Raw genomic sequence first — 72,089 nt, 5'->3', positions numbered from 1 at the left:
TTTTTAGTATCTTATTGTTAATTTATTTGGATATGTTTTGAAATTTCTCTTCTCTAATTTGGATGTTGACACATCTGCTTTTGCTATTATTTATTTTTGTTTTATGAAAGGCTATTTACCTAGGTACAGCTTAACTATGACCCTTTCATTTTTATATATTGCTTGGAATTAACTCCTTAGTCCATAGATATGTAACTATGCCATTAAAAGTTATTACTCTTCTACTAGAAAACTTTTACAGAGAGTTTTTAATTTTTAAGATATTGACAACTTTAAACTTCAAATTTTTACTTGGGAGAAATGTTCACCATGTTTCTGTCTATTCATGCAGTTTCTAACTTTACAGAAAATAATGTGACATGAATTATAATAATTTGTTGAGAATTTGGAAAAAATAAACAATTCATTTTTTGTGAATATTTCTTAGATGTTAGAAAATATACAACTCTCATTATTTTACAAAATGCTTATGATTTATTATTAATTTTGTGTATCACTTAAAAGGTATCTTAATTAAAAAGGAAGAAATAGAACTATCATTATTTGCATATGACATGATTTTATATATAGAAAACCTTAAAGACTCCATCAAATACTATTAGAAATAATAAATACAGTAAAGTTGCAGAGTACAAAATGAATAAAAATCTGTTGCATTTATATATACTGATGATGGTATAGCAAAAAGGGAAAGTAAAATCCCATTTACAATCACAACAAAAAGTATAAAATACCTAGGAATAAATTTAGCCAAGGAGGTGAAAAACTTGGTCACTGAAAACTATGACATTGCTGAAAGAGATTTAAGAAGACACAAATAAATGGAAAGATATTCTATGCTCATGGATTGGGAGAAGTAATATTGTTAAAATGCCCATAGTATCTACAGATTCAATGCAATTCTTATCAAAATTCCAAGAATATTTTTCAGAAAAACAGAAGCAAAAATTATAAAATTTATATGGATTCACAAAACACCCTGAATATACAAAGTAATCACACTCCCTGATTTTAAGCATATTACAAAGCTATAGGAATCAAAATAACATGATATTGGCCAAAAAAAGATATACAAATTAATAAAACAGAATTGAGAGCTCAGAAATAAACCCACACATATATGGACAATTAGTTTATGATGAAGGAGCCAAGAACATAACGATGAAGACAGGATAGTCTCTTTAATAAATGATGTTAGGAAAACTGGACAGCCACATACTAAAAAATAAAACTAGACAACTATCTCACACCATATACAAAAATCAACTCAAAATGGATTAAAGCCTTGAATATAAAACCTAAATTTTAATTTTTAACCAAATATAAATTGAAAATATATGTATCTGTTCTGTCTTGTTTCCTTCTACTTAACATTTTGCTTGTGAAGTTTTCCCCAAAGTTTTTATTTTAATTATAATTTATTTTTTACCTTTATAAAGTTTTATAGCATTAATATACATAAATTATTCAACTTTCAAATGTATTGGACTTTGGAGTGTTTTCTGTTCTTAACTGTTGTGAACAACTTCACTATCAATACTTGTATACATATATCTTGGTACAAATAGACATGAATTTTAAAAAATTATGCCTGTGAGTAGAATTGCTAGGGAGAAGGTACACACATCTTAAAATTTATGATGTGTATTAAATTTCTAAGGTTACCATAAAAAATCAACACACACTTTGATGAATTAAAACAGAAATTTATTCTCTCACAGTTCTATAGGCCAGACATTCTATTTCAAGTTTTTGACAGGGCCAGGCTACATGTAAAGGTCCTAGTTGGCTATCCTTCTTAGACTCTTTCAGCTTCTGATTGTTCCTCATGTTCCTTGGCTTGTGCAGCATAACTCCAATCCGTCCTTTTCTTCACATGGTCTTCATTCTTCTGTACATTTTAATGTGTTCTTTTCTCTTATAAAAACATTACTCATTTGATTTAGAACCCACTCTAAATCCAAGATGATTTCCTCTTAAGATCCCAAAGTAAGTACATATGCTAAGCCCTACTTCCAAAGGTCCCATTCTCATGTTCTGAGGGAACATGAATTTTGGGGGGAAATATTTCAACCCACTATACTAGGTAATATCAAACTAGTTTTCTAAATTGTTTTACTAGTTCAACACATTCTAGCATGAGTTCCTTTTATTTCACAACCTTAAAACATGCATGATTTTTAAAATAATATATTTCTGCCGATATAGTGAGTGTATTTGTATGATATTGTTGCTATTTATTTTGCCTATTTTTGATTACTAGTGAAGTTGTGAAATTCCTCACATGTTTACTGTATGTTTTTATTTCATTGTTTCAGAGTTGCATTTTAAACAGTTTGCCTCTTTTTATGTTTTTTATTCTTTTTTAAGTTTTTAATTAATTTTTATTGGAGTATACTTACTTTACAAAGTTGTGTTAGTTTCTTGCTGTTCAGCAAAGAGAATCAGTCATACATGTACATATATCCACACTTTTTTAGATTTCCTTCCCATTTAGGTCACCACAGAGCACTAAGTAGAGTTCCCTGTGCTATACAGTAGATTCCCATTAGTTAAATATTTTATACATAGTAGTGTATATATGTCAGTCCCAATCTCCCAGTTCATCCCACCCCCTTCCCCCCTTGGTAACCATAAATTTGTTCTCTACATCTGTGACTTTATTTCTGCTTTGCAAATAAGTTCATCTCTATCATTTTTCTAGATTTCATATATAAGTGATATTATATATTTGTTTTCTCTTTCTGACTTACTTCACTCTGTATGACAATGTCTAGGTCCATCCAAGTCTCTGCAAATGGCACTATTTCATTCATTTTTATGGCTGAGTAATATTCCATTGTATATATGTACCACATCTTCTTTATCCATTCCTCTGTCAGCTGCTTCCATGACCTGGCTATTGTAAATAGTGCTGCAATAAATATCAGGGTGCATACATTCTTTCAAATTATGGTTTTCCCAGGATATATACCTAGGAATGGGATTGCTGGGTCATATGGTAATTCTATTTTTAGTTTTTTTAAAGGAATCTCCCTACTGTTCTCCATAGTACCAATTTACATTCCCACCAACAGTGTTGGAAGGTTCCCTTTTCTCCACACACTCTCCAGCAATTATCATTTGTACATTTTCTGATGATGACCATTCTGACTTGTGTGAGGTGATACCTCATTGTAGTTTTGATTTACATTTCTCTAATACTTAGTGATGTTGACAATTTTTTCATGTGTTTGTTGGCCACCTGTATGTCTTCTTTGGAGAAATGTCTATTTAGGTCTTCTGCCCATTTTTGGATTGGGTTGTTTGTGTTTCTTTTGATACTGAGCTGCATGGGTTGTTTGTTTATGTTGGAGATTAATCCCTTGTCAGTCACTTCATTTACAAATATTTTCTCCCATTCTGAGGGTTGTCTTTTTATATTGTTTATGGTTTCCTTTGCTGTGCAAAACCTTTTGTTTCATTAGGTCACATTTGTTTATTTTTTTTAATTTTCATTACTGTAGGCAGTGGGTCGAAAAAGATCTTGCTGTGATTTATGTTAAAGATTGCTCTGCCTATATTTTCCTCTAAGAGTTTTATAGTATCCAGCCTTACACAAAGATCTTTAATCCATTTTGAGTTTATTTTTGTGTATGGTGTTAGGGAGTGTTCTAATTTCATTCTTTTACATGTAGCTGTCCAGTTTTCCCAGCACCACTTATTGAAGAGTCTGTATTTCTGTAGTGTATATTCTTGTCTCCTTTGTTGTAGATTAGGTGGCCATAGGTGTGTGGGTTTATCTCTGGATTTTCTATCCTGTTCCATTGATCTATATCCCTGTTTTTGTGCCAGTACCATAATGTTTTGATGACTGTAGCTTTGTAGTATAGTCTGAAGTCTGGGAGCCTGAGCTAATCTCCTTTAAAATGTATGTGTCTATCTATGTGTGACAAATACTGATAGAACTGCAAGGAGAAATAGGTGAATCCACTATCATAGTTGGAGGTTTTCCATGCCTGTCTCAGAAAGGGAAAGGTCCAGCAGGCAGCAAATCAGTAAGGACTTAGTTGAACCCAACAACAGCATCAGTCAACTGGATATAATGGATATCTACTGATTACTTCATACAACAACAGCAGAATACACATTTTTTACAAGCTCATATGGAACATGAAGCAAGACAGACCACATTCTGCAGTGTAAAACACACATAAGCTAGGGCTTCCCTGGTGGCGCAGTGGTTGAGAATCTGCCTGCTAATGCAGGGGACACGGGTTCGAGCCCTGGTCTGGGAAGATCCCACATGCCGTGGAGCAACTAGGCCCGTGAGCCACAACTACTGAGCCTGCGCGTCTGGAGCCTGTGTTCCGCAACAAGAGAGGCCGTGATAGTCAGAGGCCCGTGCACCGTGATGAAGAGTGGCTCCCGCTTGCCACAACTATAGAAAGCCCTCGCACAGAAACGAAGACCCAACACAGCCAAAACTAAATAAATAAATAATTTTAAAAATATATTTAAAAAAACACACATAAGCTAAAGAAAGAAGTGCATATTAAATCCAAAGTAAGCAGAAGAAAATAAATAATTAGAATCAGAGCAGATGTCAATAAAATTGAAAATAGAAAATCAGTAGGAAAGGTCAATATAACCAAAAGCTGGTTCTTTGGGAAAAAAATCAATAAAACTGATAAGTCTCTACTTAGGCTAACTAAGAAAAAATAGTGATACAGACATTATTAATATCAGAAATGAAAGAGCGTAGGGCATTGCTGTAGAGTCTATGTACTTTAAAAGAAGAATAAAAGAATACTATGGACAACTCTATGACCACAAATTTAATAACTTAGATGAAATGGGCCAATTCACTAAAAGTCACAATTTGTCAAAACTCATAAAAAAAAGAAATCGACAGTCTGAATAGACTTATCTTTGTTACAGAAATTGAATCAATAATAAATAACCTTTCGAACTACAAAGCATCAGACCTAGACAGGTCTGCTGTTGAAGTCTCCCAAACATTTAAGGAATAAAGTAGACACGTTCTCTACAATCTCCTTTAGAAGGTAGAAGCAGAGATGATACTTCCGGGGACTTCCCTGGTGATGCAGTGATTAGAAATCCTCCTGCCAATGCAGGGGACATGGGTTCCATCCCTGGTCCGGGAAAATCTCACATGCCATGGAGCAACTAAGCCCATGTGCCACAACTATTGAGCCTGTGCTCTAGAACCCTTGAGCTACAACTACTGAGCTCATGTGCCACAGCTACTGAAGCCCACATGCCTAGGGCCCGAGCTCCACAACAAAAGAAGCCACTGCACTGAGAAGCACACGCACTGCAATGAAGAGTAGCCCCTGTTCACCACAACTAGAGAAAGTCCACACGCAGAAATGAAGACCCAATGCAGCCATAAATAAATTAAATAAATAAATAAATAAATAAATAAAAAATGATGATACTTCCTACCTCATTCTATGAAGCCAGCATTACCCTAATACCAAAACCAAAGATGCTACAAGAAAAGAAAACTTCATATCTCATGAATATAGATTCAAAAATCCTCAAGAAAGTATTAGCAAATTAAACCCAACAATGTATAAAAAGAATTATACATCATATCCAAGTGAGCTTTTCCCAATTTATGTAAGGCAAGTTCAACTTTTAAAACATAGTTGATGTAATCCATCATACCAACAGGCTAAAAAAGAAAATCACATGATCATATCAATAGATGTGGGGAAAGTATTTGACAAAATCTAACACCCATTCATGATAAAAACTCTCAGTAACTAGGAATACCTTGACTTGCAGAATACCCACAAAAACCTACAGCTAAAATCATACTTTATGGTGAGAAACTTGAAGCTTTCCCAGTAAGATCAGGTATTAGAAAAATGACATCCCCTTTCACAACTTCTTTTCAACATTATACTGGAATTTCTGCTTAATGCAATAAGACAAGATAAGGAAATAAAAAATATCAAGGAAGGAATAAATAAAAATACATTTGCTACAGATGACATGATTGTCTATGTATAAAATCTGAAAGGACTGACAAAGAAAACCTTTTGGGATGAAGAAAGGTTTTTAGCATGGTTACAGGATAGAAGATTGATATAAAATGTCGATTGCTTTTTATATACCAGCAGTCAGCAAGGAAAAATTAAAAACACAGAACCATTTACATAAGTACCCAAAATGATATACATGGGTATAAATCTAACAAAATATGAACAGGAAGCCTACAAAACTCTAATGATTAAATCAATGAAGAACTAAATAAATGGAGTTATTCCATGATTGTGGGTAGGAATACTCAATATTGTCTTGATATTAGTTTCTTTCAACTTATTTTCTAGATTCACTTAAATTTCGATCAAGATCCCACCAAGTAATTTTGTAGATATCAACAAACTAATTCTAAAGTGTATGAGGAGTGACAATAACTTTATGGCAGTGTAACACATTCATCCTTTTTGTTCCCCCTATTAAACAAGTAATTCTACATCTATCTGCAAAGGAATGTGCTCCTGTGGGTATTATGAAATCCAGCACCATATGCCAAGGAACCCAGGAGGAGTCTTGCCCACCTGTGCATCCAATAATAGGCAGACAGAACTCAGTACAGGCTGCAGAACCAGTGGAGTCAGAAAACACCTCAACCACTCTCATTCACAGTTGGGAAAAATTTGGAGAATGCTGACTTGGGAAGATACCTATGGATGAGGCTTTGTGGAAGTCCAACTTTACTGAAGGGATATTCCAGCACAATATGGAGCAAAACATGTATAAGTATATTACACATTTGTATATGTATATATACATATACATAAATATATATATATTTGAATACTGTATATATATATATATATATATATTTGAATGCAATGGAGAGAGTAAAAATGAGCTTTGCCAGTAAAAGGGAGCACTTACTATAAGCCAGGCAATCTTCTATGCTTTTTACATTTATTTACTCATCAACTCTAAAAAGAATGATTTGAAGTTGGCACTCTTATTATCCCTCACTTACAGAAAAGGACACTGAGGCAGATGTATGTTAAGTAAGTCATCGTATTCTAGGAGTAGAACTAATTTTGAAACCAGGAAATGGGGCTTAGAGTCTTTATCCTTCACTGCCGATACTGCCTCTAATTCCAATGACAGGAAAGATAAATCACAACCCAACTACTGATTCTTCTCAAGACACAAGTTCTTAAGCTCCTGCTAAAACCTTAAAGGCCCCAAATGGACTCCATGAATAACCATTTCATAGTATTTATATGCAGAATACTTATCTACTCTTTATCTCAAAGATACACTTCACTCATTTGATCATTATTCTTGAGGTAATTTTAAAGTATCTGAGTAGATAAGTAATGTATGAGGCGATAAAGTATTACTAAAGCAATATGCACATAAAGTTAATCTCTCCCCCCACCCTCTCTCTCCCTCTGTCTCTGTCTCTCTGTCTCTGTCTGTCTGTCTGCCTGTGTGTGTCTCTCTCTCAGATAGGTCTGGTAAAAAAGACATTTTATTTCTCTTCCAAAATACTATATACTGCTTGAGGGGAAAAATTCACAAAATTTTATAACAGATGATACAACTTGAATGCAATAATTCACATACATGTTCAGAAACCTCTATTAAATTGTAATTCTAAGAACATATCACATTCAAAGAAAATTATGTTTGAGGACACAAACCACAAGTCTTACAGGGAGATACAGAGGAGTAGATTGAAAACATCTTGGGCTACAGTCCCAATCTCCCCTGTCACAATCCCTTAGCCAACAAGATACAATCACAAGATCTTAGAAAGCTCACTTACCTTTACATAGTTTTCTTATCTAAAATGATAATAGTCAAACTACTTTTCAGGTATGTTTTAATATTTTACTAATATGAAAGAAAGTTGGTAAATATAAAAGTTTATAGGTATGTTACATAAAACTTATATGACATACAAATGGAATGGGAAAATAAGCCCATTCTAGTCTAGGAAAATTCTGAAGGAAAAAGAAAAAAGTCTAATGAGGAGAAATTATCCTTAACATATATCCAAACATACACTAAAAATATAATAACTAAAACATGACCATTGACAAGGCATTTGGGGTTGGGGAGTGTGGATACCTAAATTACTCCATTCACCAAAACTAATTACAAATCAAATACTTAAAAACGTTAAAAACTACAGCCACTATAAGAAAGTATGATCATTGTTCAATACATCTCTCTCTCTCTTTCTCTCTCTCTCTTTTTTTTCCTCATCATCTTGGATTTAGGTAGATCTCACTAGGCAAGTTGCAATTTTTGAAAGCTATGATGCAAAATGTAAATAAATTTGATTCCATATTGTTTTTCAAATCTATACTATAGAAAGACGACTAACAAAGTCTAAAGAATAATGTCAGTACTAGAGAAATTCAACATGAAAATTGAAAGGCTACCTTGTTTAATATGTTTTTCAAAAATGGCAAGAAAAGATGTAACAAAATAAAAGAAGGTAATGCTTGAAGAGCAGTTCACAGAAAAACAATTATTTACAACGTGACTTAAAAACATCAGAATTGTTCTCACTGATGATTGAGTATATAAAATTAAAATGTAAATATAAAGATATTTGCTTTTTTAGATATGTAAATATTTAAAGGTATGATATATACAGAGATGGGAAAAGTGTGGGGAAATGAGCCCATTAATTCTTGATAGGAATTTAAATTGGTATAGTATCTTCGACAGGATCTTAGAAAAGATAATTAATTGCGAATAACATATATTTTGACATTCTTCATGTTATTTTAACAAAAGAAATATCTATCCTCCATAAAATTACATGTTTAAGTTACATGTTTAAATTACATGTTTTTTTTGACCCATTAATTCTGCATGTTGAACTATTTCCTGCATTTATTATTGCACAACATGTAATATAAATCCTCCATAATCTTCATTATAGCATTGATTGAAATGGATAATACTCAGAAACAATGTATATGTCCAAAGTTATTGAAATGATTTTATAAACGATTTAATAAATATGCCTTATGAACTGGAAACAAACAATGACTAAATGAAAATAGTATATGTTATGTGGCTTCACTTGGAAATATTTCCCAAAATCTTATTAATTTCAAACAAGGAGAAGGCAAAATATAATATATAGTGAGATTTTATAATAAAATCTCATGTTTGATAAAAACATGATAACCCATGTTTTTGGTCACAGAATCTCTCTATGTATGAATATTTACATTAAAATAGAAACAATATCTAGAAGTATATAGACTGAACTGTCAAAAAGACTCACTTCTAGAGCATGAGATGGAGTTTAAGGGAGACTTTAATGTTTACCTATCCTTCGTTTATAAAGTAGTAATCAATAATCATGAGTCATTAAGAAATTAGAAAAAAAAAGAAATTAGAAAAGAATACATATACATGTATGCATATAAGATGATATGATATTTAGGAAATTTCCCTATGAATGATTTTCTGTCTTTTAAAAAAATCTCTTAATATATCTTTTTAATTTTGTTATTCCCTCTTTACAGAAATCATTGCCTCATTGCCCTTAAGTGTTTTTTTTGTTGTTGTTTTGGGTTGTTTTTGTTTTTTTTTTTTTGGTAATTATCAAACTGAAAGGGAGAAAAGTAGGAAGAAAGACAGGAAGTTAGGAAAGAAAAAAGACTGAAAGGAATTTTCCATCTCCATAGTAACACCAGTGTTTTAAAACAAACTGCTGCACAATTTCACAGTCTTAAAACTGTAAATCCCATGCAACACGAGAAAATTGAGAATGAGGAGCTGAAAATGAGCCAAATGCAGTGAAAGGGCATGAGTTTGGTTTTCAAAAGAACTGGAGTTCCAATCTCCGGAATCGTTTTCACAACTTTGATGTGGAGGTGAGAATGGCTTCTTCACGGGAAGGTTTGAGACAATTGAAAGAAAACGTTCTTGCTAATAACTCACAGCTTGTCAGGTTTTAACCAAGGTGTTGCCCCTTTTCTCCTCTTGGAACAAGACTGGAGCACTTGTCTTAGCCACTGGGGATCTGGGATGGATGTTTCTAGTACACACCTCTGTCCATGGAAGAAACCTGTCTCTCAGATGGGATACAGAGTACCTTCACTTTCTAAATGGCCCTGGGAAGGGACAAATAGTTTCTCCCCTTAAATTAAAACTTTGGAAGGAATATAATCAGTTTTCTTTTCTCTGTTTGAGGTCCTGCTCAGCATACTGTTCTAGTATTAACAGTCTCCCCACCCTTTCCACTTCTCCACCTGCAGTTTACACTTCATAAGTACCTTCTATAGTCCCTGTGAATATCTTCATATTTAATTTAATTGTGTACTTGTTCTTGCACACAATGAGTTTTACTGTATGTCATGTGGATCTGTCATCACTCTCTTGGTGAGGGGAGAGATCGGGCAATAACCATTCATTCATCTTATGTACATGGGCATAGCTTGGAAGCTCAAAGAATGAACTATTAGGGACTTCCCTGGTGGTCCAGTGGTAAAGAATCCGCCTTACAATGTAGGGGACGTGTGTTCGATACCTGGTCGGGGAATTGGGATCCCACATGCCACAGGGCAGCTAGGTCTGCACACCACAACTACTGAGCTCGTGCACCGCAACTAGAGTCCACATGCCGTAAACTACAGAGCCCATGCGCTCTGGAGCCTGTGCGGCACAACTGCAGAGCCCACACGCCCTGGAGACTGCGTGCCACAACTAGAGAAGCCTGCACACTGCAATTAAAGAGAAACCCATGCACCACAATAAAAAGCCCGTACGCCCCAACGAAAGATCCTGCATGCCTCAACGAAGATCCCGCATGCCGCAACTAAGACACAACACAGCCAAAAATAAATTAATTAAATAAATAATAAATAAATCTTTTTTAAAAAAGAGTGAACAATTAATTGCTTAATGTGGTAGTACAAGTCTTCTCAGCCTTGGGGAAACACTTTCTCTTCATTGCTCAAAGTTAGAAAAACTGAAAGGCGGTAACAAGTGCTAAACTGGAGAGATCTGAGCTCTCCCCCCACACATGGGCAATGACTCATGGAAAGGTCAGGAAATGAATCCAATGACTGACAACTCACAGCTTTTCAGATATGATTTTGCATGAGTTGGAGACAGCAGAGCAGATCACCTGCATTAAGACTATTGATTTGTAAAACATTTAATTTGTGTATTTAGGAAAGTGTGTGCTAACAGTGTACCAAAAGGTAAACTTTATTTTCCCTGTAGATGCTGGTCAGAGTGTGAGCACTGTTGTCCCCAAATGCACCATTCCACCTCAGAAATGCCCACACTCAAACAACAAATCAAAGAAATTATTTTGCATTGGTAAATTTATTGCTTTCTTGTGATTAAAAATATGAGTTTTATGTATGTATTTGTCTATAAATTTGTGTCTTGGTATATCAGTCATAATCCACAAACTTTCCAAGAGCAAGGAGGATGTTTCCCATTTTCTATTTCTTTGATGCATTTCCTATGTTTTTTAAACTTAACAAAACAACAAAGAAGTGCAGACTTATGAGTAGAGCTCCTTTTATGGAGGTTCTGAGACCCAGTTTCCAACATGGTGGATGGGGAGGGTCCCCACACCAACAAACCTTGGACAGCAGCAGTGTGTCTAAGAGTACGACTCAATTCTGACACTAACTACCCAGGCAAAGTATCAGATTCCACAGGTTAAGTGTTCAGTCCTATAAGATTTCCTCAACCCCCAAACCACTTCAGAAGCCAGTTGCAAACCCAAGCTGTTACCTGTGCTTCTGACCAATTGGCTACAGACTGGAGGTTCCATTAATCCCCTCCTTGGACTTCAGATTCCAGCCACAAGTCCAGGTTGTTACCTGTGCTTGTGAGCAACTGGCTATAAATCAGAAGTTCCCATGACCCCCTCCTCAGGTTAGATTAATTTGTTAGAGTGACTCATAGAACACGGAAAAACATTTTACTTACTAGACCACCAGTATATTTTAAAAGGATATAACTCAGGAACAGCCAGGTGAAAGAGGTGCATAGGGCAAGCATGTTGGAAGGGCATTCTCCTTGTATCTCTATGTGTTCACTGACCCAGAAGCTCTCCCAACCCTGTCCTTTTGGGGTTTTATGGAGGCTTCATTCATAGATATGATTGATTGATTACATCATTGTCTACTGGCTATTGATTCAACCTCTATCCCCTCTCCCCTCCCCAGAGGTCTAGAGGTGAGACTGAAAATTCCAGCCCTCTAATCACATGGTTGTCCACTGGCAACAGTCCCCATCCTTAGGTGCTTTCCAAACTCACCTTGTTAATATAACAAAAGACATCTTTATCACTCTCAACACTTAGGAAATTCCAAGGGTTTGGGAGCTGTGAGCCAGGAACTGTGGATGAAGACCAACATATGTGAGAAATATATGTTTGGTCATCTGAATGACCAAACATATATTTCTTACAAGTCACAATATCACAGCTCCTAAATCCAGAAATCTACTCACCGTTTTTACTTGTATGCCACCAGGTATCATTAAAAATCAGAAGCCAAAATGTGTGGATCTAATGGGAGGATTTCCGCAGGATTGTGTGATCTCTTCTTCCCTCCTGTGTGCACACAGGTGGTCCAGCTAGGTGCAATTCCAGATGTGGGAGGAAATGAAGGCATTTCTCCTGGTCTTGACCCATTCCTCTATAAATGAAAGGGGCCATGATATTTGTGCAGAGGAGCATATGGCAATGACAGTAAAACGCAGCTCTCCTGAGGAAAGACTGAGATGGACCTTGATGGTGGTTTGGGTTTCTCAACAGCCCCAAGCTCTGGTGAAGCTTCTAAACCCACAGGGGTCATTAGTACATACACTGACGTGTGCTGTAGGTATACATCACAACAAACTCTATAATCTCCCCTAGGGTCCAGACAGAAAATGAGCCCCATGAAAATTTGTCCCTTGATATGGAAAGAATTTATTACTTCATGTAAGTAAAATCAGGGACTCAATCCATTTTTGTTCTATAAACATAAATACTGATGGATCATTTGCTTCCTTCCTCTTTTCCCAAGAATTATTATGTAACTAAAAAACAACTGAGGTATAATCAGTCCCATCCCACCTGGAAAGAATCACTTTTTTTTCCCCTTAGACCTACTGAAAATGGGGCAGAAGTATTCAGACATTGTTTTATTAAGACTTTTATGTATTAAAAAGAAAGAACCCATTGTCCTAGATAGTTGAAAAATTGTTTAGGTGCATCGATCAATTGAAAGTTTATTACTAATTTAAGAAAATGACAGGGAGAACAATTTTGCTTTATTTAGTTAGTTAGTTAGGATTTATACTTTAGTTTCAAAACCTAACTAGAGGGAAATTGAGCAAGTATCATGAACTCCTAATTTATTAGACTGTGTATATATGACTGTGTTTTTAATGCTCTTACAGAGGCATGCCAAGGCTGAAACAGAAAACGAACAATAATAGATAAATGAATACAAATTGAGTCCCTGCAATCAGCCATGCAATATCAGAGAAAAACAGGCTAGCTTGAATCAATTGGCTAAGAGATTTATCAAAATAATTATTGGGTTCTTTGGAATACACACAGTTACAGAGTCAAGGAGTAAAAATTTACCATATAGGTAAATGTTTAGAACTTGTAGCTTTGTGGAATATGTTTTTTATACAGACATATATACGTATATGTGTTTACATGCCAACCGCCTCCATCCTTCCCTGTTATAATAAAAGAGTAAATCCACAGAAGACCCCAGAAGCACACAGAAAACATGCATGGAGGGGTCGGTTCTCGGAGAGCAGACAGATTTAATAAATCCCAGTGTTCCCAATTTCTCTGCCCTTTTGGGGCAATAAGTGTCAAATCACCACTGTAAATTAGCTCAGTTCCTTCTGCCTGCTGATGAAGCTATTTTACTTCCTGTTCCCAGCCAGCCCCACATATCACCCTCCTCCTAGTCCCCTTCCTTCAGGGCCTTTCCATCATGCTAGGATAGCTAGTTTAGTTAGTTAATTCACTTGACAAATCAGTCACATGATTGGGTGGTGGGGAAAATGATCAAATTAGTCATTTGAATAAATCAGCCAGTCTTTTGGTAAACTATAAACATAGCTCTGGAGAGTTACAGCTTCGGAAAAACTAATGTTTGAGAACAACTTTTTAATCATTCTTTATGATTTTAGTCATTCTTTATAATGATTTGTGCTAGAAAAAAGTCCAGCTGTAACAGAGGGATGCCTGGAAGAAAGGGAGCGATGCTGGGGACAGCAGACCAAAGACATCCTGTAGGGAGAAGAGGTAGCTCTACCTTGCAGTTAAGAGGAAGAGGGGTTCATAAAGCATGAAAGAGTCAATTTCTATAAAATTTTTATTCCATATAATTTTATATAACTTTCCCCACATTCTTAGTGAGTATGAGAATTTGCATATGGAGTGCATACAAGGCAACGCATGAGTCAAAGGTGTCGTATGGCCATAGGGAATCAAAGCTACAGGAGGCTCAGTGGAACCATTCCTGGGCACAGCAGTTCATCAAGTCATGAGAATCATTACCTCTATTCAAATTTCCTCTATTCAAATTTAGCCTTCTATTCAAATTTCCTCTACAGTTAAGCATTGATTTTATTCATTTAGAACTTGACATTAAGCTTTATGTCAGTGGTAGTCTAGTTATAAATTAATAATAATACCACTATATTACATTTCACAAAATATTTTCAGACCCAGAATTTATTCTGTCCACAAAAAGTTAATCATTTATTTATTCAACAAGTATGCATTGAGTGATAACCACATACAAACCAGTACTTGAGGTGTTTGAGATATGTCAGATATATCATTATCAATAGACAATGATCCCTCCCCTCAGGATGCTTACATTCTATCCAGAAAAGGCAAAAGCAAAAATAAATAAATAAATAAAAATAAAGCCAATAAATAGGATAACAATAAAATATATTAGAAGCTGATAAGTACTATATTGAAGAAAAGAGCCTCCATTGGGCCCAGTGAAGGGGAGTGGGAGGGTAAGCTCTGGGTGGTTCTGGGGTAGGTCAGGTTGTATAGTTTTGAGAAGCTGGATTTGAGCAGGCTTAAAGAAAGAAAGGGAATGAATTAAAGAAGCATCTGGGAAAAGGAAATTGCAGGTAGAAGGCACAGCTGGGAGAAAGGCCCAATAGTAGGAAGAGCCTGGTGGTGTAAACCCAGCCAGGAGGCCAGAATAGATGGAGAATAATAAAAGGGGAAGTAAGGGGAGGGAGTCAGAATCAGAGTAGGAACTTGTGCTCAGATCTTCTAGGGTCTGAGAGTTTGTTGTAAAGATTTTGGCTATAACTATAAGTTGGATGGAAGGTAGCTGCAATGGTACTACAATCTTGGGTGCTAAAAGGATCAGTCTGGCTGCCGCATTGAGAAAGGACACAGAAGTGGCCGAGGTAAAGCCAGGATTATTGTTAGGAAACTAATGTAATAACCCAGAGGGAGAGGATGGATGTTAAGACAATGGTTTTAGCAGCAGAGTGGTTAGGTTAGCTCTGGCTGAACTCTAGATATATGCTGAAGGTAGAGCCAACAGGGCTTACTGATGGACTAGATATGAGAAAGTAAAATCAGGAAAGGAGTTAGCCAGATTGTGGAGTCTTTATCCACTGGAAAAGATTCTGTGTATTGTGTATGAGTGAGTGTGTGTGTGTGTGTGTGTGTGTGTGTGTGTGTGTGTATGGAATTGGGAAGGGAAGGAGTAGGGACTATAATAGGAGATGCACAAAGCTTTGTGAAACTTGGAATGCAAGGGATGAAGAAAGATTTAAGTTGGTTTAGTAACTAACATACCTCATGATAAGATGCACATTGGGATAATAGGATTAAAGGGTGACAGTGGAGACTAAGATGTTAGCTTTCTTGGTAGGGAGGAGGCATTCGTGGGATTCCCTTTTCGCCCCTTGAAGAGGGTAGCAGGCCTGAGGCCATGAGGCTTCCTTGTCCTGGTGAATGGGTGGAGCCCCCAGGGGTGACATGATCTGAGACCAGTGACCCTGTCCCTCTTGATCCCTATGGGGAAGGGGCTCTACTGCTCTGAGTGTATGTTCTCTGTCATGACTCCTCTCATAATTGCTGGCCCTATAGTGACATGGACACTCAAGTGTTACAACAAGTTGCCATGCCTCATTTAAGCCCTGATCATGGGGAAGCATGAACTGAGACCCACTGCATGAGCCAGTTTCTACTTAGTTCATGAACAGAAAAGGCCTAGAGAATTCATGGTATATAAAATATCAACAAGAGGGATGTAAGGGTACATTATTATTACCTCTGTTTCCAAAAGAGACAAAGAGGGGAATTGTTTGTTCATGATCAAACATACATGTATCAAATATGAATATACAGAAATCTTTGTTTAATACAAGTCCCCTTCAATAAAATATGTAGAGCCATCTGGAAATACAGTTTGATAAAATTTTGCTATTTCTAAAATTATTATACTCCATAATGTTCCTCCAAATGTAAAAAGTCTGAAAAGAAATATATTAATAAATATAGAAAGAAAACTATATTAGTAATGTTATTGCAAAGTATGTGAAAGATTTTAGTCAAAGAAATCTCTCTAGATGAGAAAAGCTCCTTAAAAGTCAAGGTAGGGGAAGAGATATGGGAACATATGTATATGTATAACTGATTCACTTTGTTATAAAGCAGAAACTAACACACCATTGTAAAGCAATTATACCCCAATAAAGATGTTAAAAAAAAAAAAAGTCAAGGTAGAGTTAAAGTAGAGGATTAAAGTCTTGGCGGATTATTATCAGGATTAGGTTATCTAAATTTTCTATTAATTAATAATTATTTAGCATTTAAGCATTTTAGCATTTGGTTAGCAATTATTTATTAGACATAGATACAGAGAAAGATGGTAGTAGAGTTAGCTTTCAATAATTTTTAAGAATTTTGTTGGACATGTACAGAATATACTTTTAAAATAAGTCAAATATTATTATCATTTCATCATTCTGGTCATTTTTACATTGTATTTGAGTAGTAAAGTTGAATTTAAACCAATCATATAAATCACAACCTTACTTATTTCCCAAAACATTGGGAGGTCAATATCATTGTTCCATGTACAGGAATCATACTAAGTAGCTGAGACTGAGAGAGAGAGGTTGCTTGTTTGAAGTCTTACAACTAGGTAATGACTAGGTCAAAGAACTAGTTGAATCAGAATTCTGAGAAATTTCTACTCTAAAAAATGTATCGATGCTGTACACCTGAAACTAACACAATACTAACACAAACTAACACAAAATCAACTATGCTTCAATTAAAAAAAATGTATCCAAAGATAAAGGAAAAAGTTGTAAGGGATAAGGCATGAGGCTCAGTGATATTAGAATCAGAGGAATGAATTTCATCATTCTCAAAAATTGACCCCTGAGTGAAGAGGATTTAAAGGGTAATTGAATAGTCATAGGAATCATGAATATATAAAGGAATGGTTCTGAATATATTAATCTAGAAGGAAATGGAAGGTTAAACAATAAGGGGTATAAAGCAAGAAAAGAAGAAAGAAGCAATAAAGAGCAAAAGTGAGAGAGACAGAGACAGAAAGATGCAGAGGCAGAGAGACAGAGAAAGAGGAGAGAATAAGAGAAGGAAAATAAGGAGGAGGAAAAAGAATTACGGAGCTGATGCTAGAACAATATTGGACTGTTCTGAACCAATTTAAGAATTGCCATTTCTAATTCTTAATATATGGAAGATTGGAATGAAGAGATATTAAAAGGAATGAGACATTAAAATAAATGTATAGATATCTTTGTTTAATATGAGGGCCATTCATTTGAAGAAAACACATCAAGAAAGTATGTGGAGCCATTTGGGAAAGGAGCGGTAAGACTGCTCCATTTCTAAAATTACTATTCTATACAATCCTTGTCCAAACACAAATATTTTATATTTTCTCTTTTGCCCCTATGGGAAAATGTCCATAGTGACAAGGAATGAAGTGCTGACCTAAATGGGGACATCTGTTGAGCCTTCACATATGTATACCCTCCATTCTACTCCAGGAAACTTTGCTAGGCTTGGGGTGTATCTTAGCAACAGAATTTTAGGAAGGATCATCTCTAATGTTAGAAGCAGGGTGAAAATGACCCCTGGATGCCCAATTTTCTAACTCCACTTCTGTCATAGGTGGTAAGATAAGAGGAGTCGTGTCACAAATGAAAAAATAAGGTCGAAGAAAACCAGAGAAAAGGTGATTGAACGTGTAAATATAAGACCCATGTGTGATGTTGTAAAAGGAGATTTCACCTGCTTCATAGTCCAAGAAAATCCCAATGCAGCGAGGCCGTTCCAGGTGGAGGAGAGGAACTGATGGAGAGGCAAGGACCATGTACTCACTCCCTTTCAGTAGCCACATGGCCCAGACCCCGTTCTCAGGAGATGGTGTGGTTTCCCCCTTTCTTGACACTGTGTCTTGACAGACACCTAACCCCCATTCTGCTCTTTCTCCCACCATGACTTCCCAGTAATGCCTCCCTGATGAGAAGTTCTGCAAACCCAGGATACAAGGCCATGTGTCAAATCGCTCAGGGTTGTTGGGGACATCCCTCCATAGTTCTCCATCCTGCACACTGCGCAGGTCAGCAGTCAAGAGGAGGCTAGGATGTGCTGTGGCGGGATCCAGTTTTATGTCAACTGCAGAAAGAATTTTGTGGAACATGTAAAAGAACAGAAAAGACTGGTGAAAACTTAGGAAGCCATGATATTGAGAACTGTCACGCCATTCCTCACTCTCCCTCTAATAACTCCTGGAGATAACAAAATATGTATTTCACCTTGCAGGTCGATGAGTATATGCTTCATTGCTTTTGAGTGTATTCCACTGCTATGTCTGCATAATCCAGGACTTGTTACTGCCCCAGTTCAAACATAACCATTGATGATAAGACAAACCATGTGCATGACCATTTAGATTCCTTTTATGTCTATCCAGAGCACTTTGGAAGATCTTTGGTGCTCTTTGGAAGATCTGCATTTAAAATAAAATTTACAGCTCCCTTGGGATTTTTTTTTCTCCTCAAAGCCTATAGGAAAAATTCATTGGTATAAAATCCACCACTTTCAAAGCTATGTTACTATGGTGGGAAGAATTCTAAGATGAGCCTCATGACCTTCAGACCCTGGTGGTACTCTCATGATTCTGTTATATTATGTGACAAGAGGGAGATTATCTGAGTGGGTCTAATAAAACCACCTTTTAAAATCAGAGAGGTTTCTTTGGCTATCAGGCTGCCACCAGAAGTGAAAATCAGAGAGATTTGGATTTGATGTGTCATTGCTGCCTTTGAAGATGGAGTGGGCCACAGCTGAGGAGAAGCGTGAGTGACCCCCAACTGATAACCAGCAAGGAGATAGAAATCTCAGTCCCACAACTGCAAGGAACTGCTTTACATCAACAAACTGAATAAGCTTGCAAGTGGACTCTTCCCTGGATCCTTTAGAGAAGGCCAGCCTGGTCAACACCTTGATTTCTGATCTTATGAAATCTTAAGCAGAGATGCCAGCTGATCCCATGTGGTTATCTGATCTGAAGAACTGTGAGCCAATAAATGGATGTGGTTTTGGTAGCTAAGTTTGTGGTAATTTGCTATGCAGCAACAGAAAACTACTACTGATACTGTGAAGTCCCAGTGAGATTGATATGAAATTTTATTTGTACATATAATTAATAAATACATCTACAAATGAAATGACCTCAGTGAAGAAGGGAGGATGTAAAATATTCAGTGTCTTTTTTTTTGGTAAACATTCAAAATTAGTAAATTTCATTAATCATATTTTAATTTTTAATATACTAATAACAAATACTAATATGCTGACTGTTATTCTTATTTGTCTCTAAACCACTTCTAACCATCTTTTATTGATACTCAAACCTGAATGGGTCACATAAGTAGTACATCATCTATACTATCCCATGGAACCCCACCCTCAAGGGTGCCACTATCATCCTCATATTGTAGATGAGGAGACTCAGAGCCCAAGAGATTATGTGATTTTCCCAAATTATATGATTTTCCTGTCATAAATAATGGGAATTGAAAAGTGGGTCTCCGTGGAATTGTGTTAGGCCTATTTAACAGATTTCATGTCATCATGCATCATTCCCACTCCAGCACACTTATTTGCTCCATTTATAAGAAAATAAATCTGTGAAATAGTTGTTAATACATCTATCTCCAGTTCCTCTCCCTACCTCTTCTTTCTTAAACTCAGTTGCTCACCAAGATAGAATAATACCTTAAGCAAACTACTCCTTCTTCCCAGTGCCCCATGCATTGATAAATGATCAGTCCTTAAAGTTCACCTTAAATGACTTTTCTGTAGCACTCAACACTGTTGAGAATCCTTTTGTCCTGGGAAACTTCACTTCTCTTTCCCAAAGACACCAGTCATCATGCTTTCCCTCCCTCTCCACTGGCCTCCCCTTCTTGGTCTCCTTTGCTGTTTTCTCCTCTTCTCCTCCATCACTGCTATTCGAGAAGCCAATGGTCTCAGGATTGGGACCTCTTGCCTCTTTCTCAGATCACTTCTGATGTGTTCTGGGGCTGGCAGGCACATTGCATTCATTAAATTCCATTCATATGCTTACTAATTCCAAATATATATATATCTAGCCTAGACTTTTCTCCTGGAACTCCATATTTGTAAATTCATCTGTGTACCTGACATCAACATTTGGATATTTAACATTCATCACAGCATTGATGTGTCTAAAACCCATTTCCCTTTTTCTGCCTCACCTGCAGCTTTACCTGTCAATGTAAACAGCAATTTCATTACCCAATTCTGGAGATTTAAACCTTGGAATCATTCATGACTTTTCTCCTTCTCTGACACCTCATATCTAATCCAACAGCAGATCTTGCCAGCTTTGCCTTCAAAATACCAAGATTCTGTCCATTTCTCTGCACCTCCAGTACTACTACCCTTGTCCAATGGACAATCGTCTCTGATTGGATTATTACAACGGATCCTAACTGGCTTTCCCACATCAAGACTTCCCCTCTGTAATTTATTCTCAATAAAGCACACAGAGTGATCGCCACAAAACAGTAATCCAATCATCCTATTCCGCCATTTACAGCTTTTAACTGATGTTCTATTTCACTTGGAGGTAAAGCATTGCTCACAGTGGCCTGCCTGTTGGGTCCTGTGCTACTTGGACTTTTCTTGGCCTCCCCAGCTCTCCCCTCACTCACTCCACCACAGCCGCACAGAACTCCTCATAGCTCCTGGAATGCATCTTCCATATTTCCATCTCAGGCCTTGGCACTCATTTCTGATGCCTGGAATGCTTTCCTCGATGATCAAATTCCAAATTAGATGCCCTAACCCCAGAACTTCCAGCCACCCTTAATTTATTCTTTTTTTCAATATTCTGTATCATCTTCTAACATTCTGTGTATTTTGCATAATTTAAGCAAATATATGCAACATGAAGCTGTAGATTTGTAAGTTGATGTTATTGTTCAATTTTATATTCTAATGTTTAGAAGAGTTGCTGTCATAAAATACACAATATTTGTGGAATTGATTAGTTAATTCAGTAAAAATAAGTGGGAATATGGAGACACTGATTATGAGAGTGTAGTAACTTGCAACATTTCATGCAGTTAATACATATTACTTTGCCCATCAGAACATTGATTAAATCATTGAACAGGACTGATAAGATGGGTTTTCTCATCATGGGACAAAGTGGTTTCCCTGTAAGTAATAAAGCCACTATTTAGCCACTGTCTGTTTTCATTACTTGGTATAAATTGAATATAAAAAAGAAATTAAAAGTATTGAACTGTTACTGTTTTAAAAAACAACATAATAGGACCAAACAAACTAATTATAACACCACAGAGCCTACAGAGAGTACTTAAATATAATTGACTATTTTTGGCTTTATTAACTATCTAATTTAAGAAATTCATCAAATTGCCAGATAATAAAATAATCCAAACCTTATATTACTTGATACACTGCAATGCTTTCATATATTGATGATTTTTTGTTTTCAAATGTTTCATTTTGTCCTCCAAACAATACAATTTTTTAGCATTTTATAAACAAGGAAATGGAGATTGATTAGAAGTAATGTTACTTATATCACAGCTAATATCACTTTCAAGCCCACCATTCTAACCAAATGTAGCTTATATGGGTGTCAGTGACTCTGATATTCTTTCAGACTATTCAGAAGTATCTCAACATTCTTTTTTTTTTATTCTGAGCACGGTGCTCTCTCCCTTCCTCCCTTATAGTTTGGCATAAACGTGTGACTCACTTCTATCAATAAAATCCTCAGGAAAGCCCTGTGTGCCACTTCGGAGTAGTGCATGATTCATCATAATCTTGCCCTTTTCCATGGCTACCAGCAACAGGAAGGAGGTGGGGCTCTGTCTGCACGGGTCCCCAGAGTGAGATTATGTGAAATTAAAGCCTCCACAATCTAGTAATCAACCTATAACGTGATCTCGAAATAAAACCTTTCTGATTTTAGCCACTAAACTTTGGGTCCTGTTTGTTACTATAGCCTGACTGGTACAGTAACAAATTGCAATAAGAGCCAAATTCCAGGTGTCATAGTTCCTCGAGCTCTAAAATGCAGCCTACCTTGGAACTTTCTCAACATTTCCCTCATCCCAGGGATGCGACACATTGTCTTCAGCTCCATGGGGATGGTCTCCAGATCCAGCCGTGTGACACTCTTACTTCTGAGAAGAGCGCAGAACCCACAGTTCTCAGTAGGGTTATCCACCAACCTCCCCAGCCTCTCCCAACCCATTCTTTGATTCAGAAAGTAAACATACCGGCTCAAGGCTCCTCCCGCACCCTGAAAGTGAAAGAGAAACAAGTAGGTGTGAGTTAGACCTCTGAACTGCTTTTGACAGACTGGGGACACACCATGAACATCTCTTTAGGAATTATTGGAAATCATTAACTATTAAGGTAAAACTATAAGAAACATGACTCTCAATAAATGCTAAAAACAGGCTGTTGTTGAGTTTTCTCATGAATTTAAAATAATATAATCAGTTTGCCTCTATTAAAATAAAATCAGACCACACAAAGTTTAGGTTAATTCCTATAATATCTATTGGTTTAACTATTTTCTGAATTGATAATTCTGACATTTCAATATTTTAGTAAAGAGTTACATTCTGTGAATGCAATTAGGGTAAAAACAGATTCTAAGTATCTTCAGAATTTATTTGAGTAACAGTGAAAGGTTAGACATAAAATGTTGCTCTCAATGTCCTTTTAAGAAAACCCTAAATTCCTCATTCTTTGAACCAACATACCATGTCTAAATTACCTAAGTGGATAAAAATAGAAGTCATTAATATCTAGTAACATTTTATCTCAAAGTAGATTATTAAATAAATCACCTGCATTGCATTTCCCCTCTCCCTCTAAAAAATAGCTACCTGTTAGATTAATTTTGACAGGGCATAAAAACAGGGAAATGATTAGCTTTACTTTTCATCAGAATGACAGGCCTTGTTTTTGACCATTGCAGGTGAAATATAGCTTACTGGTACTGAGAAAGAAAGGGAAAAGAGGGTATAAAAATGAAACTAAATTATTTGAGAATATATTCCCCCTAAGATTTATAAGACATTTTAACATTTCTTCAGTGCTAATAAACGATAACTTTATATACACTGTGTTTTGAGATATGGTAAGATGAGACAATGAATATTATTGAAAATGCCAGAGTTCTTGTGTTTATTTACTGTCTGAAATTCAGAAAATTTATTCCTTTCTGACAGTTTGCTCACTAGGAAGTGGGCATAGCAATACTAATAAAAATAATAATAACAATACTAATAACAACAACACAAGTTTTACTGATATATAGATATATTGAAGACAAAATGGGACAAATTAAATAAAAATGTTTCGTAAATGCATTCATTTAATGACCCCCCACTCTGTAACCAGTGCTATTTATCACAGTACTTACATGAGGATAGGAATTACTTAGTTCAGAAATCCCTAAATGAGGCACTGGGGATGAGATACAATGAAGCATATGCCCAGAAAATTTTCCATTGCAGTGAGTTCTATCATGATAGCATGCATCCAGCAACAATGATGACTTTCTCAATTCACTTGGGATTTAATGCCTTCAAGGAGGATTAAAAGGAAATATTTCCTTTTCCCTGTTATTTGTCTCTTTGTTCTATAATCTCAAATATAGCGTGGGCAAGCTGCATGGAGCCCAGGCAATTTCTCCCTACCACACCTGGAATAGTCATGCAATATGGGCTAGAAAATTAGCATTTGTCTTAAAAATTAACGTGCGAATTTCAAGGTGGACAATTTAAAATATTACTCATACTTTTGGCTACTGACATTTAAATGGGTTAATAAGACTTTTTTGGATTGGCCATCACTGAAATATAGCAATATCATCATTGACCGATTTTGAGGTTATAGATTGTCCTTTTTCTGTTTAATCATATGTAAATCATTAAATTGATTTTAGTTTTAAAAATATTTAAGTTTTGTCTTTAGTATGAACTATTTTATATGATTCTCTAGGGTCCCTTCAGATTCTGATGCTAGGATTAAGAATTAAGATGCTTTCCAAGTAAATTCTAGGGTGCCCTTTCCCTAAAGATCATAAATGCTTAAGCTCTTTGTCTCTGAAAGCTGCTATTTGTCCCCTTGTTCTCAAGTCTACCCATCCCTCCCCTCCCAGGCACCCAGCCCCACCTCCAGCAGACCCAGGGCTGGGCGCTGGCACCTCTCCTCCAGCTCCTCTGCCAGATCCTTCAAGGCTCTGCTCTGCTGAACCAGCCGGTTCTTGCTCTCCCGCAGTCTCTGCAGGGTGGCTCGTTCCTCCTCCTCCAGTCTTCTAAGCTGCAGTTGCTCCTCCAGGGCTAGTAAGCCACGATACTTTTCAAACTCCAACCTGAAGCGTTGCCTCTGCGTTTCCACTTTCTCCTGGAGTGACACAGTGCATCGAATGATCAGCAGTTGGGGCAGAGCATTTGGCCTCCACCTTCACAGATGGGATGACGAAGCTGGAGAAGGCAATGTCTGGAGTGATCTCATCTTCATAACTCTATGAACGGACCCACTGCATTTTAACAACATGCAGAAGCCAGAGACTACTCATGAGAAGTGGCCTGCTAGAGTTTTCAAACTTAGAGTTTGAGAAATACTGTTGGATTTGGGATCCCATTTCCATGGACTTGAGGACAAGGCACTTTCATATTCAAGTTTCAGTACCATATATAAAATGGGGGAAAAGAAGGGTCTGGGAATTAGAATTAAATATCAAACTGTTGAGCACAGTGACTAACATAGAGTCGTTGCTCAATAGAAGTTAAAATTTACTATTAGTCACTGGAATGAGAACTGTGTGGAAATAACTGAATTATGAAGAGAGATTAGAGAGACCTGGATTTGTAAATGTGAATAAGAAAATGTTTATAGAGATTAGAAAATATTCCTCAATAATGTGGTAATCATGAAACTATATAAGGCTAACATTCTCTGCAGAGCCAAGAAAGAAATGTTATTCTCAGGTCACTTATTGCAAAGCTTCAGGGAATTCATCTTGATTTCTACCCAAATCTCACCTCTATAATTTTTTAATAGACCTAAGGAACACATTTCGATACAGCATTAATATATCTAAATTTTATTCTCTGGAGACTGGTGTGTGGAAAAGTAGCTTTAAACTAAGAATAAGAGGCAAATTGCCCTCCCATAGTCTCTCCACATTTTGAATTCTCTGGTCCATTATTAAACATTATACCATTTTGGTTCGATTTAAGAACACAAGCTAGTGCCTTTAAAAGAATTCTAATAACGATTTTCCTCAAAGTTCATAAGATTCAACTCTTTCCTCCAATTTCCCATTTCTACCTCCTTCTGCTACTTTCTAAACAACTAGATTCATATAATTCTGACCTCTTTAAAGTCAACCAACTGTGAATTCCATATTCTGATCTGAAAGGTACAACTCATTGAATTTCTCCCCCATTCTCCACGTTGGAGGCTGTGCTATTGAGGAGTGGTGCTAATAACTCAGTCATTGAAAAACAGTGGAATTATATTTGGGTCATAAGAGATAACATGGTCCAGAGGGTTTTAGTTGCAATTCACTCTTCTCTCATATCATCCTTCTGAGTACTACAATTATATCTACAGATACAGAAAGGCTAAGGGTTTTCACAGAATTTAGAGTTTATTGAAGCCCATGCTTGTTGCTTTTGGCTCACATAGATACATTTTCAAAGGTAAAAATCATGCTAGTTTATTTGGCCTAGGACAGGGATCTTAGAATCATCTCTACTTTAGAATAATCAGCGGAGGGTTCAAAAAATGAAGGAACCCATATCTCAGATATGGAATTTCTGATTTTGTAAATTTGTGGCCAGGTCAGGATTAAAAACAATTGACTTGGATTGTTAGCATAAAAAGAATAAAAATTATCAATAAACATCACTATCAATGAACTTTACATATAATATACATAACTATGGGAAAAGATAAGACTTATCACAGAAGAAAAATACAGCAAAAATAATCCTTATGAAAATATTGTCAGAAAACAGAGCACAAGACAAAATTTTTGAGAAAAGAAGAAAGAATTATAAAAATAAAAGGGTTCCTTGGAGAAGGACAAAGAAGAGAAATATTCTATAAAATAGATTCTATATATATTATAATACATATTATATAAATAAAAACACCTATGTAATTTCCATATACAGCTTCTCAATATTGACCCTATTGACATTAGACCAGGTGATTCTTTGCTGTGATTTTTTTGGGGGGAAAGGTGACTGTCCTGTGCATTAGGGTGTCTAGCAGCATTTCTGGCCTCTACACATGAGTTGCTAGGAGAGCACCCACCCTCTCCCAGTTGTGACAACCAAAAACATCTACACATATTACAAAATATCTCTTGGAAGGCAGCACTGCGCCAGGTTCAGAATCACTCTGTGTATGTTTGTGTGTGTGTGTATGTATAAATAGGTAAGAGAAAAAAAGAGCTCATGAGGGGCTTCCCTGGTGGTGCAGTGGTTAAGAATCCACCTGCCAATGCAGGAGACATGGGTTTGAGCCCTGGTCCGGGAAGATTTCACATGCCATGGAGCAACTAAGCCCATGCACCACTGAGCCTGTGCTCTAGAGCCCGCGAGCCACAACTACTGAGCCCGTGTGCCACGACTACTGAGGCCTGCATGCCTAGAGCCCATGCTCCGCAACGAGAAGCCACTGCAATGAGAAGCCCGCACACCGCAACAAAGAGTAGCCCCCACTTGCCACAACTAGAGCTGTGCCCATGCACAGCAATGAAGACCCAACACAGCCATAAATAAATAAATAAATAAATAAGAGAGCTGATGAGGTATAATAAAGATAAAAAATATTTATGGATGACTGAAAAAGACTGAAAATTCAGACTGTCTTTCTATATGTAAGATGATGACTATTAACCTGTATTTCATATATATAAGTGATGTGAAATATTTACTATTTCATTCATCTAACAAATATATATTTTTTAAACTAGTACTGACCGTACAAAACTCTGTTCTAGGTGATGCAGTGAGTTAAGATGAGTAAAATCAAGTGAGTGAGTAAGATCAAGATCAGTAAAGTTTATTTACAATTTGGATTGGGGTCATATTAACAGAGATAAAAAGAACACAACTGTACAATATAATTTGAGGGGATGAGGTGATCCAGGGTGAAACTGAGATTTTTTTTTCTTGAGTACCTATGTAGATGGAACAAAAGTACTGGAGTGCTGGTGGAAGAATGATTTAGTGACCCAAATTTGGATCCTTCAAATAGGCTAGCCTCCTGAACCCCAATATTCTCTCACCTTCCAAATGACAGTTTTCCTTCCCACACTGGCTTCCTGAGTCAAGGCTTCCTCCATCTCTTTCCTCACATGTTCCTGGGCCATCTGGAGCTTTACCTGTTTGGGAAGATATGCGGCAGCCATTACAGATACCCTCATTCAGTACTTAATATTGACTGGGTATGGGGGGAAATACAAAGATCAGCTAAAACAGGCCCTAGAAAACATATAAAAATGTTCGACCTCGTTAATAACTGTTAAATATGTTTTTAAATGTTGATGCCAGATGGAATCAAAGATGTATCTAAAAGTGTGTTCATTGTATTTTAAATAGTAAAACTGTAATTAAACAAAGTGTTAAAAATACGGGAGTGAGAAAATTTTATTTTCACAGGATGGAATTAAAATAAGGCGTTGCACAATATTTAATGACAAGAAATACAAGTATAAAGAAAATTAAAATAAGTATACTTCATGCAACTTTGCACCAAGTTTGAAAAATAAAAATGCTTATGATGAATATATAAAAACTAGGCAGAGACCAATGAAAATATATTCAATAAACAAAATCTCATATGCTAATTCTTGGTTGAAAAGTGATGCTATTCCTTATATCTATATATTTCAACTGCTTACAGTTATTTATTACTTTATAATCAGAAGTGTATTTATTATATTTGGCAGAAGAAAACTTGTAAGTTAATATTTACTAAATGAAAAAGAAATACAGAATGTCATAAATCTTACAAGGGGTAGAAAAATAATTTAATGAAAAGTAAATCTCTTTCAACCCTAGGACCCCTGCTAGAGGTAAACACATGTATTTTATTTACAAAGAACACACACAAAGATAGACACATACACACATTTTAAAACTCTTCTCAAAGTCATTCAATAAGTCTCAGAAAAAACAAAACAAAAACTAACAAACAAAAAATGAAATTCTTCCCAAAGTCACTGAACAAGTCCTACACATCAAGGCTGTTCTTTTTTAAAGATAACATTCTAAGGTAGAGCACATAAAATAGCAGTAGAATCCATGGAGGCATTTAAAAAGATGAAGAAACTAGCAATTTTTTTGGTGTTTGGAAGGAATAGAATACTTCAACACTTATGGACAAAAGAAATTGTAAGCAAAAGCAAGGAGGTAAAAACCTGTGGCATGTTTGGGGACAACAGTGATTAGGCTAGTTTTGCTGGATCGAATGATTGGTTTAGACAAGAACTATAGTAAGAAAACTTAGGGCCTTAGAATGTCTTGATTGATAGGCTAAGGAGTTTAGAAGATATTTATTTGGTATTTAGTTGAAGAGCTACTGAAATAGAGAAAACTTCCTTAGAAATATGACATTATCCATGCAATATATAGTACCTTATGGATTAAAAGAAAAAAAGGCAGGAATATATTTCAAAAGTCTAGCTAGAAAGTAGCTAGCAACTGAATTTTGCAGAAGACAACCAAAATCAAGAAGAAACACTAAGAAAGATATTTCTTGGTAGGTCCAGAGGGAAGTTGAGGGAAAAAAAATCACAAACCTTGATTTAGAACAATCAAAGTTAAAATAATAATAATAATTACTAATTATTTTGTTATTATAAATTATAGTACATAATATAAATATACTAAATATTATACATTATTAATAATAGTTTGTTAATTAAATTTATTATTATTTTAGAACGTTGATATTTGCACTTCATTTCATCGTGATAGTACTTCAGGTAAAGGTCGATAGATTAAAGATGACTTTAACCTCCTTTGTGCTAGCAGCCGTTCCAGATATTGAGAATTTAAATGTGTTCAGGATACGTCTAAAAACTTTTGATGAGCACCAGCAGGGAGAATCTTATTCATAGGGTTTCACAGATGCCACTTTTGTGGGCCAGGCACTCCAATATGAGTCACCTTTTCATTGAGGATGCTTACATCATAAGTCCACAAATACGTGTTGACTAGAGAAGGGCCTGTGTGCTTAGCTACTGGATTTCTACTTCAGAGTAACATGCGTTGGCAGGTTTTAAAGGTGATCAGAGCCCTGTGCCCATCCAGAAACTATTCTTAGCAAATGTTCAAACATGAAGGTTGCTTTATGCACCCCAATGTTCACTGCAGCACTTTTACAATAGCCAAGACATGGAAACAACCTAAATGTCCATTGACAGATGGACAGATAAAGAAGATGTGGTACATATATACAATGGGATATTACTCAGCCATAAAAAAGAATGAAACAATGCCATTTACGGCAACATGGATGGACCTAGAGATTATCATACTAAGTGAAGTAAGTCAGACAGAGAAAGACAAATATCATATGATATCACTTATATGTAGAATCTAAAAAAATGATACAAATGAACGTATTTACAAAACAGAAATAGGCTCACAGACTTCAAAAACAAATTTATGGTTACCAAAGTGGAAAAGGGCGGGGGGGGGGATAAATTAGGAGTTTGGGATTAACATATACACACTACTACATATAAAATAGATAATCAACAAGGACCTACTGCATAGCTCAGGGAACTGTACTCAATATTCTGTAATAACCTATATTGGAAAAGAATCTGAAAAAGAAGGGAGATATGTATATATATAATTGAATCACTTTGCTGTACACCTGAAACTAACACAACATTGTAAATCAACCGTACTCCAAAATAAAATAAAAAGTTTTTAAAAATGAAGGTTGTTTTGGTGACAATATTAATTAACATAGAGATAAACACTATGCAAAAGCAAGACATTATACAAATGATAGTTATTCGGAAGTGTTTCCAATAACTATGCGCACCTGTAACTAAGAGCCCATTGGACAACACAGCCCTCTACACCAGAGCTCTAGCTGTGGAACCCAGATTACCAACATCAGGAAAATTAAGACCAGCATGAAATTAAATGTCCAGGGAGAATTTCATGGGAGAGGAGGGCAACCTAAAATAATGGTATGTCTGAGCTCCTGAACAGGGGTCCCTAAAGGTGGGGTGTGCACGGAGCAAAGGCATGGAGACCTCAAGGTGAATGTGAGCCAGGAGGATGGTTGGTGCGGAGGGCACAGGTCATTCAGATCAGGTGGTAGCATTTGGCTCTGTCCCTAGCAAGGCACTTTTCACACCTCTGACTCAGTCGGCTCCTCTGTTACAGATCAGCATTTCCAGACCCAGGAATTGTGGCCCTCCACGTGCCGTGGTAACACCTCTCACCTGGTAGCACCTGGCGGCCTCCTGCAGCGGTGTTGTGCGGTGGCTCCTGTGCTCTGGGGTGGTGTCACAGACCCAGCACAGAGCCTCCAGGTCCTCCTCACAGAAGCGGCTTAGCTCCTCGCCGTGCCTCACACACAGGCGCGCCCCCGAGGGCCCCGCGCCGAGCCCCAGCTGCCGCACGCTGTCCACCAGGCTGGCCAGCTGCCTGTTGGGGCGGAAGCTCTCCAGCCTGAAGGGACCCCGGCACTGCGGACAGGCATAGAGGCCGCTCTGTGCACTGTCGGACTTCTCGCAGAACTCGGAGATGCATCTGAGGCAGAAGCTGTGGCCGCAGTCCACACTGACCGGTTTCTGCAGGAAATCCAGGCACACTGGGCACCTAGCCTCCTCGCACAGCCGCTCCCCGGGCCCCCCCGAGGCCATGGCCGGCCGGGCCTCGCCCTGCTCTGCTGATAGCAGAGCCGCCTTCCCCAGCTGCCTGCGCTATCTCCCCTGGTGGTCTGGCACAGAAGGGAGGAACCCCACAGCGTGAGAAACAGACCCAAGATGGGTTTTATCCGCTGGCTAGAGTCCAAATGAGCTACTCCCAGGGAAAAGTTGTAACTCAGGCACCCTCAACCACAAGGATAAAATTAACATTCTAGTTACCCTAGCCTCCTAGGAAACTGATCATTTCTAACGGAATCCCTCATAGTATACCTTATTGGAACCCGAATTCTCATGTTTTCACTGTCAGTAAATTTGGATAATTGCTTAGCTCCTTCCTTCCATTATTTTCTAACTACCCCATGACCTTCTTATCCTTATACGGCATAATGATTTCTTAAAGTTTTTTTTTTTTCCAAACTTTATTTTTTCTACCTCCTGTTAATTAGCCCATGATAAAAAATTTGGGTAGGTGGGTTGATAGGGAGATCCAAAAAAAATGTGTGTATAATAACGATGGGTCTATAGCCCAACAACAATGCAAAGCATTTAAATAAATACCTGGTCCAGTTCAGTGAGTCCTATAATGACTGCACACATGTTGTGATTGTTGCAAAGCATATCTTGGAGGTGGCAAAGCTGTAGGTTAAGGCATTGGTTATAAGAAATAATTCAAGCATATGTGGCACCTGTGAGGTGGCGAAGGCTGAGAAAGATATAGAAGAAGAGAGATGATTTGACAGAAAGGATGTGATCCCTACTTGGGATGAATATGGTGAGGTCATTAGGTCAGCCAGAAAGTAGACAAATGTGGAAAGTGTCTGTCATCTGCACAAAATGTAATTTTCATTTTGTTGAGTTTGAAGCAAAGATGCGCATGGCATGCCTGTAGCAAATCCTTCAGTCCTTCAATATGTGTTCCTCAGCACAAACTGCAAGTCTCAGACACAAGGGTAAGCAAAAGACAAATGACCCAGCTCTCAAGGGAACCTTAAGATGCATCAGGAGAACTCATAAAAGTATAAACTAATACCTGGGAGAAAGGACACTCACCAGTGCTGCTAGAATATAACAGGGCTTTGAACTAGCCTGTGGGGTTGGAGTTTGGCCCTTGGGAGTCTCTGAGTTAATAACTGAAGGGTGACTACAGGCTGAGCATAGGAAGGGGACTCTATCAAGCAGAACAGTCAGAGGGCACAGGGTACACAAGATGAACTGCTGCTGGAGGGAGCAGGTTTGCCCCAGGACATGAGGCAGCCAAGCAGGCTGGTATGTGTTCGAGGTGAGGATGAGTGGCAGTGGATAAGGTCCCAGTGGGAGGCAGGGACAGATGACTCAGGTCCTTGCAGCTCCTGTGTGGTTTGTGGGTCCTCATTCTAAGGCCCAGGGCTTGGCCTGGAGCTTTGGTGGAGGGCAGGGCCTAAAGGGTTTTGAAGTTGTCTACCTAAAGGTTAGGTGGATAATTAAAACAGACAGATTCTTTGAGAACAAGAAGAGACAGTTATGAGCAGAACATCAAAGATGTGAATTTAGAAAAGAAAGGAAAAGGGCAAGAGTCTCAACATTAGAAAAGTAGACCCTGGTCCCAGGCTGAAGACTGTGCCACTTGCTAGATAAGGGGCTTTAGACAAGTTTCTCTACCAAACTTCCTTTAAAATACTAGGACATTGTTAGTGCCACTCCTACAGGGCTGTTCAGAGGACTGAATAAGCTAATAGATGTCACACATTTGATACAGGTTCTGGCATGTAGTATTTATATTTAATTAAAGAAAAAGAGAAGAAATAGCAAAATAAATGGATAATTAGAATGTAAGCAGGAGATTTTTTTTTCTATTTTCTTCAATATTATATCCCTAGTAACTTGAAGAGTAACTGACACATCAGACACCCAATGAATACTGGTTGAATAAATGAGTGTGGGAATGAATGAACAGAATCAGTACAGTTTATCCTAGAAGCTAATGGAGGATAAAATTTCAGTGACTATGTCAAATGTGAGATCCATATTTTTCTACATTTTACATATATGATTTTGACTTATATTGCTGTGACTCTCTAAGATGCTAGAACACATTTCTATGTTATTTGGAGACATAATAAAGCATCATATTGCTCAAATGTATAGAGGAATTAATAACTCAGCTCACTTGAATGCAGATTTCCGAGTGCCTAAAAGGCTAAGGGAAGGTCACTGACCTTGGATGTGGGGGTCAAAGTGGTTTTCAGGAGGGTGAGATGGACTGGGTGAGCTGACATCAGATGGCACTTCTTCCCTGACTGGTTCTAGGGTCACTGAATTTAAGCTTGGCTTTGTCTCTAGCATTGGGAGGCTAGGAATGACCTCTGTACCGCTGTTCTTAAAAAACCAAATTTTCCTTCCAGCGCATTTGTGCAGGTAAGTAGTGGACTGGATTATAAGTAGATGTCACTGTATTTACAAATGCCTTCCTGAGCACTTTCTTGTTTAATAGGATTGGTCTAAATTAAATTTGTGTTTTCTCATGATCATTCTTCTGGGGTGAATAAAACACATCTTAACCACATTTTGGTGCACCCACTCCTGGATCCTTACCCTGGCTCCTTTCTCTGATTCATTTGCAGAGTGCATAGTTCTAAATCTTTTAGTTAATATCCTCACCCCTTGCCATCATCCTTCTCTAATACTCCACTTCACATGTGTTCTGCCTTCTCTGACACAGGATTCTCCTCCTCTGACCATTCCTCCCTGCTCACCTTTCCTAACTACTTTGACATGGTGGCTTTGGGCTCCTGAACCATCTCTCCAGGACATCCTTATTTTCTTTCCTAGCCTGAGTCTTTTTCAGCAAGGTTCTCAGATCTCTTGGCCACACCTTTGCCTCAGCTTCGGGAATTTATAATCTCCTAGCCCCAAGCTCAGCCCACTCTGTAATGAAAACAACAAAAAAACAGCCAGCACAAACCTCAAAAGCAACCGACACAGCACTTTCCTTCCTGCTTGTGGTTTTTAAAAAGATCTCTATTGGTTGTTTTTTTTTTTCTCAGTTTTTCCTCCTTTTTTATTGTTTTTTAATTGAAGTATGGTTGATTTACACTGCTGTGTTAGTTTCTGGTGTACAGCAAAGTGATTCAGTTACACATACATATGTGTGTCTATATAAGTGTATACATATGTATTCTTTTTTATATTCTTTTCCATTATGGTTTATTACAGGATATTGAATATAGTTCCCCGTGCTATACAGTAAGACATTGTTTATCTATTTTATATATAGTAGTTTGTATCTGCCAACCCCAAACTCCTAATTTTTTCCATCTTTCCCCTTGGATAACCATGAGTTTATCTATGTCTGTGAGTCTATCTCTGTTTTGTAAATAAGTTCATTTGTATCATACTTTAGATTCTATGTATAAGTGATATCACATGGTATTTGTTTTTCTCTGTCTGACTTACTTAACCTGATAATTTCTAGGTCCATCCATGTTGCTGTAAATGGCATTATTTCGTTCTTTTTTATGGCTGAGTAGTATTTCATTATCTGTTGGTTTTCATTTCAGCAGTTGTATCCTGCATTTTTATTGTTCCTTTTCCCCTGAGTCTATATTGATAATTCACTGAGCTTAAGGTTGTCTAATGTCCTCTGTAGACACAGCTTCAGCTTTCACTAGCTATGTAAGGGGTACTTCTATGGAGGGGATTCAGAGAAAGTTTGGGGCAGAGAAGGCTCCTTGTGACAGTGAGTGATAACTGAAGGTCTCTAAGACACTGATCAGTGCAGTGGGAATAATGCTGGCCCTTGGCCTGTTTCCCATGCATATGAGCTCCAATCAGCACATGTACATGTTAATAAAAGTAGATTTATTCAGTAATGTTATATTCAAAATGAATTTACGTTAAGAATTTTTTAAGTGATTTGATGGGTTCAAGGTTCTTATTCAAATTTTACTCCAAAGTACCTTCACTCTGAGCCTGCATAGAGTAAGGGGCCACTATAGCTTCTGGAATAAATTAATACATGCAAGGTCCTGTGTGAGATTTATAACACTCTCTGAAGGAGGTGTTGTAAACCACATCCATATATTAAATGTGAGAAATTCGAGATGTGAGCAAATGCAGGGTTGTAGAAATGAGCCCTGTCTTACCTCTAGTTCTAGGTCTTGTGTTTGATGATGCTTCTGGTGTGCTCGGCAGGCCCTATAAGGACTCTCATATTCTTTCTGCAGACATGTAGGAATTACAAGATCTGGATTTGGGATCAGATATAAAAACCCTACCCCAAAGAGTGGACTATCATGCAGTCCATAAATGGTATTTAATTATTTTTCCAAAATTCAACAGCACGAGAAAAGACCTATGATGCAAATTAGCTGTAAAATTATCTGAAAAAACAGGCCAAGATACAGGCTAAAAAAATTACCTGCACATATGCCAAGCTATAGGCTATAAGTAGTAATGCAGTTATACTACCCCACATGTGGGACACACAAAAAAAAGTTTGGAAGGTAAGATATGAGACATTTAATTCAGGGAGACAGTACAATAGACATTTAAAAAGATATATATATATATATTTTTTTTAAAGATGTGTCTTTTCTTTTTAATTAATTAATTAATTTATTTTTGGATGCGTTGGGTCTTCGTTTCTGTGCGAGGGCTCTCTCTAGTTGCGGCAAGCGGGGGCCACTCTTCATCGCGGTGCGCAGGCCTCTCACTATCGCGGCCTCTCCTGTTGCGGAGCACAGGCTCCAGACGCGCAGGCTCAGTAGCTGTGGCTCACGGGCCCAGTTGCTCCGCGGCATGTGGGATCTTCCCGGACCAGGGCTCGAACCCGTGTCCCCTGCATCAGCAGGCAGATTCTCAACCACTACGCCACCAGGGAAGCCCTAAAAAGATATATTTTTGTCTGTATTTTCTTCTCCAAGTTTCCTAAAAAATATATATACACATGAATCATATTATTTTGAAATCATATTATGATGAATATATTTTTAATTATATTAATTAAATCAAACATCAATATATAAGGAATTATGTCAGCCTACCTCATCAGGCTATAGTGTGTGATTCACTGGTGAATCCCAATGCATGGATGAGCCCCAAGCACATAGTAGGTGCTAAATGCATATTTGCTGACTAAATGGATCATCAAAAACTATCCAAAATAAATGCAATTTTAATTTTTTAAAATTTGTTCAATCGTTTAATATTTTATTTTAAATTAAAAGAGACAAATTTCATTTAACTAGAAATATTAATAAATTTGGTCTTTAGTTAGACAGACTTCCATACACTTGAATTTTTTTTTTAATCCTGCTATATTATGGATGGGTTAAGAACTTTTTCTTTTCCAATTCATCTCCTAATTCTCAAATTGCATTTTTGTGTTAGATCGACAGATTAACACTCAGAATGAGCTTGGGTACAGATTGCTTTAATTGAATGAATGAATGAATTTGCAGTCATGAGTTTTTAAAATTTAGTCTCACCTGTGATTAAAGCTTGGAGAAATGCCATTCAACAAAAAACAGCTGTCATACATTCAGTCCTCAGGGTAGCCACTCACACTAATTACATGCTTGCTAGATTTAAAAAAGACACTTTTTAAATTGATTTAATTTTTAGTTAAATATCATTGGGACTGATCTTAAGCTAAATTTTAAAATTATACTTCCAGAAGAATGTAAGAATTGCATCTATCCCGAGTGTTACCGACATCTAAGCCTCAGTGGGAAGAGTTGAATCTCAGAAGGTTGGTTCCATGGTTTACTAATTTGATTGGCAAATTACAGAAGAATGTCTGGGGAACAGGATTCTCGGAAGAGCCAAGTCCTCAAGAACACATAGTTATTGAAAGGAGAAGTCTGCTTTCGCAGCATCCAACGCCAGCAAAAGATGGCAAATTCCTGCTCTCAAGAAAAAAAGCACAGTCCGCATTTGGGTTACAAGAGAGCAAGGCAGATCCTGGATCCATGATTTAGGGCTCTTCATGCTGGGGAGACTGACAGGTAGGGGAGGTTCATGTGGACAGGCTCGAAGTTTCTCAGAAGGAAATCCAAATGGTGTGTGTTTTAGTGTTGATGACACAAATTTCGTTATTTTGGTTGTTGTGGCAAGGCAATTTTAGCCTTTGCTGATGCTCTGTCTACTTGGAAACAAATTAAATTATCTTGCCTAAATTATTTAGCATATAAAACTGTAATAGCTAAAAAGTAACCAAAAAAGAAATCTTGAGATGCCAAAGCTCATTTAGTTGACTCTAGGAAAGACTGCATATAAGGACAATAACATTCTAGATTATATTTATTTTCACATGTATATAATTTGCATAATAAAGCTACAGCATTAGATCTGAGGTTACACTGGTTATTCTAGTACTGAAGTAAACTCAGCACAGCATTTTAGGAATCAGAATTTTTTTTTAGCTCAATGTAATTAAGGTAATTCTACCACTTGGAAATAATTAGTAAATAATCAGTATTTCATTAGGTGAGTTTCTTATTTCTGAAAGTATTTAAGCAAAGAATGGTGATTAGTAGAGTTTGGTTTCCTTGTGCACTTGAATGTGCATTATAGGAGAGATTTTAGATGACTAGGAAACTGGGCCAAATGCCTGATAAACTTAGTCTCATGATACAATGCTGTTTTGCTTTCCCTGTGGGCTCCCAAACAAGGTCCTTATTGTTCTCCATGTTTAATTATTTTTTTAATCTATTCATTGTTTATTTTAAATCGAGTCCCATGGTATATGGGTATATGGGACTCTCACATAACAAAAAATGAGAGAAGGCAGGCAACAAAGGATCATTTTCCAAAATGGCTTTGTGACTTTACTAAGAGAATTTGTGAGCATTGCTGTCTCAGGAAATCTTCCATCATATCTCTCTTTCTGAACAAATCAATCAATCAAGAAAACAATCAATCAGAATCCCTCCCACAATGCAATTCAAGTGCTCAAGGAAACTGAACTTTTCTTAAATACTTTCTGTAATGAGGAACTCACCATCTATTGAAATAATTTAAACACTGATTATTTCCAAATGCTAGAATTACCTTAATTACTTTGAGCTTAAAGGATCAATCTTTTTTATTAAATAATAATATTCTAGTATCCTTTAGTTGTTCATTCAATGGCTTCAAGTCAGAACTTTTGGAATATTCTGTCTTTGAACCAAGATACACACAAAAAATTTATCTTGAATTGATGTCACAGGCTCCCAGAATGATGGTAGAGTAGTCAGGGAAGGCATCATGGAGAAGGTGGTATCTGAGAAGAATGGAAGAACATGATATATGAACCATTTAGAAATGTGCAGGGACAATATCCCAGGAAACTGGGATGTGTTGAATAGAAAAGGAGGCAAGACCTGTGTAGTTTGAACAATACTAAGGAAGACAGAGTGTCTGGAGCAGAATGAGCAAGGAGGAACATAGAGAAAGAGATTGGAGAGGCAGTGCATAGAGAGAATAAGTAGGGCCTGGTAAACTGTGAAGGCTTCGGCAATATTTCCCTTTCTAAAGCTTTATGAAATTTCATACCATACAGTTCAGTATATATTTATACGACAAATCCTTTAATGTGTTCCTGGTAACAAATGCATAGATTTTGTTAAAATACCATTTTTACTCTCCCTGAATTTTTCATTGTCAAATGAAGATAAGATTCCTAGTGATCTTACCCAAGTACAAGAGGAGAAAATAGAACATAGCAAAAATAGAGGACTAAAATAAAAACAATGAATTAGCAGAACAGTGGATTTGTGACATATGAAGAAGCTGATTGGCCACATTGTTTTATTTACTTATCAAGAAGATTTCACAGTACATTTATATTCCCTGTGTAAGTTGGGTGTTGCACTGGGCTTTAAGCAGAGGAATGGCATGCTCTGTTCTAAAAGTGTCACTCTGGCTGCTTTACTGAGTATTTACTGAAGAAGGGCAGATGGATGTGTAGGGGCTGCAAGGAGACTATTGAACAATCCAGGTGAGAGGAGTTGGAACTTTTTTTTTCCCAGGGAGGATGCAATGTTGTTGTTAAATGGTGATCAGCTTCTGGATATATTTTCAGGTGGAGCCAGGCAATTTGGGTAAGAAATCAGATACTGGGTGTGAGAGAAACAAGAATCAAATTCCAGAGCAAGTGGGAGGATGGAGGGACCCAATGAGATGGGAGGAGACTTGCTAAGGGGAGGCTGGTGGGTGAGGCAGGAATGCAGGATAGTTTGTGTTGTTTCAGATGCTGATTAAATGTGTCAGTATGCATTTCAAATAGGGCGGTTGTTCACATGAGTTTTATATTCAAGTTTGATTCACACTTTAGGGTGTTGAAAGCCAAGTGATGGCATTTAAAGTCAAAAGACTGCATGAAACCATGAAGGAAGTGAGGTAGATTGAGAGGTATTCAGCCCCGAGGTCATACATATGCAGGTTGGAGGATGTAGAGCTGCTAGAAGAAGAAATGGATAAAATGTGAAAAGACAAGCCTGCAGTTGAACTCAAAGAGCATGTAGTCATGCACGTTGATCAACAAGAGTAGATCCAGGAAGAGGGAGGAATCAACTGTGCAATGCTGACAACAAATCAGGATGATTAGGAATGAGGATGGATGATTGAAAGGCAATGGTCCAACAGAGTGATTTTGGTGTAGTGGAGAGGGAAAACAATTCAGTGGATTCAAGTGGGAATACAGGCAACTAGGAGACACAACACTTTCAAGAAGGGAAGGAGTAAAAATGAGCAGAAAAATGCAGGAGAACAGAATAACAACAAGACTTTTTTTTCTCTGTTCTGTCATTTTAAAAGGGAGAGAACCAGCCTGTTGACATGCTGAGGAAATGATCCAACAGAGAGGGGGCCATTATTTATTCAGGGGCATAGGAGGGTGTAGTACCTGAAATACCTTCAACTATGTGAGAGGGTATAACACCAGAAGCATATGTGGAGGGATTTCCCTTAACCTGGACAAATAGATGCACAGGAACTAATGGTAGGTAGTTGGGGATATTAGTAGCCTGAGGGTCTGGATATTCCCATTGGAGGATTTCAGTTTTGTTTTTCTGGATTTGTTGTTGTTGTTTAATAGTACAATAGGTATATTGCTGAGGGTATAGATACACAGCAAGGAAGTGTTGGAAGTTTGAAATGAGAAGAACATCATGAAATAATCATTGAGAAGAATGGAAAGTGATTAGATGAAGGAAAGGTAGAATGGTTGCTCCAAGCAATAAGGACACACTGGAATTTACTGGTTGTGAGTTTTAAAATGGCTACATTGTTGTCTGTCACCTCCTTTACTGGATGGAAGTTCATGTACAGCAGATGGATGTTGACTAACCAGAACTGGGTTTGACAATGAATTAAATGAAAGCAAAGGAAAGATTTATTGTTGAATGTATACAGGAAGGAGTGATTACAATGGCTGAGCATGGTATCTGGGCAAGAAAGTACAACAATGGAGGTACAGGTTATCTCAGCACAGGGCTTCACACACACGTACATGCAAACACATGCATGTGAAGAGCAGGTTATCCTTAAATATTTTTTGAGGGGAGAATGAATAAACTTTCCCAAGATATTTTAGGATTTATGCTGCATCTGACTTCTTTTTCAAAGAAGCCAATTATGAGAAAAGGAAGGTATTTGCTTCCTTATGTGCTTGACTTTTTTTTAAACTTTGTTGTTATTGTTGGTTTCTAAGTTTGCTTTCAATCAGAGTCCTTTTTGGCCTCTATCTTTCGACCTGAGACCACTTGTAGAGGTCAGAGAATCCAACAAATGGAACTGGCTGAAGTTCTTTCCAAAACCTAATATCCGTATTCAGCTTCTGATATCAAAATGTATTTTTTTTTTTTTTTTTTTTTTTTTTTTTACGGTACGCAGGCCTCTCACTGTTGTGGCCTCTCCCGTTGAGGAACACAGGCTCCGGACGCGCAGGCTCAGCGGCCATGGCTCACGGGCCCAGCCGCTCCGTGGCACGTGGGATCCTCCTAGACTGGGGCACGAACCCGTGTCCCCTGCATCGGCAGGCGGACTCTCAACCACTGTGCCACCAGGGAAGCCCAAAATGTATTTTTTAAAAGCAAATTGAAATTATACATTTGCTCCTCTAAAATGCAGTACATAAAGATCTGAACTAATTTAAAAAAATTAGTCTCTGAAGTTCCAAACATCATTAGTTATATTTTTATGCCTTATGTACAGTGATTTTCCAGAATGTTTTTCTCCTCTACAGGCAAAGGAGTCCCAAAATGTGTCCATTGTTACTGAGTTTCAGCTGCTAGGATTCCAGAATGTTCTTGAATGGTGGACGTTGCTCTTTGCCATTTTCTTGTTCATCTACTTCCTCACAGTCACAGGGAATATTGTCATTATTATAGTGGTGAGCCAGGACCAGCGACTGCACTGACCTATGTACACATTCCTCAAACACCTCTCCTTTCTGGAGATCTGGTATACATCCACAATTGTGCCCCTTCTCCTAGCCAACCTGCTCTCCCAGGGCCAAGCCATCTCCTTCCCTGACTGTATAGCACAGCTCTACTTCTTTGCGTTCTTCGGGGCTACCAAGTGTTTCTTCTGGCCATGATGGCCTATGGCTGGTATCTGGCCATCTGTAGCCCACTGCACTACTCTTTCCTGATGAGTCCTGAGGTCTGCACCAAGTTGGTGGCAATCTCCTGGTTGACAGGGATCAGCACAGGATTCCTGCCCTCCTTGATGATTTCCAAGTTAGATTTTTGTGGGCCCAACCAGATCAATCGTTTCTTCTGTGACCTCCCTCCCCTCATGCAGCCCTCATGTTCCAATGTTTATATCACTGAGATGGTCATCTTTACCCTGTCAACTGCTGTGCTGTGCATTTGCTTTTTTCTTACACTTGTGTCCTATGTTTTTATTGTGTCCTCCACATTGAGAATTCCTTCAGCCTCTGGCCGAGTGAAGACCTTTGCCACATGTGGCTCCCATTTGGCTGTTGTCACTATCTACTGTAGAACCACGGTCTCCATGTATGTTTGCCCCAATCCCCACCTGTCACCAGAAAGGTTATTTCTGTCTTCTATACTGTGGTCACCCCACTGCTGAACCCTGTTATCTACAGCTTGAGAAACAAAGACTTCAAAGACACTGTTAGAAAAGTCGTGAGAAGGACTTGTGGCATCTATGGAGTAAGAGCGAAGGCAGGTTTCTTTATTGGATAAAGAAAATCAACACACAGAAAACAGAGTGGATTAAGTTCAGGGATAAGTGAGGGGCAGGTTCAGAGCCTTCAAACCTAAATGCCATCACTGGCATTACTTTAAATTCCACAAGCCATAATAAAACAGCTTCTTTATGGACCCTTGCCAACAACTGCTCAGAAGATAAATTGCCTCTATCAAAAAGTTTTGGAGACAACTTTGTCCTGGACACTTTCATCTTCTGATGGGAATCTGACTTTATAATTCCAGGGCATAATGTTTACATACACAATATTTTCAGATTGTATGAAAGGATTACTGTTGAGTTCATAAAGCCTATGTACAGAAAATTATACATCTTTTAAGTACTGTTAGGAGACTTGTCTTGTAGACTCAATTCCTGGTGCTCTCAGTGCTTGTTAAATATCTGTGGAATGAATGAATGAAAAAAAGAAAAGATAGGGCTTCCCTGGTGGCGCAGTGGTGAGTGTCTGCCTGCCGATGCAGGGGACGCGGGTTCGTGCCCTGGTCCGGGAAGATCCCACATGCCGCGGAGCGGCTGGGCCCGTGAGCCATGGCCGCTGAGTCTGCGCGTCCGGAGCCTGTGCTCCATAACGGGAGAGGCCACAACAGTGAGAGGCCCGAGTACCGCAAAAAAAAAAAAAAAAGAAAAGAAAAGAAAAGATAACTGAAATATGTGTTGACCAGAATTATCTTTTAGTGACAGGAAAAAACAAAGAAGGATTTTTGAAGTGCCAAAGATTTAGTATAGTCACTTGGAGGGTTTTGTTTGTTTGTTTGTTTTGTAAATTCTAAGAAAGAAAAGAAAGAAGGAAGGGGGAGAGGGAGAGAAGATAGGTGGAGGGGAAGTAACTGGTGTAAGGAGAAAGAGAGGGAAAAAGACAAAAGAAAGAAGGGAAGGAAGAAAGGAAGGAAGGGAGGATGAGAGAAGGGAAGGGAAGAAGAGGGAAGAGAAGGGAAAAAAGTGAAGGGAAAGAAAAGCCCAAAGTATTATATGTTCTTGTGAGCTCTAGGAGTCAAAGTCTCTATATTAAAAGGCTTAAAACACTTTTATATTTTAAGTCAATCAATATTTAGAAGACCTCTACTAATCCTGCCCACTATTCTATTCACTAATTCCACAAATATTTTCAGTCCCTTGATATATGCCAATCTCCTTGCTGCAGTCTGGGTTACTCAGGAAATGGCCAGGGAAGACTTTGCCTTAAGGGAGCCTATAGTCTTGAGGGAGAGTGAAATATGTAATGAGTCATCAAAGGAATAATTTATTTCTTTATATTTGTGATGATTGCTATGAAATGAAGTGTAAGCTTATACATTAATATAGAACAATAAGGTCTAAATCATCATTTAGCATTCATTTAGCATCATTTAGCATTTAGCATCAATAGTAAAGCATTCTATGTTTATGTAGCACTTTAACCTACAGTTCCAGGTTGAGAAGGATAAGAATGGAAATAGTGGTCCATGAAGAGAACATGGCATAAATGGCAGAAGCAACCAGGGGAACCTGGGGATGGAGGAAATAGATGAGTCTGGAGAGAAAGGCAGGAGCTAGTCCATGTAGGTCATTCAAAGCCCTGTAGGGTTTTTGGATTTTACACTAAAAAAAAAAAATCATTGATTATCAAAGGGTATCCATTTGGAAAGACATGATATATATATATATATATATATATATATATATATATTTATTTATTTATTTATTTTATTCACTTATTTATTTTTTTTGCGGTACACGGGCCTCTCACTGTTGTGGCCTCTCCCGTTGCGGAGCACAGGCTCCGGACGCACAGGCTCAGCGGCCATGTCTCACGGGCCCAGCCGCTCCGCGGCATGTGGGATCTTCCCGGATCGGGGCACGAACTGGTGTCCCCTGCATCGGCAGGAGGACTCCCAACCACTGCGCCACCAGGGAGGCCCCCACATGATATATTTTGCATGTGCAAATCCCACTACTGTTTAGAGAAAAGACTGAAAGAGAACAAGAGATTCTGGAGCCATTGCAGTAGCCCACACAGAAGAGTTTGGTTTGATTTAGATTTGATAATGTAACCTATCATAGAAATGCCTCACAATGATGAGTTCAGGAGTGGAAAATCTAGGATCATTTATTCCTGTGAAGTGGCACCAGTCTGTAGTCTCTTCACAAACTTGTGATATGCTCCACATCTACCCCTGAGCTTCAGGGGTAAGTGCAGTTTGACTCTTTAGCTCATATAATTTCATCTCACCACCTGTCCTTGGTTCTTCTTACCTTCCTTCTCCCAGTGCTCAAGTTCACACTTCCTCCTGGAACTTGACTTGTGAGGACTGTTGTTAGTCCTCATCAGATCCATCTGGTTCAAATACTGGGTAGAAGGAAAGCAATGTACTGGAATCTGAGATAGGACAGGAAATGGGTGATATAGGCTGGAAAGTATCATTGATCTGGACCTTTGGACAGAGTATCCAAAAACAATCAAATATCTTATCTTGCAAATCTTTGTCTCTGATTATATTGATTGTGCCTTACATTTAATAAGACTTAAGTTATCTTACCAAAAGATCCTTTCTAATTTTAAACATGATGGGTGCCTGGCTCTGCATATGGGGAAAAAAGATTACTGACCCACATATGAGGATGCTGAATGGACATTTGGATGTATGGATCTGGAGCTCAGAGGAGTAACCTGACTGAGAGGTAAAAATTAGGAATTTTTTAAAACACATAGATCACATTCAAAAATATGGAAATGAATAAGATTTCCAAGAGAAAGAGTGTAAACCAAAAAAAAAAAAAAGTGAAAGAGCATGGAGGATTTTCAAAATATAACTCCATAACTTTTAAGTAGAGGAGAGGAACCTGAAAAGGGACTAAGAAGGAATAACCACAGAGGTGGAAGGGTTATTGTGAAGTGGTTGTATAGACTCTTCTAAGGGAAGAGAATGTTCTGGAAGGAAGAGGCATTGAGCATGGAAGGTGAGGATTAATATGTTTTTCTCAAAGTTCTCAACACAGAGGGTACTGTTGTTCCTGGGAAAGGCAGCATCTTTGGACTGGGGAGAGTGCACATCAGACTGATAACAGTGGGGGAGGGACTGGCTTGTAAGGAAATGCAAGCATTTGTGTATATGCAAAAAATTACCCTGAGAAATGCAATTGTGAAAGAATGAGATAACTATACCTATATTGGAGGGGTTGTTGTATTTTTGTAAGATGTAAGATTTTAGCATCTGATTAAGTTTTGAATACTTGTAACAAGGGTCCACTAGTGAGCAAAAATTTGAGGAATAAATATAGAGACTAATTACTGAAGGCTTGAGGTTGAAAAGTAAGGGATCTGGGGGCAAATGTGAAGATATCCGCATTCAATAGGGAAAACATTTTATTTAGTGTGAGAGGCAGAAGGGAGAGAATAATTTTAATCTGACGAGGGTTCAAAGAAATAGAGTTAGGAGTTGGACAAATTCCCATCCAAGGACTTATATGGCTTGTGTTTCTGAGACAAGGTCAGCAGCTCTTATTTATCACAAAGAATGTAGGTTAAGGTTTGAAGAAAGTGGTAAGGCATTCCAGACTCATTTTTTAAAATGGGATTGATAGCTGGCTGAAGACAGGTGGATTTGAGAGCAAACTTGAGTTCCTAGTTGAAGTAGGATATCACCAGTTTAATGTGATACTGAGCTACCTGTCTGTGTATTCTGCTTTAAGACCACTCAGTTGTTTTAGCTCAGTCCTATTCGGTGAAGGACAAGGTCCACCTTGAATTCAGGCTCAGCTCTATGGATACAGCTGAAGATAAAGGCAAGGAAACAATGGACTTTAGAGTCTCAGATTGTCAACAAGGGAAATAAATACATGGGAGGGAAGTGAAGGAAACACTGACCATAAGTCCAGAGTTTAAAAAAAAATGCAGTTGTAATAGGTATTTGTGCTATGTGGATTGATAGGAAGTGATACATAGATGTTTAGTGGTTCAAAATAGCAGTGTAATACAGGGTTTAGTTTTGGATCACAGAAAAGTCAAAAGTATAAGAAAAAGTGAGATAAATCAGGTCATGAGAAGAAAGATGAATTGGCCACATGGCTGAGGTCCAGAATTCTGGGAGGAAAGAAAGTCATAATCCTGCATCACCTGTAAATGAGAGGGAGTGCTCAGTAGCTTTAGTGAATTGTCTCAACGAGGGGAGAGTGGGTTCTGTATTCCCCTAGCATGAGCCTTAAAGGATTTTTTTTTTAAGGAGTGGGATAACAATAGCCAGGGCAAAACATTAAGTAGCAAGGAATGTATCATTCCAGACTGACTCTGAATCAAGGGGAGGGAGATGTGAAGCAATTCCACTTGAGAGAGTTACTGCTCAGTTTCCATTCAAGCAAGGAAGTGGGGTAAGATTAATAAAAATGTGATGACTAACCAAGGAACATAAGTTCCAAAGGGGGGAATGACTATGATTGACCCAGAGCTATCAGAGCTTTTCAAGACCTCTCCTGGGCAGGAGTTATCCCTGTCCTCTAAAGCTGTTACTCCAGCTTTGAGTGGAATCTGCCAGGTGTGATATCTCTGAGTCTCTGATGAGTAGATTTAACATGTTTTAAATTAAACACAATTTAATTAAGTTCCTTTTAAAAGGGTCTCTAGACCACTGTGTTATAAAGATAAAGGAACCAATATTATGTTTTGTTGATTATTTCTATTCTCAGTTGTTTAAGAATTAAGTATCATTTTTTAAGGAATCATTTCATAAATTTGAAATGGTTTTGTCACTGTATGGACTAGGAAAATCGTATGGAAGTTTCAATAAATCCATCACTACTACTGTGAATAAATTCCTGCAACTGCATGTTTTACCAATGGAACAAAACAATACATCATTTTTATGGTTATTTTTTAAAACTTTGAATCATGTGATTGATCTATTAAGTGTACAAAATTTTAAAAAAATACATTTTATATGACATAAATATCTTTTTTTATTAAATATACCACCTTACAAACAGTTTAATAATGATAAAGAAAAGGCAGCAGTACAAATAAAGAAGACAATCCATTTTCATAAAAATTATGGAAAACTGATGTTATTAACATCCCTTTTACATTTACTCTTCATAACTACCAAGTAACATGTTTTATTACAAAAATAAGAAAACTGAATGGGATGTGAATCCAAAGTCTCTGTTGGACTTCTATCTCTTCTCTTACTCATAACTTTGTGTGTTTGGTTTTTTTTTTCTTTTCCATTTTTATTATTACTTTTAAAAATTTCTTTATTATTTTATTTGTATTTATTTATTTTAACATCTTTATTGGAATATAATTGCTTTACAAAGGTGTGTTAGTTTCTGCTGTATAACAAAGTGAATGAGCTATATGTATACATATATCCCCATTATCTCCTTCCTCTTGCATCTCCCTCCCATCCTCCCTATCTCATCCCTCTAGGTGGACACAAAGCACTGAGCTGATCTCCCTGTGATATGCAGCTGCTTCCCACTAGTATGTATTTTACATTTGGTAGTGTATATATGTCCATGCCACTCTTTCACTTTGTCCCAGCCTACCCTTCCCCCTCCCTGAATCCTCAAGTCCATTCTCTATGTCTGCATCTTTATTCCTCTCCTGTCGTTAAGTTCTTCAGAACCATTTTTTTTCTTTTCTTTTTCTGATTCCATATATATGTGTTAGCATACGGTATTTGTTTTCCTCTTTCTAGCTTACTTCACTCTGTATAACAGTCTCTATATCCATCAACCTCACTACAAATAAACCAATTTCGTTTATTTTTATAGCTGAGTAATACCCCATCATACATGTATGCCACATCTTCTTTATCCATTCACCTGTTGATGGACAATTAGGTTGCTTCCATGTCCTGGCTATTGTAAATAGAGCTGCAATGAACACTCCTCACCAGAGCCACCCCACGGTGACCACGGGACCCAGCTTCGGGCGGCCTCGCACAAGCATCTTCTGGGGGTTCATCATCCACAAATTCCATCGTGGGCACCCATGCCAGCACACAGCTGGGTTTGGGGAGCAGAGCGGCTGCCCTAGATGATCTGAGCTGCATGTTTGCAGATCTCATCGTTACATCAAGAAAGAGGGGGCCCCCGAGCACCACACACAGCAATGTGGGCAGCGTGGGCCTGAACTCCTGGGGCACTTCTCACCAGAGCCACCCCATGGTGACCACGGGACCCAGCCCTAAGAAGCAGCCTGGGTTTGGAGGCACTACTGACCCCGTCTTAAGTCACATCCATGGGAGCCCTGATTGGCAGCAGCGAGAAACCACCGCCTGTGGCAGCTCTCCCCAGCATAGGAAACGGAAAGCTCCAGCCTTTGCCTCTGCTCCCTGCCCTCCAGTTCGGGCGGCACGCGGAAGCATCTTCTGGGGGTTCATCATCCACAAATTCCACCGTGGGCACCCATGCCAGCACACAGCTGGGTTTGGGGTGCAGAGCGGCTGCCCTAGATCTGAGCTGCATGTTTGCAGCTCTCAGCATTACAGCAGGAACGAGGGGCCCCCGAGCACCACACACAGCGATGGGGGCAGCGTGGGCCTGAACTCCTGGGGCCCTCCTCACCAGAGCCACCCCATGGTGACCACGCGACCCAGTCGTAAGAAGAAGCCTGGGTTTCGAGGCACTACTGACCATATCTTAAGTCACATCCCTGGGGGCCCTGATTGGCAGCAGCGAGGAACCACCGCCTGTGGCAGCTCTCCCCAGCACAGGAAACGGAAAGCTCCAGCCTTTGCCTCTGCTCCCGGCCCCCCACCTTCGGGGGACCCGCACAACCATCTTCTGGGGGTTCATCATCCACAAATTCCACCGTAGGCACCCATGCCAGCACACAGCTGGGTTTGGGGAGCAGAGCGGCTGCCCTTGATCTAAGCTGCAGTTTGCAGATCTCATCGTTACATCAAGAAAGAGGGGGCCCCCGAGCACCACACACAGCAATGGGGGCAGCGTGGGCCTGAACTCCTGGGGCCCTCCTCACCAGAGCCACCCCATGGTGACCACGCGACCCAGTCGTAAGAAGAAGCCTGGGTTTGGAGGCACTACTGACCCCATCTTAAGTCACATCCCAGGGAGCCCTGATTGGCAGCAGCGAGGAACCACCGCCTGTCGCAGCTCTCCCCAGCATAGGAAACGGAAAGCTCCAGCCTTTGCCTCTGCTCCCTGCCCTCCAGTTCGGGCGGCACGCAGAAGCATCTTCTGGGGGTTCATCATCCACAAATTCCACCGTGGGCACCCATGCTATCACACAGCTCGGTTTGGGGAGCAGAGCGGCTGCCCTAGATCTGAGCTGCATGTTGGCAGCTCTCAGCATTACAGCAGGAACGAGGGGGCCCCCGAGCACCACACACAGCGATGGGGGCAGCATGGGCCTGAACTCCTGGGGCCCTCCTCACCACAGCCACCCCATGGTGACCACGGGACCCAGCCCTACGAAGAAGCCTGGGTTTGGAGGCACTACTGCCCCCATCTTAAGTCACATTCCTGGGGGCCCTGATTGGCAGCAGCGAGGAACCACCGCCTGTGGCAGCTCTCCCCAGCATAGGAAACGGAAAGCTCCAGCCTTTGCCTCTGCTCCAGGCCCCCCAGCTTAGGGCGGCCCCGCACAAGCATCTTCTGGGGGTTCATCATCCACAAATTCCACCGTGGGCACCCATGCCAGCACACAGCTGGGTTTGGGGAGCAGAGCGGCTGCCCTTGATCTGAGCTGCATGTTTGCAGCTCTCAGCATTACAGCAGGAACGAGGGGGGCTCCTAGCACCACACACAGCGATGGGGGCAGCATGGGCCTGAACTCCTGGGGCCTTCCTCACCAGAGCCTCCCCATGGTGACCACGCGACCCAGTCGTAAGAAGAAGCCTGGGTTTGGAGGCACTACTGACCCCATCTTAAGTCACATCCCTGGGGGCCCTGATTGGCAGCAGCGAGGAACCACCGCCTGTGTCAGCTCTCCCCACCATAGGAAAGGGAAAGCTCAGGCCTTTGCCTCTGCTCCAGGCCCCCCAGCTTCGGGCAGCCCCGCACAAGCATCTTCTGGGGGTTCATCATCCACAAATTCCACCGTGGGCACCCATGCCAGCACACAGCTGGGTTTGGGGAGCACAGCGGCTGCCTTAGATCTGAGCTGCATGTTTGCAGCTCTCAGCATTACAGCAGGAACGAGGGGCCCTCCTAGCACCACACACAGCGATGGGGGCAGCGTGGGCCTGAACTCCTGGGGCCCTCCTCACCAGAGCCACCCCATGGTGACCACGCGACCCAGTCGTAAGAAGAAGCCTGGGTTTGGAGGCACTACTGACCCCATCTTAAGTCACATCCCAGGGAGCCCTGATTGGCAGCAGCGAGGAACCACCGCCTGTCGCAGCTCTCCCCAGCATAGGAAACGGAAAGCTCCAGCCTTTGCCTCTGCTCCCGGCCCTCCAGTTCGGGCGGCACGCAGAAGCATCTTCTGGGGGTTCATCATCCACAAATTCCACCGTGGGCATCCATGCTATCACACAGCTCGGTTTGGGGAGCAGAGCGGCTGCCCTAGATCTGAGCTGCATGTTTGCAGCTCTCAGCATTACAGCAGGAACGAGGGGTCCCCCGAGCACCAAACACAGCAATGGGGGCAGCGTGGGACTGAATTCCTGGGGCTCTCCTCACCAGAGCCACCCCATGGTGACCACGGGACCCAGCCCTACGAAGAAGCCTGGGTTTGGAGGCACTACTGCCCCCATCTTAAGTCACATCCCTGGCGGCCCTGATTGGCAGCAGCGAGGAACCACCGCCTGTGTCAGCTCTCCCCACCATAGGAAAGGGAAAGCTCAGGCCTTTGCCTCTACTCCAGGCCCCCCAGCTTCGGGCAGCCCCGCACAAGCATCTTCGGGGGTTCATCATCCACAACTTCCACCGTGGGCACCCATGCCAGCACACAGCTGGGTTTGGGGAGCAGAGCGGCTGCCCTTGATCTAAGCTGCTGTTTGCAGATCTCATCGTTACATCAAGAAAGAGGGGGCCCCCGAGCACCACACACAGCAATGGGGGCAGCGTGGGCCTGAACTCCTGGGGCCCTCCTCACCAGAGCCACCCCATGGTGATCACGGGACCCAGCCCTAAGAAGCAGCCTGGGTTTGGAGGCACTACTGACCCCATCTTAAGTCACATCCCTGGGAGCCCTGATTGGCAGCAGCGAGGAACCACCGCCTGTCGCAGCTCTCCCCAGCACAGGAAACGGAAAGCTCCAGCCTTTGCCTCCTCCAGGCTCCCAGCTTCGGGCGGCCCCGCACAAGCATCTTCTGGGGGTTCATCATCACAAATTCCACCGTGGGCACCCATGCCAGCACACAGCTGGGTTTGGGGAGCACAGCGGCTGCCCTTGATCTGAGCTGCATGTTTGCAGCTCTCAGCATTACAGCAGGAACGAGGGGCCCTCCTAGCACCACACACAGCGATGGGGGCAGCGTGGGCCTGAACTCCTGGGGCCCTCCTCACCAGAGCCTCCCCATGGTGACCACGCGACCCAGTCGTAAGAAGAAGCCTGGGTTTGGAGGCACTACTGACCCCATCATAAGTCACATCCCTGGGGGCCCTGATTGGCAGCAGCGAGGAACCACCGCCTGTGGCAGCTCTCCCCAGCATAGGAAACGGAAAGCTCCAGCCTTTGCCTCTGCTCCCTGCCCTCCAGTTCGGGCGGCACGCAGAAGCATCTTCTGGGGGTTCATCATCCACAAATTCCACCGTGGGCACCCATGCCAGCACACAGCTGGGTTTGGGGTGCAGAGCGGCTGCCCTAGATCTGAGCTGCATGTTTGCAGCTCTCAGCATTACAGCAGGAACGAGGGGCCCCCGAGCACCACACACAGCGATGGGGGCAGCGTGGGCCTGAACTCCTGGGGCCCTCCTCACCAGAGCCACCCCATGGTGACCACGCGACCCAGTCGTAAGAAGAAGCCTGGGTTTCGAGGCACTACTGACCATATCTTAAGTCACATCCCTGGGGGCCCTGATTGGCAGCAGCGAGGAACCACCGCCTGTGGCAGCTCTCCCCAGCACAGGAAACGGAAAGCTCCAGCCTTTGCCTCTGCTCCCGGCCCCCCACCTTCGGGGGACCCGCACAACCATCTTCTGGGGGTTCATCATCCACAAATTCCACCGTAGGCACCCATGCCAGCACACAGCTGGGTTTGGGGAGCAGAGCGGCTGCCCTTGATCTAAGCTGCAGTTTGCAGATCTCATCGTTACATCAAGAAAGAGGGGGCCCCCGAGCACCACACACAGCAATGGGGGCAGCGTGGGCCTGAACTCCTGGGGCCCTCCTCACCAGAGCCACCCCATGGTGACCACGCGACCCAGTCGTAAGAAGAAGCCTGGGTTTGGAGGCACTACTGACCCCATCTTAAGTCACATCCCAGGGAGCCCTGATTGGCAGCAGCGAGGAACCACCGCCTGTCGCAGCTCTCCCCAGCATAGGAAACGGAAAGCTCCAGCCTTTGCCTCTGCTCCCTGCCCTCCAGTTCGGGCGGCACGCAGAAGCATCTTCTGGGGGTTCATCATCCACAAATTCCACCGTGGGCACCCATGCTATCACACAGCTCGGTTTGGGGAGCAGAGCGGCTGCCCTAGATCTGAGCTGCATGTTGGCAGCTCTCAGCATTACAGCAGGAACGAGGGGGACCCCGAGCACCAAACACAGCAATGGGGGCAGCGTGGGACTGAATTCCTGGGGCTCTCCTCACCACAGCCACCCCATGGTGACCACGGGACCCAGCCCTACGAAGAAGCCTGGGTTTGGAGGCACTACTGCCCCCATCTTAAGTCACATTCCTGGGGGCCCTGATTGGCAGCAGCGAGGAACCACCGCCTGTGGCAGCTCTCCCCAGCATAGGAAACGGAAAGCTCCAGCCTTTGCCTCTGCTCCAGGCCCCCCAGCTTAGGGCGGCCCCGCACAAGCATCTTCTGGGGGTTCATCATCCACAAATTCCACCGTGGGCACCCATGCCAGCACACAGCTGGGTTTGGGGAGCAGAGCGGCTGCCCTTGATCTGAGCTGCATGTTTGCAGCTCTCAGCATTACAGCAGGAACGAGGGGGGCTCCTAGCACCACACACAGCGATGGGGGCAGCATGGGCCTGAACTCCTGGGGCCTTCCTCACCAGAGCCTCCCCATGGTGACCACGCGACCCAGTCGTAAGAAGAAGCCTGGGTTTGGAGGCACTACTGACCCCATCTTAAGTCACATCCCTGGGGGCCCTGATTGGCAGCAGCGAGGAACCACCGCCTGTGTCAGCTCTCCCCACCATAGGAAAGGGAAAGCTCAGGCCTTTGCCTCTGCTCCAGGCCCCCCAGCTTCGGGCAGCCCCGCACAAGCATCTTCTGGGGGTTCATCATCCACAAATTCCACCGTGGGCACCCATGCCAGCACACAGCTGGGTTTGGGGAGCACAGCGGCTGTCTTAGATCTGAGCTGCATGTTTGCAGCTCTCAGCATTACAGCAGGAACGAGGGGCCCTCCTAGCACCACACACAGCGATGGGGGCAGCGTGGGCCTGAACTCCTGGGGCCCTCCTCACCAGAGCCACCCCATGGTGACCACGCGACCCAGTCGTAAGAAGAAGCCTGGGTTTGGAGGCACTACTGACCCCATCTTAAGTCACATCCCAGGGAGCCCTGATTGGCAGCAGCGAGGAACCACCGCCTGTCGCAGCTCTCCCCAGCATAGGAAACGGAAAGCTCCAGCCTTTGCCTCTGCTCCCGGCCCTCCAGTTCGGGCGGCACGCAGAAGCATCTTCTGGGGGTTCATCATCCACAAATTCCACCGTGGGCATCCATGCTATCACACAGCTCGGTTTGGGGAGCAGAGCGGCTGCCCTAGATCTGAGCTGCATGTTTGCAGCTCTCAGCATTACAGCAGGAACGAGGGGTCCCCCGAGCACCAAACACAGCAATGGGGGCAGCGTGGGACTGAATTCCTGGGGCTCTCCTCACCAGAGCCACCCCATGGTGACCACGGGACCCAGCCCTACGAAGAAGCCTGGGTTTGGAGGCACTACTGCCCCCATCTTAAGTCACATCCCTGGCGGCCCTGATTGGCAGCAGCGAGGAACCACCGCCTGTGTCAGCTCTCCCCACCATAGGAAAGGGAAAGCTCAGGCCTTTGCCTCTACTCCAGGCCCCCCAGCTTCGGGCAGCCCCGCACAAGCATCTTCGGGGGTTCATCATCCACAACTTCCACCGTGGGCACCCATGCCAGCACACAGCTGGGTTTGGGGAGCAGAGCGGCTGCCCTTGATCTAAGCTGCTGTTTGCAGATCTCATCGTTACATCAAGAAAGAGGGGGCCCCCGAGCACCACACACAGCAATGGGGGCAGCGTGGGCCTGAACTCCTGGGGCCCTCCTCACCAGAGCCACCCCATGGTGATCACGGGACCCAGCCCTAAGAAGCAGCCTGGGTTTGGAGGCACTACTGACCCCATCTTAAGTCACATCCCTGGGAGCCCTGATTGGCAGCAGCGAGGAACCACCGCCTGTCGCAGCTCTCCCCAGCACAGGAAACGGAAAGCTCCAGCCTTTGCCTCCTCCAGGCTCCCAGCTTCGGGCGGCCCCGCACAAGCATCTTCTGGGGGTTCATCATCACAAATTCCACCGTGGGCACCCATGCCAGCACACAGCTGGGTTTGGGGAGCACAGCGGCTGCCCTTGATCTGAGCTGCATGTTTGCAGCTCTCAGCATTACAGCAGGAACGAGGGGCCCTCCTAGCACCACACACAGCGATGGGGGCAGCGTGGGCCTGAACTCCTGGGGCCCTCCTCACCAGAGCCTCCCCATGGTGACCACGCGACCCAGTCGTAAGAAGAAGCCTGGGTTTGGAGGCACTACTGACCCCATCATAAGTCACATCCCTGGGGGCCCTGATTGGCAGCAGCGAGGAACCACCGCCTGTGGCAGCTCTCCCCAGCATAGGAAACGGAAAGCTCCAGCCTTTGCCTCTGCTCCCTGCCCTCCAGTTCGGGCGGCACGCAGAAGCATCTTCTGGGGGTTCATCATCCACAAATTCCACCGTGGGCACCCATGCCAGCACACAGCTGGGTTTGGGGTGCAGAGCGGCTGCCCTAGATCTGAGCTGCATGTTTGCAGCTCTCAGCATTACAGCAGGAACGAGGGGCCCCCGAGCACCACACACAGCGATGGGGGCAGCGTGGGCCTGAACTCCTGGGGCCCTCCTCACCAGAGCCACCCCATGGTGACCACGCGACCCAGTCGTAAGAAGAAGCCTGGGTTTCGAGGCACTACTGACCATATCTTAAGTCACATCCCTGGGGGCCCTGATTGGCAGCAGCGAGGAACCACCGCCTGTGGCAGCTCTCCCCAGCACAGGAAACGGAAAGCTCCAGCCTTTGCCTCTGCTCCCGGCCCCCCACCTTCGGGGGACCCGCACAACCATCTTCTGGGGGTTCATCATCCACAAATTCCACCGTAGGCACCCATGCCAGCACACAGCTGGGTTTGGGGAGCAGAGCGGCTGCCCTTGATCTAAGCTGCAGTTTGCAGATCTCATCGTTACATCAAGAAAGAGGGGGCCCCCGAGCACCACACACAGCAATGGGGGCAGCGTGGGCCTGAACTCCTGGGGCCCTCCTCACCAGAGCCACCCCATGGTGACCACGCGACCCAGTCGTAAGAAGAAGCCTGGGTTTGGAGGCACTACTGACCCCATCTTAAGTCACATCCCAGGGAGCCCTGATTGGCAGCAGCGAGGAACCACCGCCTGTCGCAGCTCTCCCCAGCATAGGAAACGGAAAGCTCCAGCCTTTGCCTCTGCTCCCTGCCCTCCAGTTCGGGCGGCACGCAGAAGCATCTTCTGGGGGTTCATCATCCACAAATTCCACCGTGGGCACCCATGCTATCACACAGCTCGGTTTGGGGAGCAGAGCGGCTGCCCTAGATCTGAGCTGCATGTTGGCAGCTCTCAGCATTACAGCAGGAACGAGGGGGACCCCGAGCACCAAACACAGCAATGGGGGCAGCGTGGGACTGAATTCCTGGGGCTCTCCTCACCACAGCCACCCCATGGTGACCACGGGACCCAGCCCTACGAAGAAGCCTGGGTTTGGAGGCACTACTGCCCCCATCTTAAGTCACATTCCTGGGGGCCCTGATTGGCAGCAGCGAGGAACCACCGCCTGTGGCAGCTCTCCCCAGCATAGGAAACGGAAAGCTCCAGCCTTTGCCTCTGCTCCAGGCCCCCCAGCTTAGGGCGGCCCCGCACAAGCATCTTCTGGGGGTTCATCATCCACAAATTCCACCGTGGGCACCCATGCCAGCACACAGCTGGGTTTGGGGAGCAGAGCGGCTGCCCTTGATCTGAGCTGCATGTTTGCAGCTCTCAGCATTACAGCAGGAACGAGGGGGGCTCCTAGCACCACACACAGCGATGGGGGCAGCATGGGCCTGAACTCCTGGGGCCTTCCTCACCAGAGCCTCCCCATGGTGACCACGCGACCCAGTCGTAAGAAGAAGCCTGGGTTTGGAGGCACTACTGACCCCATCTTAAGTCACATCCCTGGGGGCCCTGATTGGCAGCAGCGAGGAACCACCGCCTGTGTCAGCTCTCCCCACCATAGGAAAGGGAAAGCTCAGGCCTTTGCCTCTGCTCCAGGCCCCCCAGCTTCGGGCAGCCCCGCACAAGCATCTTCTGGGGGTTCATCATCCACAAATTCCACCGTGGGCACCCATGCCAGCACACAGCTGGGTTTGGGGAGCACAGCGGCTGTCTTAGATCTGAGCTGCATGTTTGCAGCTCTCAGCATTACAGCAGGAACGAGGGGCCCTCCTAGCACCACACACAGCGATGGGGGCAGCGTGGGCCTGAACTCCTGGGGCCCTCCTCACCAGAGCCACCCCATGGTGACCACGCGACCCAGTCGTAAGAAGAAGCCTGGGTTTGGAGGCACTACTGACCCCATCTTAAGTCACATCCCAGGGAGCCCTGATTGGCAGCAGCGAGGAACCACCGCCTGTCGCAGCTCTCCCCAGCATAGGAAACGGAAAGCTCCAGCCTTTGCCTCTGCTCCCGGCCCTCCAGTTCGGGCGGCACGCAGAAGCATCTTCTGGGGGTTCATCATCCACAAATTCCACCGTGGGCATCCATGCTATCACACAGCTCGGTTTGGGGAGCAGAGCGGCTGCCCTAGATCTGAGCTGCATGTTTGCAGCTCTCAGCATTACAGCAGGAACGAGGGGTCCCCCGAGCACCAAACACAGCAATGGGGGCAGCGTGGGACTGAATTCCTGGGGCTCTCCTCACCAGAGCCACCCCATGGTGACCACGGGACCCAGCCCTACGAAGAAGCCTGGGTTTGGAGGCACTACTGCCCCCATCTTAAGTCACATCCCTGGCGGCCCTGATTGGCAGCAGCGAGGAACCACCGCCTGTGTCAGCTCTCCCCACCATAGGAAAGGGAAAGCTCAGGCCTTTGCCTCTACTCCAGGCCCCCCAGCTTCGGGCAGCCCCGCACAAGCATCTTCGGGGGTTCATCATCCACAACTTCCACCGTGGGCACCCATGCCAGCACACAGCTGGGTTTGGGGAGCAGAGCGGCTGCCCTTGATCTAAGCTGCTGTTTGCAGATCTCATCGTTACATCAAGAAAGAGGGGGCCCCCGAGCACCACACACAGCAATGGGGGCAGCGTGGGCCTGAACTCCTGGGGCCCTCCTCACCAGAGCCACCCCATGGTGATCACGGGACCCAGCCCTAAGAAGCAGCCTGGGTTTGGAGGCACTACTGACCCCATCTTAAGTCACATCCCTGGGAGCCCTGATTGGCAGCAGCGAGGAACCACCGCCTGTCGCAGCTCTCCCCAGCACAGGAAACGGAAAGCTCCAGCCTTTGCCTCCTCCAGGCTCCCAGCTTCGGGCGGCCCCGCACAAGCATCTTCTGGGGGTTCATCATCACAAATTCCACCGTGGGCACCCATGCCAGCACACAGCTGGGTTTGGGGAGCACAGCGGCTGCCCTTGATCTGAGCTGCATGTTTGCAGCTCTCAGCATTACAGCAGGAACGAGGGGCCCTCCTAGCACCACACACAGCGATGGGGGCAGCGTGGGCCTGAACTCCTGGGGCCCTCCTCACCAGAGCCTCCCCATGGTGACCACGCGACCCAGTCGTAAGAAGAAGCCTGGGTTTGGAGGCACTACTGACCCCATCATAAGTCACATCCCTGGGGGCCCTGATTGGCAGCAGCGAGGAACCACCGCCTGTGGCAGCTCTCCCCAGCATAGGAAACGGAAAGCTCAGGCCTTTGCCTCTGCTCCAGGCCCCCCAGCTTCGGGCCACCCCGCACAAGCATCTTATGGGGGTTCATCATCCACAAATTCCACCGTGGGCACCCATGCCATCATACAGCTGGGTTTGGGGAGCTGAGTGGCTGCCCTAGATCTGAGCTGCATGTTTGCAGCTCTCAGCATTACAGCAGGAACGAGGGGGCCCCCGAGCAACAAACACAGCAATGGGGGCAGCGTGGGACTGAATTGCTGGGGCTCTCCTCACCAGAGCCACCCCATGGTGACCACGGGACCCAGCCCTACGAAGAAGCCTGGGTTTGGAGGCACTACTGCCCCCATCTTAAGTCACATCCCTGGGAGCCCTGATTGGCAGCAGCGAGGAACCACCGCCTGTCGCAGCTCTCCCCAGCACAGGAAACGGAAAGCTCCAGCCTTTGCCTCTGCTCCCGGCCCCCCACAACCATCTTCTGGGGGTTCATCATCCACAAATTCCACCGTGGGCACCCATGCCAGCACACAGCTGGGTTTGGGGAGCAGAGCGGCTGCCCTTGATCTAAGCTGCTGTTTGCAGATCTCATCGTTACATCAAGAAAGAGGGGGCCCCCGAGCACCACACACAGCAATGGGGGCAGCGTGGGCCTGAACTCCTGGGGCCCTCCTCACCAGAGCCACCCCATGGTGATCACGGGACCCAGCCCTAAGAAGCAGCCTGGGTTTGGAGGCACTACTGACCCCATCTTAAGTCACATCCCTGGGAGCCCTGATTGGCAGCAGCGAGGAACCACCGCCTGTGTCAGCTCTCCCCACCATAGGAAAGGGAAAGCTCAGGCCTTTGCCTCTGCTCCAGGCCCCCCAGGTTCGGGCCGCCCCGCACAAGCATCTTCTGGGGGTTCATCATCACAAATTCCACCGTGGGCACCCATGTCAGCACACAGTGGGTTTGGGGAGCACAGCGGTTGCCTTAGATCTGAGCTGCATGTTTGCAGCTCTCAGCATTACAGCAGGAACGAGGGGGCCTCCTAGCACCACACACAGCGATGGTGGCAGCGTGGGCATGAACTCCTGGGGCTCTCCTCACCAGAGCCACACCATGGTGACCACGGGACCCAGTCGTAAGAAGAAGCCTGGGTTTGGAGGCACTACTAACCCCATCTTAAGTCACATCCCTGGGGGCCCTGATTGGCAGCAGCCAGGAACCACCGCCTGTCGCAGCTCTCCCCAGCATAGGAAACGGAAAGCTCCAGCCTTTGCCTCTGCTCCCTGCCCTCCAGTTCGGGCGGCACGCAGAAGCATCTTCTGGGGGTTCATCATCCACAAATTCCACCGTGGGAACCCATGCCATCACACAGCTCGGTTTGGGGAGCAGAGCGGCTGCCCTAGATCTCAGCTGCATGTTTGCAGCTCTCAGCATTACAGCAGGAACGAGGGGGCCCCCGAGCACCACACACAGCAATGGGGGCAGCGTGGGCCTGAACTCCTGGGGCCCTCCTCACCAGAGCCACCCCATGGAGACCACGGGACCCAGCCCTAAGAAGAAGCCTGGGTTTGGAGGCACTACTGCCCCCATCTTAAGTCACATCCCTGGGGGCCCTGATTGGCAGCAGCGAGGAACCACCGCCTGTGGCAGCTCTCCCCAGCACAGGAAACGGAAAGCTCCAGCCTTTGCCTCTGCTCCCGGCCCCCCACCTTCGGGGGACCCGCACAACCATCTTCTGGGGGTTCATCATCCACAAATTCCACCGTAGGCACCCATGCCAGCACACAGCTGGGTTTGGGGAGCAGAGCGGCTGCCCTTGATCTAAGCTGCAGTTTGCAGATCTCATCGTTACATCAAGAAAGAGGGGGCCCCCGAGCACCACACACAGCAATGGGGGCAGCGTGGGCCTGAACTCCTGGGGCCCTCCTCACCAGAGCCACCCCATGGTGACCACGCGACCCAGTCGTAAGAAGAAGCCTGGGTTTGGAGGCACTACTGACCCCATCTTAAGTCACATCCCAGGGAGCCCTGATTGGCAGCAGCGAGGAACCACCGCCTGTCGCAGCTCTCCCCAGCATAGGAAACGGAAAGCTCCAGCCTTTGCCTCTGCTCCCTGCCCTCCAGTTCGGGCGGCACGCAGAAGCATCTTCTGGGGGTTCATCATCCACAAATTCCACCGTGGGCACCCATGCTATCACACAGCTCGGTTTGGGGAGGACAGCAGCTGCCCTAGATCTGAGCTGCATGTTGGCAGCTCTCAGCATTACAGCAGGAACGAGGGGGACCCCGAGCACCAAACACAGCAATGGGGGCAGCGTGGGACTGAATTCCTGGGGCTCTCCTCACCACAGCCACCCCATGGTGACCACGGGACCCAGCCCTACGAAGAAGCCTGGGTTTGGAGGCACTACTGCCCCCATCTTAAGTCACATCCCTGGGGGCCCTGATTGGCAGCAGCGAGGAACCACCGCCTGTGGCAGCTCTCCCCAGCATAGGAAACGGAAAGCTCCAGCCTTTGCCTCTGCTCCAGGCCCCCCAGCTTAGGGCGGCCCCGCACAAGCATCTTCTGGGGGTTCATCATCCACAAATTCCACCGTGGGCACCCATGCCAGCACACAGCTGGGTTTGGGGAGCACAGCGGCTGCCCTTGATCTGAGCTGCATGTTTGCAGCTCTCAGCATTACAGCAGGAACGAGGGGGCCTCCTAGCACCACACACAGCGATGGGGGCAGCATGGGCCTGAACTCCTGGGGCCCTCCTCACCAGAGCCACCCCATGGAGACCACGCGACCCAGTCGTAAGAAGAAGCCTGGGTTTGGAGGCACTACTGCCCCCATCTTAAGTCACATCCCTGGGAGCCCTGATTGGCAGCAGCGAGGAACCACCGCCTGTGGCAGCTCTCCCCAGCACAGGAAACGGAAAGCTCCAGCCTTTGCCTCTGCTCCCGGCCCCCCACCTTCGGGGGCCCCGCACAAGCATCTTCTGGGGGTTCATCATCCACAAATTCCACCGTGGGCACCCATGCCAGCACAGAGCTGGGTTTGGGGAGCACAGCGGCTGCCCTTGATCTAAGCTGCATGTTTGCAGATCTCATCGTTACATCAAGAAAGAGGGGGCCCCCGAGCACCACACACAGCAATGGGGGCAGCGTGGGCCTGAACTCCTGGGGCCCTCCTCACCAGAGCCACCCCATGGTGACCACGGGACCCAGCCCTGAGAAGCAGCCTGGGTTTGGAGGCACTACTGACCCCATCTTAATTAACATCCCTGGGAGCCCTGATTGGCAGCAGCGAGGAACCACCGCCTGTCGCAGCTCTCCCCAGCACAGGAAACGGAAAGCTCCAGCCTTTGCCTCTGCTCCCGGCCCCCCACAACCATCTTCTGGGGGTTCATCATCCACAAATTCCACCGTGGGCACCCATGCCAGCACACAGCTGGGTTTGGGGAGCAGAGCGGCTGCCCTTGATCTAAGCTGCTGTTTGCAGATCTCATCGTTACATCAAGAAAGAGGGGGCCCCCGAGCACCACACACAGCAATGGGGGCAGCGTGGGCCTGAACTCCTGGGGCCCTCCTCACCAGAGCCACCCCATGGTGATCACGGGACCCAGCCCTAAGAAGCAGCCTGGGTTTGGAGGCACTACTGACCCCATCTTAAGTCACATCCCTGGGAGCCCTGATTGGCAGCAGCGAGGAACCACCGCCTGTCGCAGCTCTCCCCAGCACAGGAAACGGAAAGCTCCAGCCTTTGCCTCCTCCAGGCTCCCAGCTTCGGGCGGCCCCGCACAAGCATCTTCTGGGGGTTCATCATCACAAATTCCACCGTGGGCACCCATGCCAGCACACAGCTGGGTTTGGGGAGCACAGCGGCTGCCCTTGATCTGAGCTGCATGTTTGCAGCTCTCAGCATTACAGCAGGAACGAGGGGCCCTCCTAGCACCACACACAGCGATGGGGGCAGCGTGGGCCTGAACTCCTGGGGCCCTCCTCACCAGAGCCTCCCCATGGTGACCACGCGACCCAGTCGTAAGAAGCAGCCTGGGTTTGGAGGCACTACTGACCCCATCTTAAGTCACATCCCTGGGGGCCCTGATTGGCAGCAGCGAGGAACCACCGCCTGTGGCAGCTCTCCCCAGCATAGGAAACGGAAAGCTGCAGCCTTTGCCTCTGCTCCTGGCCCCCCAGCTTCGGGCAGCCCCGCAGAACCATCTTCTGGGGGTTCATCATCCACAAATTCCACCGTGGGCATCCATGCCAGCACACAGCTGGGTTTGGGGAGCACAGTGGCTGCCCTAGATCTGAGCTGCATGTTGCACCTCTCAGCATTACAGCAGGAACGAGGGGGCCCCTGAGCACCACACACAGCAATGGGGGCAGCGTGGGCCTGAACTCCTGGGGCCCTCCTCACCAGAGCCACCCCATGGTGACCACGGGACCCAGCCCTAATAAGAAGCCTGGGTTTGGAGGCACTACTGCCCCCATCTTACATCACATCCCTGGGGGCGCACCCAGGCAGGGCCCCCCTACTTCCAGCGGAGGGCGCAGCCCATGCCCAGCCACGGCTGACTTTAGGGGTGTGTCGGTTCCGGCCTCTACTCCTAGCAGCCTCAGCTCCGCAGTGGGTACAGCAAGGTGCAGCCTTGCTCTTAGGGCCCTCTCATCACCTGCCCAGGGCTTGGCTGGACAAAAAACCACTGGGCCATCGACCAAGTCATTCTCCTCCAGGAGAATTCATTACCTTGGGGTTTAAGAGGAGGAAGTTGGCCTGAGCCAATAATTTTGGGGCGAGGCCATCAGTGTCCACCTCCTCCCAGGCTGGGCCTCGTGTGGACCCTGTTTCGATGTGAAACTTATAATAAAGCTTTGTTCTTGTTCTTTTGCATAATCCTCACGTGTCTGTGATCTGTAGATCAAGTGTGGAAAAGCACTGGCTTGTATGAGTGGTAACATGGAAAGCCAGACCTGTTGACAGTTTCCTGTGACCCTGCTCATGGGTTGTGAAGAGTAGCACAACAGGATGGCTACAAGGGCCCTATATTAAAAGTGTGTTTTGAGTTTAAACGATGCAGCCCGGAATAAAATGGGCCCAGAGGGAGGGGTAAACAGGGAGGGTCATCCTTGTCTGTTATAATTGCTGCTTCCCACCCAGCTCTCTGGCCTGGAGGGGGCTGGGTCATCAGGAGCACACACCAGCTGCCCATACTCTACACGTTTAGTATTTTCTAATGTAGCAGTTTCTTTGACTTTTTTTGTTTTGCTTTAATAAGTCTTAGGCAAATCATTTACATGCACATCTCACTCAGAGAGTATATGTCCATACAACCTAAAGCAATCTACATATCCAGTGCAATCCCTATCAAAATTCCAATGACATTTTTTACATAAATAGGAAGAACAATCCTAAAATTCGTATGGAACTGCAATAGACTTCAAAAGCCACAGCAATCCTGAGAAAGAAGAACAAAGCTGGAGGCGACACTTTTCCTGATTTCAAATTATACTACAAAGCTAGAGTAATCAAAATAGTATGGTACTGGCATGAAAACAGACACATACACCAATGCAACAGAATCAAGAGCCGAGAAATAAATCCACACACATACAGGCAACTAATTGACAGGGATCCAAGAATACTCAACAGGGAAAAGATAGTCTCTTCAGTAAATGGTGTTGGGAAAACTGGATACCCACATGCAAAACAAAGAAAGTGGACCCCTATCTTACACCATTTGTAAAAATTAACTTGAAATGGATTAAAGACTTAAATGTAAGACCTGAAACTGTAAAACTCCTAGAAGAGAACATAAAGAGAAAGCTCCTTAACATTGGTCTTGGTGATGATTTTTTGGGTATGACAACAAAACCACAAGCAACAAAAACAAAAAGCAACCAATGGGACTACAGCAAACTAAAAAGCTCCTGGAGAGCAAAAGAAACAATCAACAAAATGAAAAGGCAACCTAGGAATGGGAAAAAATATTTGCAAACCACATGTATGATAAGAGGTTAATATCCAAAATCTATAAGGAATTCAAACAACTCCATAGCAAAAAACAAACAAACAAACAAAAACAAATAATCTGATTCTAAAATAGGCAAAGCAGGGGACTTCCCTGGTGGTCCAGTGGTTAAGACTCCACACTTCCACTGCAGGGGGCACGGGTTTGATCCCTGGTCAGGGAATTAAGGCCCACATGTCATGCAGTGTGTGTAAAAAAATAAAATAAATAAGGCAAAGCAAGACTAGGAAACAACTAAGTGTCCAACAGGTGAATGGATAAAGAAAATGTGACATATTCAGATATAGATAGATAGATAGACTATTTGAACGCCGAGTGTACCTGGGAACGTTAGTTACTTAGCCCTTCTGTTTCTCAGTTCCCTGGCCAGTGATATGGAAATATTAGTAGGACCTGCTTATTCGTATTATGTTCTGAGGCTAAAAATTAGTAAATACAAAGCCTGAAGAAAAATGATGGGTACTTCATAAGTGCTACCTACATAAATGTTCAAGTATTAAATGCCTGGAAGAATAAGTAGGTCGTCTCCAGAAAGGGCACCTAGGAGGCTACAAACAGGAGGATAGAGCCTACTTTTTCACATTGATGACATGAGTAAGTCGTTTTAGAGCTCATGGAAAGAATATTATTTCTTGTGATGCACTGTGGGGTGGGCAGAGTAGGGGCTGTGATCCATATTTTATGGTTCAGGGCACTGAAATTTAGACAGATTGAGTAACTTGCCCAGAGTCACAACACTGATGAGTGATGGGTCTGAGGCAGGGGAGGGATAGAGATTCCTGAACACATGGACATGAGATCATGCCCTGGATACACAAACCAAGAGCTCTCCTCACTCCCTTTCCCACATCCTCCTGCCCCAAGGATGCTGCAGGGAGACAGCTGGTACTCGGAGGAGGTGCCTGGCCCAAGAGAATGGCTCAAATCTGGACCCACCTCCTGGCTCTACGTTTCAATCCCTGACCCCAAATACAATGTCTTTCCCCCAAATGCAGACCACCTGATGGACCGGGGTATCCAAATATGTGTGCATCTCCCCTCCCTTCCCCCTCAGCACTTGATTCTAGCAGCTGATTTGCAGTGAGACTTCCTGGTGGTCAGGTGACCACCCTGAATGACCAGTAGTCTACTTGACTCCCTAACTGACTCAAAACCCAGGACATTCCAAACCAACTGCCCACATGACAGTTGCACAGAGAATTAGCATCATCTTCAACTGATCAAACCTGGATGATGAGCAGTTAATATTCATTAGCTGGGAACAGGGTCTACTGGGCTGGTGTTTTGGTGCCTTAACAGATGAAGTTTACAGGCCCCCAGGGTCTCACTGACTAGAAACTGACCAATCGTCTGAGCAGCTTGGACTAAGGCCTGGCTAAGAGCGGGCAGTGGCTGCACGGGCTCTGAGTGGGCACCTTCCCTGCCCAATCCTCCCTCAGCCAGATCCAGGCTCTGCTGTACAAACTACAGCCATTCTCCTGAATCTACTTGCTGGTATTATTTCCACAGTACCTTCAATGGAGTGGTTAGTGGGGGTGCTATTTGTGTCCCTACCCTGTTGTTTGGCCAGATGCTGATTCTGATGTGCCTGAACCACCGCTGCGGATGGCCAGCAGATTATCTTGATCGCAGATGATATTCTTGTGCATCCTATGTTTGACTCCTTTATAATCTTCCTTTTCTTCTTGGTACCCGAGTCATGATCCTGGAAAACACAACAAAAACTGAGAGAACTATTGACATGTTGCTGGGAGAAGACCATGCAGAGGTGTCAATTCATTCCCAGGTCACACGTCTCTTCTCTTTGTTCACCAGCCTCCTAGGGGAGTCTAGGGGAGTCAAGTGAATCGAAGCTGGGCTGAGAAGAGGGTGTTGCAATGTGGTGTGCCCTTAAAATAGCCAGCAGGCTGACTGCACGGGGACATGACTTTATTTAGTGAGATAATACAGAAAGGGAGCACAGCACAGTGACCGACAGAGTGGGGGCTGGTGCCTGATGGTCTGGATTCAAATCATACCAGAAGCCACATCAACCTGGGAAAGTTATGCAGACCCTCTGTTCTCAGTTCCTTGTTCTGTGATAATGGAAATGTCAATAGGGCCCACTTATTAGTATTACATGATGAAGCTTAATACAGCAAATCAGGTAGACACTGATGAAAAATGATGGTTACTTCGTAAGTGCTACCTAAGTGTGCAAATATTAAATGTCTGAAGAATAAGCAAGAAATGTGGTAGTGCTGCCTCCAGAGAGGGGACCTGGATGCCACAGGGCAGGGGAGTGGGGAAGGTTATGGGTGTGATGCTTTAGAGCTTGTGAAGAATATCTGTCATCATCTCCTGTGATCCCCACATCAGCCCCGTGGGGAACTCATGGCAGGTGCTGTGAACCATATTTTATGGTACATGACACTAAAGTGTTGAGATTTTAAGTGACTTTCCCGGAGTCGCAAAGCTGATGACAGATGGATGTGGGACAGGAATGTAGTTGGTTCCCTGGGACAGAAATCCCTGAACCCCTGAATCCTCTAGATGGTGCTCTGGACTCCTGAGCCCAGGGCTCCCCTCCCTCCATCCCCCCAATCCTCCTGCCTGCCCCATGGTTGCTCCAAGGACAGGAGGGGTCTGAGCCAACAGGAGGGCCCAAGCCTGACCCACTGCCTCCCTTACATGTTGATCCCTGACCCCACAGCTCTTAAATATCCCTGAAAGAAGGTCCCTTGAAGGATCAGGGGGTCCCATCTACGTCCCTCCTCCCTCAGCGTCTTCACACACTGGGTGAGCCTCCTGGTGGTCTGACCAGTGGTCGGCTTGTCTCCACGTGGCTCAGAGCCCTGGTCTCTCCAAGCCAGTTGCCCACATGGCACGTCTCTAACAAATTAGCTTGGTCTTCAACAACCAGCCCTGGATGCACAGTTAGTGCTGATTAATGAGGACAGTGGCCTGCTGGGCTGTGCTTGGTGGTTTAGTGGGTGAAGCTGGCGTGCCCCACTGTCGCCTATTGATGTGAGCAACTGTCTGAGTAGCCTGGGCTACGGCCTGGCTGGGGAGGGGCCGTGGCTGCACTGGCTCTGAGGGCACACCTTCCCTGCTCATCCTTCCTCATCAAAATCCAGCCCCTACAAACTCCTCATCCATCCCTACACCCTGCAGTGGCACAGGAGAGAGGCCCATGCCCTTCTAGAGGGACCCCTCCATAGCCACAGCCTAGAGACCCCATCCCAGGACTGTGTCTGAGGATGACCCAGGCCCTCCTAATCTGTCACCAAACGTTCATTCCACTAACCCGATGGCATTGTCCCTTCTCTCCACGTTCCCAGGCAGCACCCAAACACCCAGTGATCCTGTCCACATCAACCACTGGAAATACCGCCACGAAATCCATTTCCTTCCTTTCTGAAAACCTCTAGATTTAGACTGCTAATATTTGCTTTTGGATTTTGACATCGACATTCAGAAGTGTTTAGCCTGTAATTTCTCCTGTCCTGTAATATCTGCTGCTGGTATGACATCAGTATTCTCCTGGTCCGATGAAAGCAGTGTGGGTGTGTTCCCTCTGTATCTGTTCTCTGGAAGAGTGTGTAGGTGACAGGCATCGTTTCTGTCTTAAATGTTTGGTAGAAATCAGAGGAAGCCACCGGGCCCTGAAGTTTGTTTTGTGGGGAAATTTTTTTGGCATCTCTAATTGAAGTTTACTTGGTGTATTGTACAGGGCACAGATCTTAAGTGTAGAGCTTTATGGTTTCTTGTAAATATAAACACATCTGTTACCAACACCCAGTTCAATATACAGGACGTCCCCAGCACCCTGGCTGCCCCCTGCAGAAGGGGAGAAGAATTAAGTGCTAACTTATTCGGTTATAAGAATGAAATCAGTTACTCCATGTATATTCCAAGTGCAGTGATTTACACACAAATAACTCAAAATGAGTGTGGCAGCACAATCAGAAAGTAGTGGAGGGTGCTGGAGGGCTGGGAGAATCCAGTCCCTTTGGGATTTCCGCTGTGGAGGTTGGGCCAGAGTAAGGAAGCTGAGAGGAGCTTCTCAGAAGCATCTGGGCTTTCACAGAGGGAAAAACTACTGCCCCCCAGAATGCAGTGCCCATTGTAATTCACTGAGCCCTCCCTTTGCGGAGGGTGCTTTTCTACACTTGTGTGTTATTTTACATAGAAGTGTTTAAAAAAAAAAAACCGAGGAGAAGATCAATTTTGCTTGATGTAACAGCCTTTCACTGTTAAAAATAAGACCTATATCTAAAATTTATGCTAAATCTGTACAGCTCCGACAGGAAGTAACCGGCACTCACTAGCTGACTCAGGAGCAGAGGGGGAGCAGAGAGGCGGCCCTCCTTCCTTGGCCTCGTGTCTCATTTAAGCTGCCAGACGCTGCACAAGCTCCATCCCCTCTGAGTCTCAGGCTGAGGCCTCCAGGTCACAGTCCTCACAGGTGTCAGACCAGAACCTGCCACACAAAGGCAGGGACTGGAGTCAGTGGGGAGGTGGGCTCCCTGGGGTCGGTGTGTGGGACCCAGGGGGCTACTCAGACCCTGCAAGTGACTTTGGGCCCTGACACCCCCAGGGCTCACATCCCCAGGGCACTGGGGCCTGTTTGCTGCTCTTTGCCAAGTGTGTTCTGGTAGCAGAGAGACCTGTCCTACAGGGGCGATTTAACCTGGGCATTTGGCCGGGCGGCGTTCAAGTGACTGGTCCCCTGAACAGTGAAAGTGATGCAGAGGAAAGGGGAGGCTCTGGGGCTCCAGGGTGAAAAGTGTGGGTCCCTCCCACCTGGGCGCTGTGAGGAGTGGGAGGTCTGATGACACAGGTGGGAGTAGTGACCCTGTCCCTCCAGCCCACACGCAACACGGCCCATCATGAGACCAGCACAGTGGAAGTGGGCAGAGAACTGCAATGTTCCCTTTTCCCCTAATAATCATTTTTCTTTCTTTAACACCCCAGCCAAACTTGCCGGTGCTTTTTAATTTAAAAATATCCTGATGCTGTGGTCATAGAATCATAAATTTTATAGCTTTGCTATATCCCAACATGAAAACTTTATAGAAGACACTGTTTTTCAGCGTGTAATAAAACCAGATGTATTTGTTATCTAATTTTAAGGTCATAATTAATTTGGAAACCTGGCCCTTTAACTCATCCTAAATTAGCACTGCTTTGAATTGCCTTCATTTTGTGTGTGTGTTGTATTCAATGTTTACACATCTATGGAAAATCTATAGAACCTCAGGTTGAGAAATGGTGCCATGAGGTGACCCAGGCCCTTCAGTGGGGCTCCACAGAGGCTGCGGGGTCCCCAAGGGGTGGGCAAATCCCAGCCAGGTGTGGATCCTGCAGTGTCCCCTACCGGATGCCAGGGCTACCACGTGCCCACAGGGATGCAGCAGCGCTGGGTCAGGTGAGCTGTCTGCTTGCGTGAGAAGAAGTCCCGGTGCCTCTGTCCTCCTCACCCTTTCCCCAGGACGCCTGAACTGGGGGGTACCAGGGCCACTCCAGATATCTCACCACACCTGGTGATTTACTGGGGATGTTGCCTGCTGACCTCGGCGGGTTGGGAGGGCAAGGCTGGGCCCTGCAGAGGGAGATGTTGAACCTCACCAGGGACACTTTTTACAAAGAACACAATGTGAACACCACCTCCAGGAGTGATGTATGTGGTGACCCCAGAGACGCCTTCGGCCCCCCATCTAAACATAAGAGCCTGGCATATTCAGGGCTTCTATGGAACAGGGACCGTTCCCTGGCAAGATGCACTCAGGTCATCCTCCAGTTGCCTGCCCAGATTACCACCATTCTCTTCTCTCCACCTTTTTGTTCACATGCAGTGGTGACCACCTCCGTGCTCTTCTCTGGCTTTTCGGTTTTCCTGAAGCGCAAAAAAAAAAAAAAAAAAAAAAGTCAGGGATGGCAAGGGAAGCACATACACTTATTTGCCTTCTGCTCTTCCTCCTACCCTCTCCACACTCACATTTCCTCTTCTTGTTCTTCCTCATCCTTTTACTTCATCCCTTCTCTTGAATCCAGGACAAAAGAATTTCTTTTTTTCTTTTAATTGGATGAGTCAGTCTTCTTTTACTTATTTATTTATTTTTAACGTCCTTATTGGAGTATAATTGCTTTACAATGGTGTGTTAGTTTCTGCTATATAACAAAGTGGATCAGCTATACACATACATACATCCCCATAACCCCTCCCTCTTTTGTCTCCCTCCCACCCTCCCTATCCCACCCATCCAGGTGGTCACAAAACACCAAGCTGATCTCCCTGTGCTAAGCGGCTGCTTCCCACTAGCTATCTATTTTACGTTTGGTAGTGTATATCTGTCCATGCCACTCTCTCACTTTGTCACAGCTTAACCTTCCCCCCCCATATCCTTAAACCCATACTGTTTTTATGCTAAGTTATATTCTACATGTAGCTGGAAAAATGTTAAGAATATTTTAAAGAACTGCGCATCTATTTTTGAAGCTGATTCGGCTGTTCAAGGCTTGCTAGCACTTTATCCATCTCAGTACTATTTCACTTAGTAAACAGATGCAGTGCCATGATTGCTGCATATGTGTCTGTGTTCCCTTCTAGGCTATATGTTTTTGAAGTTAGAAACTATATTAATATCACAGCACCTATGTATAGCACAATATCCATTGCTAATTCAGATTGTGCTTTAAGATATGAGACAAAATGTAACACTTTTATTATAGTAATAAACATCTAGCAAACCAACCAGAAAATAAAGACTAATTTTCAATTGGTTGGCCAAGAACAAAAAAGAGAGGAATACCTAGTGCAAAATCATATCTCTAATAACTACTGTTGGATTTAGAGCACACACACGCTGAACTTATTTTAAAATATCTTCTCATCAAAGATTTGAGGTTGGACCTGAAAAAATTATATCAGAAGTGAAAATAATTATGTGGTCTGACCAGCGTGGATCACACAGAGTAAGTGTATACTATGTATAAAGTAGATAAACTACGAGGTCCTGCTGTATAGCACAGGCAACTATATTCAATACCTTGTAATAACCTATAAAGGGAACGGATCTGAAAAAGAAATATATATATCTGAATCTCTTGGCGGTACACCTGAAACACAACATTGTCAATCAACTATAC

General features: G+C 43.5%; 2 protein-coding genes across 2 annotated transcripts; one reads left to right on the top strand and one right to left on the bottom strand.

Annotated features, from left to right (window-relative positions):
• Positions 1 to 17,971: 17,971 nt before the first annotated feature.
• TRIM58 (tripartite motif containing 58) lies at positions 17,972 to 31,517 on the bottom strand. Its single transcript, XM_060006730.1, has 6 exons — positions 31,095 to 31,517; positions 27,912 to 28,007; positions 24,779 to 25,009; positions 22,867 to 22,889; positions 22,670 to 22,770; positions 17,972 to 18,694 (listed from the first exon to the last, which is right to left on the bottom strand). Exons 1-6 carry the CDS (start codon positions 31,515 to 31,517, stop codon positions 18,105 to 18,107), a joined length of 1,464 nt encoding a protein of 487 aa, XP_059862713.1. The 3' UTR covers positions 17,972 to 18,104.
• Positions 31,518 to 41,691: 10,174 nt separating this feature from the next.
• LOC132421687 (olfactory receptor 11L1-like) lies at positions 41,692 to 42,697 on the top strand. Its single transcript, XM_060006481.1, is given in 3 exon segments — positions 41,692 to 42,070; positions 42,073 to 42,534; positions 42,537 to 42,697. Coding segments are annotated over 3 exon segments (1,002 nt in total).
• Positions 42,698 to 72,089: the final 29,392 nt, after the last annotated feature.

Source organism: Delphinus delphis, chromosome 3 (assembly GCF_949987515.2).
Source record: "Delphinus delphis chromosome 3, mDelDel1.2, whole genome shotgun sequence".
Classification (NCBI taxonomy): Eukaryota; Metazoa; Chordata; class Mammalia; order Artiodactyla; family Delphinidae; genus Delphinus; species Delphinus delphis.
The sequence above is the reverse complement of the archived record's forward strand: the minus strand, read 5'-3'. Positions and strand labels throughout refer to the sequence as shown.

Excerpts from the sequence above, each read along its gene's own strand:
- TRIM58 (XM_060006730.1), bottom strand. The coding sequence starts at position 31,517 with ATGGCCTCGGGGGGGCCCGGGGAGCGGCTGTGCGAGGAGGCTAGGTGC. Across the intron at positions 28,008-31,094 it reads AGGCCGCCAGGTGCTACCAG|GTAAAGCTCCAGATGGCCCA; the intron begins GTGAGAGGTGTT and ends CTTCCCAAACAG. Across the intron at positions 22,890-24,778 it reads CAGCCCTGGGTCTGCTGGAG|GGTGCGGGAGGAGCCTTGAG; the intron begins GTGGGGCTGGGT and ends TTTCACTTTCAG.